Raw genomic sequence first — 70,188 nt, 5'->3', positions numbered from 1 at the left:
GCTTGCTAGTATGGCTGCTCAAAAATGGCAAAAGTCTTAATCACGATCATTTTTGGTCAATATTGAGATGACAATTATTTAACTTACACATAGACTTCGTAAAGTTAAATGCATCAGGTGCACTTTGAGAGCAATATTAAGAAACTAGATCTCTGGAGAACTGGTGCTCTATCAACAATACAAATCATTAGTTGTATAGATATGAATAGTGATGACACAGCTACGCAGTTCACACCACAAAGCATGGTAAACGGGTGGGTTGCCGACACTGAGCACAGTACGCCCCCGGTCAGAGAGGGCCGAGCCAGAATTAAATCAACGGCCCTGGGAAGCAGCTGGCTCGGGGCGAGGGGTGCATCTTCACACCGGGCCTTTCCAAACAGACCAAGCTTTTGTTTTCAGAATTGTTGGAAGCCAAAATTAAATTTGACTAATATCCCAGCCCTGCTATTGGAGAGGCTCTTGGGATGCTTTGGTCCAGACTGAAATATCTGAGCAGCTACTGGATGGATTGTACATATGCACATGGCGTATATTAGGCGTGTGCCCCCCCAACAGTGCCCCGGGCCCCTCCAACAGTGCCCCGGGCCCCCTCCTGAAATTCAATATATTTTTTTTAATATATTCAAATTGGCAGGTGCTCTTTTATTAAATAAATTAAACACTTATATTTATCTAATTTATGTGCACGCTTCAGTGTTTACTTTGAGCATTCTCTCCTCCGCTGTGCTTTGCGAAGGGTTGTTGGCTTCGCTCCCGACAAACGCACACACACACACACGCACGCACACGCACACAAACGCACACACACGCTGGGCGTAGCTGTTTTGTCAGTGGTGGTAAATGTGCAGTGCAGGTTTTAGCAAGTAATCCAGAACAAACAAAATTTGATGCGGTCATGTTCCTTGATGCTGTTGAATTCATCAATGCAGCACAAACCACCATCTGATAGGACCAGGGCTCCGGCCTCCAGATGCCAGTCACTGCCATCTTTCACTGCTGCTACCGTCAGTCCTTACACAAAACACAGCGTCACAACATTCAGTTAATCGAGTGAACTGATTGGATATGTTTCTATTTAAGCATGTACAATTATTTACGTTAGAATATCAGATATTGATGACAAATTCCTGATAAATGGCTAATATGAACAGTGAACACGACCTACCTGCACTTGTTGATCCAATTCCAGCTGTGAGTACAGAGCGAGGCATGATCTTAGCTGCATACTTCAGGAACTGAGACTTCCCTGTGCCAGGGTCCCCAACCAGCAACAAATGACTCTCACCTGGAGGGGATTAGATTAACTCCCCAGTGAGGCAGCATTCCACTGGTACACTGTTTGTTTCCAATAACAAAAAACAACTTACTGCAAACATTTGTCAATTTCTATATTGTCACAGCCACAGATTGTCATTTGTTGATTTTGATTGGTTATCTTAAGAGGGCGGACCTAAGTTAACGCCAGAGAGGCGAGAGTACAGAAGGAAGAGGAGAGGCATACTGTTGACTCTGCTATGTTGTCCCTACAATTGTAAAATACTCTTTTTTTAAATGGCAAATATCCATTTCAGTGTTTCCCCTATAATCAGTGTGCAGTGGTGTCGTGAGTCAATGAATGAGGCGTGTATGTGGTTAGTTCACATGCCTGTAACAACAGCAGTACACTCAAGTGTCTGTGATTACTGGTAAGTGTCTGGTAGTGAACGAGACGCTAACGTGTGGACGGATGTGGTGTTGTTAGCTGAGCTAGACCAAAGAATATTCCGTTTAAACAGATGGGTGATTCTGTTCTGCCCTCATTGTTCTCTTTTATGTGGAGGGAGCACTGCGTCGGACTCCATTTAAAAAACATTGCCTTTTAAATTGCATGTCAGCAACCGGTAATATGGTAACTTAGGAGGCAGTTTGGCCTTGTGTGCTCTGATTAATTTGGCATGCAGTCAACACACAGTCATAACTTAGTTTTAATGAAAGCTCAGCTCCGGGCATTTGCTCCTGGTGTTCTTCACCAGTTTTGTGAGGAGGAAATAACGGGGGTAACTGGCAAAACAGCTTCAAAAGTGACATTTAAACAAGTTCTGTCCACGTGTAATTGTAAACCTAAATTAAGTGAAACTGACTGTTAAACACAAGAAGAGGAGAGCGAATGGATGGCACAAAGCTGAGTTCACAGGTGACGCACAGGGACATTCGTATGTCGTGGCCTGTATGAGGCTCAGTTGTAATTATATCCTCTGGACATAAAACAATTAATTTTATCATGGCAATGTATTGCATATTAAAGATGTAAACTCTCTGGCTCAGAGGTCATATACATTAAGATATTGGCATCCTTCTTTTCAGTTGCTTAATTCAAACACATATGAAATAAAAGCGATACCTCTGATCTTGGTTGTTCACTTCTATGTTTTTGGCTTTAAGGCCACGCTACACATCAATGCGAGTGACATCGTAAAAGGGCTTCCAGCGCTGACACATCACCCCATAAACAGTCACGTCATCTCCTAGGAGCCCCCCATACAGTCCAGAGTTACTGACAGCTACAGCAGGAGCATGGCATTGTTCACTGCCACCATCAGGAGCAAATATATTTCTCATCGTTTCTCATTTCAGTTCAACTTTCATGCTGCAAATCTGCTTTGTCCCACAGAATCAGCATACAGGACCTACAAGGTATTTCGTCACAGAAATGTATTTTAATTTCATTTAGTCCTCCTTATTAACAAAACATAACATTGTACGGGAAAAGTGGAATTTATGATCTGTTCACTGAGGTAGTTGGTGACACTACCTGGATTGTCCTCAGGCAGTTTGGAGCAGCTGGTAGTTTGTGTTGAATAGCAAGTGAATCTTGTCAAACCTTGCCATTTAAAGTTCTTACCAGATTTACAACTGTCAACAAGGTCATCCTCCAGAACCACCACCATCGACCGAGGAATACTGCCCACTGACAGCCTCTGCACCTGTGGTGGGGGATACAGGGTTACACTGATCCAAAGTACAATCCACAGACTCTGCAAATGAACTGAAGAAAACAATAACACATGTAAATCTTTCCTACTTGCTCTTGTATCTTGATCTCCTGGAAGTCCCTGCAGGCAGCAGGCTCAGATCCTCCAGACAAACAGCTGAATTTGTACGAATTACAGACAACAGGGTTGGGACAGGCAGCCGGTGGGACGAAGGTGTAGAATTGGTCGAAATCAGCCTGCAGTGTGAACACGTGGCTACACTTGGAGCACATGTAATCACGCTCGTATTCCAAAACCTGTAACAGGTGGAGAAAGATTCTAAGTATAGCTCAAAACAAAAACGTGAAAACATAGTGCAGGAACAAATTTACTCTTCTACATACCTATTTTTAGGTGTGCATTACTTTTATTATATAACTGTCTATCTTTCTCTCTAACGCCGTACTAGCTACTATTAGGATCTTCGTAAAAAATGAGAATTCTCCAGGGAAAATACTCAAAGTACAGACAGTATTGTACATATTTGACCCTGTTGCTGCAATAACCTTTGATCTTACATTAAATACTACACTCCAAATTGTTATTTGTCATTGAGAGAGAGAGAGAGAGACGCGATGCTCCCTCGGAGAGCGCACACGCCACCTCTCTCACCTGGAAGCTGGAAAAAACAGAGTTACCTGACTGAATCAGCGAGAGAACACCACCACTAGCGGTTGCATTATGATTTACCAAGTTACATGGAGCTGGAATGTAAAAAGAAATCAGCAATCCTGCACTTCATGGTTCACACACTGTCTGCCTCAAAAAACACATTTAACTAACTCACAGTCCAATAACTATCTTCACTTATCTAAGTGTTGTACGAGCAGGGCAACCCGGCTGTCAGGCGGCGGCCTTCAGTCACACTCTATGTCTACACCTCATCAACTAATCATTACCCATTTTCCTATTCCAGTTGTTACTACCTAACCCTTACTCACTTCACGTTCTGTCTTTCTATCACAGCCCATTTCCTTATCCTAAACTATCTTACCTCTAATAGACTTTATCAAGTTTGCATTATTCTTTCATATCTGTTATTTCATTATTTTCATTTACTTATCATCATCATATTTGATCAATTTCAATATTAGTTTATGGTGAATATTATTGTAACCTCTGTGTTTATGTTCTAAGTGCTGCTGCTGTCTTGGCCAGGACACTAATGAAGCACTTCTCCTGGTTCAATAAGGTTAACATTTCTTCTTCTTGGAACATATGTGGTGCAGTTTAGTAACTTCCCAGCTGTTGCTCTTAACATGCAACCAGCTAGTCATCACCATTCTGACACTAATCATATCCGAGTAACTCAACAACCAGTATTAACAAATATCTCACATGGATATAAATGATGTCTAACAGATTGCTTCACTATTAACCGATGAATTATAAATTAATGTAATATTTTACTTCACTTTCAGTACAATTTCAGCAAATTGTTGATAACTGAAGATGTGCCATGCTGCTACCTTGGCAACACTGGTGCGTATGACAGTACCAGTGACAGACAGAAAGTGTCCCACGTCTCTGGACCTGGGAATGGTTTCTCTGGTCAGCTCTGGACACGCTGGCAGACCTGGAACACATACGAGTCAATAAATAACAGAAAAGTTAAATAGGTAGCTCAAACGGTAGCACAGGCGTCCCCATATACAAAGACTTAGTCCTTGCCCACAGCGGCCACCGGTTCGAGTCCGACCTGTGGCGTTTGCTGTATGTCGTTCCCCTTCTCTCCCCCTTTCACAATCTGCACTGTTCTATCATAAAGGCATGAAAAAGCCCAAATATATAACTTAAAAAAAAGTTTAATTAATTAATTCAACAGGCAAATCTGCAGCAAACACTTTACTAGCTAATCTCTAAAAACATTAACATTGTATCCAACAGAGGCAATATATACAATCCCTACATCACACACAGGTTTTTCATCATGTGTGCAACTACACTGTGAAAACTAACTGCAACGTCTCAGGTTCACGCCCGGCCAGGGACCTTTGTTGTACGTCAGTCCCCATCTCCCTCTTACCTCATTTCATGTCACCTCTCTACTGCCTGCTATCTAAAAAAGGCCCAAATAAATGTAATAACAGTTAAATTAGTTTCTCAATCATTTCCATGTCCTCATTTAAAATTAGTGTTTTTTCTGTTGGGCTCTTGAAGGACATAATTGTATGAACTCATGTTTGATCTAACCTTGAAACGTCTTTGTCACAATCCAGATAACTGGTAAAAGCACTTTTTATATACCGTCACAGCTGGACCTTTAGAATCCTGGACAGATTTCATTTATAAAAAAAGACATTGGAAACACCCATTTAAAAAGGTTGATGCTTTATCCATTAAACCCAACAGCTACCAGTGAGTTATGTCTAGTCTGTTTAGTAGGCTACAAATATACTGCAGAGGAATACATCACTTAGACCAACAATGACTGATAATTAAGGGCAGAAGAGTCTATAATGTTAAGTTACAGTTCTAGAAGGTAATGTACATTTCAAGCATGTTTAGTTACTATTCAAGAACGTTAAATTAAAAAAATATTAAGTTACAGTTTTACAACTTTAAGTTGCAAGTCAAGAAGGTTATGTTACAATTCTAGAATGTTGAGTTACAATGCTAGCATGTTAAGTTATAGTTCAAGCATCACACGTTGCAATTTGTGGAAAGGACTATTGCCAAAGAAATTAAAGACCAGTTGCATTGGCCAGAAATCGGACCCGGGCCTCCCGCATGGCAAGCAAGAATTCTACCACTGAACCATCAATGCTCACATGACACAACTAGTTACCATTTTACTGACTTGTCTAATAGCATGGCCAAACTAAATGGTTCTGAATGGACAAACGCTTCTTTATTTCTTTATTTGCTATCTGTCCTTGCAGCAGGGATACAATCCGGTTAAACTCCCTTACATGGATTTGCTGTATAGCGTCTCACCTATGAGTAAGTGCTTTTGCCCATTTTCCAAAAATACCTGGAACTTTCCATATCTGGCAGTCATTTACAATTTATTGCATGTTATGAGAGTGTAATAACAGTTTAAAATGAAGAGAAACACAAAAGCGGAATTTGAGTTTAGTGGTTTAGTGAACAAAAAACACTGCAATTGTACATGAATAAGAGATTTAACATGTTACATTTGAAGTTTGAAATGTATACAACTATTTCCAGTAAAGCTTTTGAATCTTTTACTCTTGCATCTGCAAAAACAGGCCATAAAATGGAAAATATGTCCAGGCGTTCCCCACACAGGGTAATTCTCTCTCTCTCTCTGAGTGTCTTGGTGGTACTGCCAGTGAATGTTCCTGTTGCTCCTGTTTTCTTTGTGTCCCTCATATGAAGGGATGGGATTTGGCTGCATTCTTGTTTGTGTATTCACAGAGGAGTTTGAAAACAGCAGCATCAAAGTGTGAATAAATGTCACCTAGTGCTGGGTTTCCCATATCGAGAGGGGGTTGGACACCTGGGGTCCATCATCGGGCTATGCCTCAGTCTGCCATCTTGTGGTGTGATGTGGTGAGGGGCTTCTGTGTCTGACAGCATCACCAGATCACCCAGCATCTCCACAGCTCCCTCTACAGGCCTGAATGTGATCTCTGGTGACACCTCGTGATCTCTGGTGACACCTCCTCCTCTCCTGCACACAGCCTCTGCTAGGACGCAGGCTACTTGAAGAAGACGCGCACATTTACGCATATAAAGTACAACTATACACCTAGTACAACCTTACAGACTTGGTACACTGTTCTAAACAAGTCACCACGCAATACAAGTGTTGATTGACATACCGTCTTGCATCCATCCATCCATCCATCCATCGTCTACCGCTTATCCGGGATCGGGTCGCGGGGGCAGCAGCTCCAGTAAGGAACCCCAATCTTCCCTTCTCCGGGCCACATCCTCCAGCTCCGACTGGGGGATCCTGAGGCGTTCCCAGGCCAGTGAGGAGATATAATCTCTCCACCGAGTCCTGGGTCTTCCCTGGGGTCTCCTCCCAGCTGGACGTGCCTGGAACACCTCCCTAGGGAGGCGCCCAGGTGGCATCCTTACTAAATGCCCAAACCACCTCAACTGGCTCCTTTCAACGTGAAGGAGCGGCGGCTCTACTCCGAGTCTCTCACGGATGGCTGGGCTTCTCACCCTATCTCTAAGGGAGAGGCCAGTGTTGGGTTTTGAGGCCCAAAGGGCGCTGAGATAGTCTTTCAATTGAATCCAGTAAACTTCTAGTTGATCAAGATACTTATTTATTTAAAGTGATGATGACAGCAATGTCAAAAAATACCCTCAGCCGAGGACACTTTCACACACCAAGTCCACAGTCCGAATCAATAAAGAGCCAGTTAGCTGTCAAAAACATCATAAACATTTTGCTATATTCTCTACAGAAGGGTGTCGTCGTCCCTCATTGGTCCATGTTGGCGCGGTTATGCCCCTTGGTGGGCCATCTTGTAGGTGGCGAGATGGAGGTGGACCTGAAACTCTTTGAAGAGAACCTACAGTGCTTCATTCATAACTAATATAGTGCTCATTATACATTTGTGCAGAAATACATGTTGTGCAATAATACATTTTGATTGAGGTGGACGAGTACATGTGATAATCATTAAATGTGACACAATACAATCAGGAGTTTATTTACTTCTCACCAGCCACTCGTCTGAGAAAACCCATTTCGGCCGCTTGTACCCGTGATCTCGTTCTTTCGGTCATGACCCAGCCTTCATGACCATAGGTGAGGGTAGGAACGAAGATCGACCGGTAAATTGAGAGCTTTGCCTTCTGGCTCAGCTCTCTTTTCATCACAACGGTGCGGTAAAGTGACTATAGTACTGCCCCCGCTGCTCCGATTCTTCGGCCAATCTCTCGCTCCATCGTCCCCTCACTTGCGAACAAGACCCCGAGGTACTTGAACTCCTTCACTTCGGGTAAAGGCTCATTCCCTACCCGGAGTAGGCAATCCACCGGTTTTCTGCTGAGAGCCATGGCCTCAGATTTGGAGGTGCTGATCCTCATCCCAACCGCTTCACACTCGGCTGCGAACCGATCCAGATACTGTTGAAGGTCACAGACCGATGATGCCATAAGGACCACATCATCTGCAAAGAGCAGCAATGAGTTCCTCATGTCACCGAACTGCAACCCCTCTCCTCCACGACTACGCCTCGATATCCTATCCATGAAAATCACGAACAGGATTGTGATAAAGCGCAGCCCTGGCGGAGGCCAACATTCACTGGGAACAAGTCTGACTTACTGCCGAGTATCCAGACACAACTCTCGCTTTGGGCGTACAGGGATTGGATGGCCCTCAGAAGTGACCCCCTCACCACATACTCTCGCAGCACCTCCCACAGTATCACCCGGGGGACCCGGTCATACGCCTTCTCCAGATCCACAAAACACATGTAGACCGGATGGGCATACTCCCAGGCCCCCTCCAGGATCCTTGCAAGAGTGAAGAGTTGGTCCGTTGTTCCACGACCAGGACGGAATCCGCATTGTTCCTCTTCAATCAGAGGTTTGACTACCGGCCGAACCCTCCTTTCCAGTACCTTGGAGTAGACTTTACCAGGGAGGCTGAGAAGTGTGATACCCCTGTAGTTGGCACACGCTCTCTAGTCCCCCTTTTCAAATAGGGGAACCACCACCCCGGTCTGCCAACCCCTAGGCACTGTCCCAGACTTCCACGCAATGTTGACGAGGCGTGTCAACCAAGACAGCCCCTCAACACCTAAAGCCTTCAGCATTTCTGGACGGATCTCATCAACCCCTGCGGCTTTGCCACTGTGGAGTTGTTTGACTACCTCAGTGACTTCCATCTGGGAAATTGACGATGACCCCCATCAGCTTCCAGCTCTGCCTCTACCATAGAGGGCATGTTAGTCGGATTCAGGAGATCCTCAAAGTGCTCCTTCCACCGGCCGATAACCTTCTCAGTCAAAGTCAGCAGGGTCCCACCCTTGCTGTACACAGCTTGGATGGTTCCTCGCTTCCCCCTCCTGAGGTGCTGGATGGTTTTCCAGAAGCACCTTGGTGCCGACCGAAAGTCCTTCTCCATAGTTTCTCCGAACTTCTCCCACACCCGCTGATTTGCCTCTGACATGGCAGAGGCTGCCGCCCTTCTAGTCCTTCGGTACCCTGCAACTGTTTCCGGAGTCCTCCAGGATAACATAAGCCGGAAGGACTCCTTCAGTCGGACGGCTTCCCTGACCACCGGGATCCACCACGGTGTTCGAGGATTACCGCCCCTTGAGGCACCTAAGACCTTGAGACCACAGCTCATCACTGCAGCTTCAGCAATAGAGGTTTTGAACATCGTCCACTCAGGATCAATGCCCCCAACCTCCACAGGGATGTCTGAAAAGCTCCGCCAGAGGTGTGAGTTGAAGATCCCCAGGACAGGGGCTTCCTCCAGACGTTCCCAGTTCACCCGCACTACCCGTTTTGGTTTACCAGGTCTGTCCAGAGTCTTCCCCCACCCCTTGATCCAACTCTCCACGAGATGGTGATCAGTCGACAGCTCCGCCCCTCTCTTCAACCGAGTGTCCAAAACATGCGGCCTCAGATCAGATGATACGATAACAAAATAGATCATTGACCTTTGGCCTAGGGTGCTCTGGTACCACGTGCAATTATGAGCATCCTTATGTTCGAACATGGTGTTTGTTATGGCCATTCCATGACTAGCACAGAAGTCCAACAACAAACGACCGTTCGGGTTTAGATCGGGGAGGCCCTTCCTCCCAATCACGCCTCTCCAGGTGTCTCCATCGTTTCCCACGTGTGAATGGAAAAGCAAGTCCATCGAGCCCTACCAACTGAACTTTCGAAGAGGGTAAGTTGCTTCTGACGGTTTACCCTCTGCAAAGATGCAGAAACTAATCCAAGGTCGTTTTTCCAATTTCTCAACATTGTATTTACATATTTATTTATTTAAATGCGTGGAGAAAACTTGACCAAAGAAAAGTTTCCGCACTATTTCGAACCTGATAACCGCTACACTACGGAAACTGATGAAAAGCACATTATGGGCGTGCCCGCTTCAATGCACCATTCATATTTAACCGTAAACGCTTAAAAATCGGGACAACGTGTTTGTTCTAGACTCAGAGATTTTAAATTGGTTTAAGTCACAGCCGCTGTGTCACAGAGTATTGAGACAGTTAATGTATGATAAACCTAAACGCTCGTCTTGTGTACACCTCCGTGTAGTCCCGATATATGCCGTAACGCTGACACGTACCGTCGACGTGGCAAAGGTGGTGCCAGAGAGTTCCTTGTGCGAAGTAAATTACTCCTGATTGTATTAATCCACACTTGAAAGACTATCATATGTGTTTGTCTATCGGGATACATCATTACAATTCCACTGTCTGTCTGGATTTACTCCCACTGGTTTGAGACTGAATGTATGTATATGTAATGTGTACTGTATGTAGGATTTACAGGCTAAACTGTATTAAACATTTCTAAAAACCTTGAAAATGTGGGTTAGGGTTATGTGCTCATAGGGGGGGGGTCAGCCAAAGTAGGTTCTGGTACCCAGAGACTTTATTTCTTTACAGGAGATGCATGGAGGTGAATGGTACACCCACCTCTGAAAGTTGTGGCAAGGCAGGAGCTTTCTTTCTGGGTGAAATCTAACTTTGAAGAGGTCGACTCGCTGTCAACTTATGCCCAGAAAGGAGCTTATTTTCTGGGTAAAAATATACAGTTTGAGGGGGGACGGCAAAAGTAGGTTCTGATGCCCAGAATCTGGATTTTTCTTCTGGAGATGCATAAGGGTGAAGAGTACATCAATCTCAGCAAGTTATGGCTGGCCAGGGGCTCTCTTTCCGGGTGAAATCTAACAAGGAAAATACCTTTTTGAACATCCTTTTTCATGAATAACTCCCTGAAACAGTGATCGATTTTAAATCAAAATAGATATGCAGCTCTGGGCTGTTGTTTTTCATCTATTAAAACCATTTTTTTGATTTTTAAGACCTATATTTTTCTATTTCTAGGACTTTTTCTGGGGATCGTATTTAAGAAAATATGTCATCCTATAAAGCCAAAGAGGGTTTCTGAAAAATATGGTTGAAAAGGGCCCCAAACATAATAAATGTTCCAGAAAAAATGGTCAAAATGGGAAAATGTATCCGAATATAGGTGCTTATTTTCAGATACGCGAGCTCTGGGATGCACCCTGACCTCCATAAATGAAAAAAGTTCAAGTTGGACTTTCCGGGGGAAAATGGTCAAATTGTGAAAATGTATACGAATATAGGTGCCTATTTTCAGATACGCGAGCTCCAGGAAATTGACCTCCTTAAGAAGCTTTACGTAAAAGAAAACTGGAACTTTTATTGTGCAGGATTAGCAGCACACCCGGTAGAGTGTCCATCCTTACAAAGGTTGGCCGGTTTGCGACTGCACTTTTGCACTGTCTGATTTATTTTAAAACTTTCCAAAGAAGTTGCGAAGCTCGTAAAAAGGTGAATAATGTATGGATTGTCTTGTCCATGGTACCTAAAGATGCGCACTATATTGAAGAATTAAAGCCGACAATAAGCTCCGGAATCCTAGCAGGCGTTTAGCATTTACGGGCTAAAGTGTATGACATAAATATTGGCGAAAATCGCCAAAAAGGAATCTTTCTCCCATCTTTCTGCAACTGGTTTAATACCGTATTTTCCGCACTATAGAGCGCACTGGATTATAAGGCGCACTGTCAATGAATGGTCTATTTTCGATCTTTTTTCATATATAAAGCGCACCGGACTATAAGGCGCATTAAGCGAAACAAAACAGTCAGATAAGTCAGTCAGTCAAACTTTAAACGTGTTCACAATAACTCTCAACATTGTTCAAACGTTAATGAGCGTATTCACAATAACTCTCAACCTTGTTCAGTTGTAACACGTAAAAAAACAGTCTGATACCGCCAAATGGTCTTCTTTACTTGGCGCAGGTCATCTTCTTGCTTCCTCCACTTCCGTACCATTGATTCATTAATGTTGAATTCTCTCGCAGCTGCTCTATTCCCATGTTCTACTGTGTGACTGATAGCCTTGAGTTTGAAGTCCGCGTCGTAAGCGTGTCTCTTGACAGGTGCCATTTTGGGGTCCTTATACACACACACTGTAATATTATGGTGAAGCACAGTATGTATTACTCCGCGACACGGACTACGGTAGCCGTAATGCTGCAAGCGGTGTGGCTTTGTAGTTTACCAAAGTCATACTAAAACATTTTGACAGAGCGCCGTGTACCACACAAATTCGCTTCGTGATCAGTAACCACAACCAGAATTAATCCATATATAAAGCGCTCCGGATTATAAGGCGCACTGTCGCTTTTTGAGAAAATTAAAGGCTTTTAAGTGCGCCTTATAGTGCGGAAAATACGGTAAGTTCATATGGTGTGTTGGATACTGTAAAACAAATCTCAGCTGTCTAGCCCTTGGCATTGTGGAGAAAAATAGTAATATCCGGAATGCTATACTGTAGCTGCTAATGTAGCCAATAACGGCTAATATTAATAAAACACAAAATACTATTCTGATCTTTTTGAAACTGCTTTGCTAGGTTCTTATGGAGTGTTGTATACTGTCTGAATATTTTCAGCCAGCTAGCACTTTGTGGCTAAATAAGCGTAAAATGTCAAACGAAATGTCTAAAGTGTACCCAGCCAAGAGGCACAATTATTCAAATAAGGAGAAATTAACACAAGAGCAATTCAAATTCAACTATTTATTTTAACACATTAAACACTATATTTACACATTTACACTATTCCCTCCTCCTTCTCAGTGATGGCCTCACACCCTGGCAGCTTAGAGTATTTCTCCTGCTTAACTGACGTTTGGTGGACCACCAGCAACCTCTTCAGGCTTTTCAGGGCGACTTTTATGTCTCGTATGACAGCGGTCATGTTGACCTTTGTGAGCCTAGATGACCGCGGCGGAGTCTGCTGCATGTAATTCAAAAACTGCAAATTGTTTTTTAAGTAGAACTCCACCGTGGTCTCCTGCATGCCCCTTGCAAGCTTATTACACCATCTGTTGGAAAAAAAAGAGACGCATGAAGTTGCAGAAAAAACACAAGTGACAACCATCCATCCTGCTGTCACATTAATTAAAAGTCTACATCTCTCATATACATCAGGGAAAATTGTAAATGCATTACTACTCACTTTTTCAGCTTGACGGGGTTGTCCATGAACAGCCAGTCGGACAACCTCTTGTGTTTATTTCCCATGAATAAAATGAAGGTTTTCACACGGCTCACTTTCGACTTCGCGTTTTCTCTCATTTTCCTAGTTGGATTGGTGCCCTCATGTAACTTACCAAAGTTTTGGAGGTACTCTTCTGCAACAACATATCATTTATAATGTTATAATACTTACTCACATTGCATTACACAGACACTGCAGTTATCGTGTCATGACTACACACTCACCCATGGAAGGAGGCATCTTAATTCTCCTCATCACATTTCCCCGTCCGCTGCCAGCCATCCAGGGGGAATTAACGTTCCTACTTGTCGCTTTCCTCTGCTTCGGGATGTACACCTGTTCCTCCTTGTTGGGGGCTGGCAGAGTTGCTTCCTCCGCAACGTCCTCTGCAACAACGTCCTCTGCAACAGCAACAACGTCCTCCACGTCCTCCTCCGCAACCTCCTCTGAGTTTCGAAACAGCTGTTCCACAGCAGCCTCCCTCCTTGCTCTTGCTCTCCTGCTGTGTGGTATCATCTGTCAGAGCCAGAGGAAAATCATTGTAAACATGCAGGCACACGTAAATACTGACTAACTGATTTACACCGAGGATTAAAGGCAGACAGAGAGACATGTAAACTTACCACTTGGTAGCGACTGTCAGCGAGCTTCCTCTTCAGCAGCTGGATCTGTAGTCTCAGGGCTCCCATGTCCTGCAATGTTTGGTCATGCAGAGTCGTGAGCCTGGCCAACTCCCTGACGTATCCTCTCCTCACCTCACCGCACTCCTCATTCCCACAGTCGCGGGGAGCCTCATCATCTCCCAGACACAAGACTTCTGTTTCTTCATCAACTGGATCCAGATATGTGGCCATTGCTGGCACCGGGTCCGTCATCCGCAGCGCTGCCAATTCTTTGATGGCTTTCATCTGCTTTGTGATCTCCATCATCTTGGCCCTCTCCTCTACAGTCATCTCCGAGTGAATTTCACGTATGTGGCGGTCAAGCCGGGACCCCTGGTAGTCACATCCTCCAACGCTGCAACGTTCAGTCCTGACGTCTGTTCTTCCAGAGCCCAGCTTGAGGAGGATTTTCCTCTCTGTCTCATTCTTGACTCTGTGTGTCTGTCTGAGGTGCTTGCCCAGCTGGGAGTATTCGTTCAGGCACACAGGGCACTCTCTCACAAACTTCATGTTTACTTGAAAAATAAAAAATAAAAGGAATTAGTAACTTAATACAACATTAAAGCACAGCGTCTACATGTGGAGTTAAAAACAATTCCAACCCATGGAAAGCATGCATTAAAGTACAAGTTAATATCTCAGACTTAAAACAATATATACATTTTTAGCAATACTTACAGGTTTCTTGGTTAAATTCTTTTTGAAGATTTTTGAATATGTGTCGTCTCTCTGTTGTCATCAAATGGATGGAATGAATGGAGAGCACAGTTGTCTGCACACAGTACATTTATACAAGCAAAGACCTCTGTGATTGGTTGAAAGATCATGTTTGAAGTTCATTTGTCTACAGGTGGAATCTTCTGCTCTCTCTCTCTCTCTCTCTCTCTCTCAAAAGAGTTGTGTGAAGGGCGTGTAAGGTGTCAAAAGTCACACTGATTGCTGTACTTGGAGTTCAGCAAGATGTTACTCCTTAGATCTAGCAATCAGTATCTTGCCATTCCCATGTCTTAAAATCACAACTTCAATATATGTAGTTTAAACTAATTCAAAAGTAACTTATTTTTGTTCAGCCAGCTAGCCCTTAACATTGTGGAGAAAATAAGTGTAAATGACCCTAGGGCGAAATCTCAATAATCTACCAGACCATAAATCACTATTTTCAGAATATTTACAGAGGTATTAACCTAAAAGTGTCAATTATTGAACAATATTTTTTAAATTCACAGCGCCAGCTCCTATGCTGAGTTGGTTAAAGCCATTAAAATTTCAGCCAGCTAATATTAAGCATTGTTGAAATATGAACATATATTTTTCTGTTCTATTACATGCATCTTTGCAGTAGCAGATCTGCTGTGTGAGGTGTGACTGTCAGACATCCTGATTGCTGTATTTGGAGTTCAGCAAGATGTTACTCCTTAGATATAGCAATCAGTGTCTTGCCATTTCCACGTCTTAAATCACAACTTCAATATATGTAGTTTAAACTAATTCAAAATTAACTTCTTGTCGTTAGTTTTACGGTATCTTTGAGTCACTGTAATTATCTTGTTTTGGACACTCACTGATGTTTAAATAAAGCAAAAACCGGACACACAAATATCTTTTGCACTTTGCCCAAAAATGTGGCCCGCCACAGGCCGAGCAGGTGTTTTATTGTGTATTTTTCATATTGTATTGTGTAGTGTACATGGACATTTTTGAATTCTGAAAAAAAAAATATATATATTTTTGGCAAGCTTAGAATCTCGTCTATTTTAATACGGAGATTGTGAAGTAAATAAACTCCTGATTGTATTGTGTCACACTTAATGATTATCACGTGCTCGTCCACCTCAATCAAAATGTATTATTGCACAACATGTATTTCGGCACAAATGTACAATGAGCACTATATTAGTTAGGAATGTGAAGCACTGTAGCTTCTCTTCAAAGAGTTTCAGGTCTACCTCCATCTCGTCACAACGAGACTGCCCACCAAGGGGCATAACCGCGGCAACATGGACCAATGAGAGACGACGACGTCCTTATATAGAGAATATAATGAAATGTTTATGATGTTTTTGTACCACTTTCACTTTTACCAACAGACAGCTAACTGGCTCTTTATTGATTCGGACTGTGGACTTGGTGTGTGAAAGTGTCCTCGGCTGAGGGCATTTTTGAAATGCTGTCATCATCACTTTAAATAAATAAGTATCTTGATCATCTAGAAGTTTACTGGATTCATTTGAAAGGCAATCACAGCGCCCTTTGGGCTTCAAAACCCAACAAGATGAAAATCACAACAGCGGTACAATCAGCTCCTCAAACTAGCAAGTACACTCAAAATCAAAATCATAACTCTGAGCCCACTTACCTATAAAGCCTCATAAATATCCTCTTTTCAGCAATATTTTGAAAAAGACGCTCCTAAGGCATTGCCAGAGGTCCACACGTTCGTTTCCGTGAAAAAGATATCCACTGTGAACATCGTCACATCGATAAAAGTCCATGAACAGGTGTTGCAATCTGTGAAATCAGCTGATCGATTTTTACATTGTGTGATCATAAACAGTCATAACTTAATATCTTGTGCTCTCATCACGGTTCAGACACTTCCTGGTTTTAGCGCGGGCTCTCAGCATTAGATGGACACTTCATTTGAGCCAATCGGAGCTTCGATGGGTCTTTTACAACCTTCATGAGCCAATGAGTGTCAACTTGATAAGAAAGTGCCCACCCACTTCTTTTGTTACAGACTGACCCTGGAACAGCTCAGCGTCCTGGTATCTAACGAAAGAGGCGCACATTTCCTTTACGATGCGCGCGCCTCTTTCGTTAGATGCGTCACTTCCCATGGTTTGTTTTTTCAAAATAAAATGTATTTCCAAAATAATATTATTATTTATTGTACAAAAATAAATCCAAAAAAACATACAAATGTTAGAAGAAAATGTCTTTATACTTCACTTACTCTGTGTGATTACTACTAACAGGGAATATGGGTATATAATAGTTATTTATTTATTAATTAATTAATTTTATTAAATTGTTAAAATATGAATATTGTATGGTCCACGTGTGAATGCCCCCGGAAGATGTGCAACATGAATAGGAATTAAAGGCAAAAATAATCTCCCGAGTGTATGGATCAAAGCCGGGCGATACCGTCTTAAACACATGCTTTTTTCTATTGACTCCGGTTATTTAAAAACTGGAGAAATTCGTAATAAAATGAATCATGTATAGATCGTTTTGAAAATGTGCTGGCTCCCTTCGTATGGTGTGTTGGATACTCTAAAATAAATATTAGCCAGCTAGCCCTTAGCATTGAGTAACAATGTAATAAAATATAAATAGCCATAAAATGGCGATAAATGAATCCTTCTCCGATCTCTTTACCAATAACAGCGCCACTTCATATGTACTGTTGGATACTCAGCAAAAAATTTCAGCCGCCTAACACTTAGCATTGTCGAGATATAAACAAAAACGTGTCAGGGGATTAAAGTCTGAAATACATCCGCCCATGAGTGACTATTTTCGGGGAGTCACTCCACGGTACCTCCCCCCTTTGTACAAACACATCAATCCCAGGTTAAGTGTAACAAAACTGAAACTCCTGTTGTATGTCCAGCAGTTTACCTGTGATGGTGTCCGCCGTCGGTACGAAGGGTGGTAGGTTCGCGACCAAAGAACTTGCGAAACTTGTAAAAGGGTGAATAATGTATGGATCATTTTGTCCATGGTACCTAAAGATGCGCACTATATTGGAGAATTAAAGCAGACAATATGCTCCGGAATGCTAGCAGGCGTTTAGCATTTATGGGCTAAAGTGTATGGCGAAAATCTTTATCCGATCACTTTGCCATTAACAGTGCCAGTTCATATGTACTTTATGATACTCTGCAAGAAATTCCAGCCGGCTAACACTTAGCATTGTGGAGATATGAGCATAAACGTAAACCGGAAGTGCTATAAGTGCTAATGTAGCTGCTAATAGCAGTTTATCAGGTTATCAGGTGTGTAATCCTGCAATTTTGCATCACATATGCAGCAAAATAGCCGGATTTCACAATGGGTCAAATCAGAGGATCATAACTCAGGCACGCAATGACCCAGGCACTTGATAATGGTCCCGAATTATACACACAATTATTAATAATTAAAGCCCGAAAAAAGCTCCTGTATGTGAGCAAGTATGTATTTTTAACGAATATTACCGTCTTCAGCAAATTGTTTTTCGGCTATTTTTTAAACTGATTAAATCATAATAAATTGAATAACGTATGGATCGTTTTGAAAATGCTCTGACTCCCTTCGTATGGTGTGTTGGATACTGTCAAATAAATGTTAGCCGGCTACCACTTAGCATTGTTGAGCTATGAACACAAACAAGTCCGGGGCTTCACATCTGAAATACATCCGCCCAAGAGTGACTATTTCTGGGGTGTCTATCCGCCCAATCCACGATATATCTCCCCTATGTATGGGGCTATGCTCTGAACACTGAGTGACCATAACATGACACATTCCATTAAGGAAATGTACCGTCTTTTGGGCTTCCACCAACAAGGTCATTTGACGTCAAAAGTGAGTCTTAAAAAAATGCAATCCTGTGTTTAATTAATGCCCTAAATAAGGCTCCGGAATGGGGGTAAATCTGGAGCATAAACGGGCAATAAAGCATTAAAAGACAAATACAATGTAAACACGTAGAGAAGAAATCCAATATGGCGGCGGCTCACTTTTCTAGGCTTGCCACACCAGCATGCATTGCGATTCCACCGGAAGCCCGAAACTCCGATTCCGTCTATCACATTAACATCTACTTCCTTCATACACAGTTTCAATCAGTGCAGAAAATACATATAGTGCATTAATACATATTGCTAGGGGTAGACAAATACATATGATAGTCTTTCAAGTGTGGATTAATACAATCAGGAGTAATTTACTTCACAATGCCTATAGAACTACCACACATATCAGACTTCTGTCATTGTCAGCCTGTTTGAGTCAGTGAGAGAAATTACACTGCCTTGATTAGCTTAGTTTGGCTCATAAATGGTAAGGGCAATCCTAAAACACTCATGCTGCAACCCCCCCCCCCCCAACAGAACCCCATGCCCCATTGAACAGGTGCTCTTTTATTAAATTATATTTATCTAGTTTATGTGCACGTTTCAGTGTTTACTGCGTTGCTTTGCGCATTCACATTCTCTCCTCTGCTCTGTTTCCGCCGCCGACACACACACACACACACACATGTGCGCACACACCTACAGTCAGTCAGACACAGAGGAACGGAGAGCAGAGAACTGAAAGCAGGGCTGCTATCGTGCTTCTCTCTTGCTCCGTGCAAAAGCGGCCACTTGACTCTGTTCAAATGATGTTAGCGGTCCCTATACTTTCCTTCTCCGTTCCTCTGACCCCACGAGATAACTGGGAGAAAATGAGCTGTGATTTAACTTTTAGTGCCTTTTCATGTTGTATTCTTTAATCACAGAAATAAATTCGTTGCACGATAAATACACCAGTTTATTACTTGTTGCGGCTGGCAAAGTAAATACATATTTGTCAGGCCATTCACTCTGGAAGTGTGAATTTTCAGAATCAACTTTACGTTTCTTTGGCTTGGAGAGACATCTTGAAGCGTGTTGTTAGCTTGCCTAGCTAAAGTAGGAGAAGTGGGGGAAGGGGTTAGGACGAGGGAAGAAAAAGAGAAAAGAAAAAATAATAATAATAATACGGTTAACAGGGGGGGCTAGCAAATGATAGTTGAAAAGAGGTGCATCTTGAGGCGGGACTGAAATATGGAGAGGGACGGTATCAGTAGAGGTGATGAAGTCGTTGAGGACTTTGAGTAGTGCCGTTTCTTAGTTGGAGGAACTCAGGAGGGGTAACCAAGTTGAACTGGGAGAGGCGGCAGTGGGGAGGGGGGATTAGGAGGTCCAGGGTGATTGGGGAAAGAGGCACAGTGGTGGAAGCTGGGGTAGGTGCTTGTTTAGAATGTTTAGTATATTTTAGCTATATTTTGGTAGTTACAAATGTATTTGACATAATCCCAGATGTTTTGAGGTTGATTTATCATAGTGCAGTCTGGGGGTTCTAGGAGTTAACACTTCTGTTCTCACCATGGCTGTTTGGGTTTCCTCTGGGTGCTCCGGTTTCTCCCACAATCAGTACATATTTGTACGCAGTTTTTTTTATAATAAATAGAATTGTGTGGTATTCAATAATAAATGCACTCATCATTCATCCATCTTGGAAACACTTCTTGGGTTCAGAACACAATGTTTATTTCAAAAGATAAACATGTGTCTTCAATTGTAGCAGAATTTCTCTGTTATCTTCAAACTGCACCTTATTTATTATATATTAAATATCAACAACATTACATTATATATTGTCTTCTTTTCCTATAAACATGATTAAGATTAAGATTTTTTTAATTAACTGTGTTAATCTGCAATGCCAACAAACATTTAAGGTCTTCACGTCTTTCTAATGAAACATCCATCCTGGTGCTTCACATGAACAAATAGGATCATGACACATTCCTCAATCACCTTTCTTAAATGAGAAGAAATTTTCTGGATTCAAGGTGTGAATCAAGCAAAAATGGTACAAATAAAGTCTGTTTTCTGTAGACACTCAGAATTTATGCAAAAAAATTCTTGGGCCCTCGCCCCAAACAAAGTGAACGCTTATGCGCACGGACACACACAACCACTCCAAACAATTGCAAAGCAGACGATGGCTCACCATGCAACTCCCATCCTGCAAACCAGCCTGTGATCACCTGCCGGAGCGCCCATTTCTCGATGCTAACAGCCTTCCCTGGAATCAGCGGCCCAATGTTATCACAGATACAGATTACAGCAGGTGAGCATTTTCCAACATATGAGAGGTAACAATTACATTGTTATAGATTTAAATCCCTGATCCTGCTCCATGATAAGAAAGACAAAGCTGTACATTAGACGTTCATCCTACGGGCCTCGTGATCAGCAAAGGCATTAAGCACATATAACTACACACATCCTCCAGCAGAGTCTCTGGCTCCATCTAGTGTCAGACCACATGTACTTCATGAGGAGACAAGAGCTACAGCTTTGTAGCTCTTGTAGCTGGGTGCAACCAACTGTGTCTGCTCTTAATACTGGTGGACAGTGGCGGTTCTAGACCAATATCACTATGGGGGTTCTGGCTGGGGAGACGAAGCAGTGTTCAAGCCTTCAATATTGTTAGTTAAGTATAATTAATAGCCATCCATCCATCCATCGTCTACCGCTTATCCAGGATCAGGTCGTGGAGGCAGCAGCTCCAGTAAGGAACCCCAATCTTCCCTTCTCTGGGCCACATCCTCCAGCTCCGACTGGGGAATCCTGAGGCGTTCCCAGGCCAGTGAGGAGATATAATCTCTCCACCGAGTCCTGGGTCTTCCCCGGGGTCTCCTCCCAGCTGGACGTGTCTGGAACACCTCCCTAGGGTGGCGCCCAGGTGGCATCCTTACTAGATGCCTGAACCACCTCAACTGGCTCCTTTCAACGTAAAGGAGCAGCGGCTCTACTCCGAGTCTCTCACAGAAGGCTGAGCTTCTCACCCTATCTCTAAGGGAGACGCCAGCCACCCGTCTGAGAAAACCCATTTCGGCCGCTTGTACCCGTGATCTCGTTCTTTCGGTCATGACCCAGCCTTCATGACCATAGGTGAGGGGAGGAACGAAGATCGACCGGTATATTGAGAGCTTTACTTTCTGGCTCAGCTCTCTTTTCGTCACAACGGTGCGGTAAAGTGACTGTAATACCGCCCCCGCTGCTCCGATTCTCCGGCCAATCTCTCACTCCATCGTCCCCTCACCGAGGTACTTGAACTCCTTCACTTGGGGTAATTTGAGGTGCTGATCCTCATCCCAACCGCTTCACACTCGGCTGCGAACCGATCCAGTGACTGTTGAAGGTCACAGACCGATGATGCCATAAGGACCACATCATCTGCAAAGAGCAGCGATGAGATCCTCAGGTCACCGAACTGCAACCCCTCTCCTCCACGACTACGCCTCGATATCCTATCCATGAAAATCACGAACAGGATTGGTGATAAAGCGCAGCCCTGGCGGAGGCCAACATTCACTGGAAACGAGTCCGACTTACTGCCGAGTATCCGGACACAACTCTCGCTTTGGGCGTACAGGGATTGGATGGCCCTCAAAAGTGACCCCCTCACCCCATACTCCCGCAGCACCTCCCACAGTATCACCCAGGGGACCCGGTCATACGCCTTCTCCAGATCCACAAAACACATGTAGACCGGATGGGCGTACTCCCAGGCCCCCTCCAGGATCCTTGCGAGAGTAAAGAGTTGGTCCGTTGTTCCACGACCAGGACGGAATCCGCATTGTTCCTCTTCAATCAGAGGTTCGACTACCGGCCGAACCCTCCTTTCCAGTACCTTGGAGTAGACTTTACCAGAGAGGCTGAGAAGTGTGATACCCCTGTAGTTGGCACATACTCTCTGGTCCCCCTTTTTAAATTGGGGAACCACCACCCCGGTCTGCCAACCCCGAGGCACTGTCCCAGACTTCCACGCAATGTTGACGAGGCGTGTCAACCAAGACAGCCTCTCTGGGAACCATTACCTTATCGTGGTGGAGAGGTTTGTGTGTCCCTATGAACCTGAGAGCTGTGTTGTCTGGAGCCTAGCACTCCTGCTAGGGTCTCCCAAGGCAAATTGGTCTCAGGCGAGGGGCCAGACTAAGAATGGTTCAAAAACGACTTCATGAAAAAAAGGGAAAGGAAAGGAAAGACCCTGCCCGGAGGAAGCCCGGGGCCCCCTTCTGGAGCCAGGCCCAGAGGGAGGGCCTGACAGCGAGCGCCTGGTGGCCGAGTTTGCCACGGAGCCCGGTCGGGCACAGCCTGAAAAAGCTACGTGGTGCCTCCCATCCATCCATCCTGTGTGCCCACCACTCATGGGAAAAACTGCTGGGGTCGGGTGCGCTGTCACACGGGTGGCAGTGATGGTCAGGGACCTCAACGGACCAGACCCGTGCAGCAGAGGCTGGCTCTGGGGACGTGGAACGTCACCTCTCTGTGGGGGAAGGAGCCGGAACTAGTGCGGGAGGTGGATCGCTACCAGTTGGATCTGGTGGGGCTTACCTCCACGCACAGTCTTGGCTCTGGAACCGTACTCCTGGATAGGGGTTGGACTCTATTCTTCTACGGAGTTGCCCAAGGCGTGAGGCGTCGGGCCGGGGTGGGGATACTCACTAGCCCCCGGCTGACCGCCGCTACGTTGGAGTTTAGCCCGGTGGACGAGAGGATCGCCTCCCTACGCCTTCGGGTTATGAGGGAGAAAACTCTGACTGTTGTTTGTGCCTATGCCCCAAAGCAGTTCGGAGCATTCGGCCTTCTTGGAGATCCTGAATGGAGCCCTACAGGGGGCTCCAGTAGGGGACTCCGTAGTCGTGCTGGGAGACTTCAACGCACACGTGGGAAACGATGGACACCTGGAGAGGCGTGATTGGGAGGAAGGGCCTCCCTGATCTAAACCCAAACGGTTGTTTGTTGTTGGACTTCTGTGCTAGTCATGAAATGGCCATAACAAACACCATGTTCGAACATAAGGATGCTCATAAGTGTACGTGGTACCAGAGCACCCTAGGCCAAAGGTCAATGATTGATTTTGTAACCGTATCATCTGATCTGAGGCCGTATGTTTTGGACACTCGGGTGAAGAGAGGGGCTTGAAGAGCTGTCGACTGATCACCATCTGGTGGTGAGTTGGATCAAGGGGTGGGGGAAGACTCTGGACAGACCTGGTAAACCCAAACGGGTAGTGCGGGTGAACTGGGAACGTCTGGAGGAAGCCCCTGTCCTGTGGATCTTTAACTCACACCTCCGGCGGAGCTTTTCAGACATCCCTGTGGAGGTTGGGGGCATTGAACCTGAGTGGGCGATGTTCAAAACCTCTATTGCTGAAGCTGCGGTGATGAGCTGTGGTCTCAAGGTCTTAGGTGCGGTAACAAGGCATCAAGATTTCTCGATTGCAAGAGATGGAGGGGGGTCATGCATTAAACCAGTCTTTCTCAAAAAGTGGTCCGCAGACCGCTAGTGGTCCGTTAGTATATTGGTAAAATGTCACATTTGAAATTAATATGTTATAAGTTTAAAGTGTTTAAAAATGACTAGTATAGACTAGAGTGTAGCATAGATGTAGCGTAGCTACGTAGGTTAGTTTTACGATCCTACGTCATAAATTATCTGTGTGGCCAATGTGAGCCGCGGTCAGCTGGCAAGATGGATCGATGGCTCAAGACAGGGTCAGTTAAAAGAAAATTAAATCAAAGATCTGACGCGACAGTGAAGGTGCATCGTCCTGATGCAGGTGATTCAGCAGCGACAACAAGTGATTGTGTGCGTTACTGAGTCCCAGGAGAGCGGTTCGCCGTCCAACCAACTCCCGGCTGAAAGATGTGAAAATCGGCTTGAACGCGGAAAGGCCAACGCTAAAGTGAAGAGAAAATATCACGACTACATCAAATTTGGATTTTTTTGGACTGGAGATGAATAGGATCCCAATCCACACTGTGTTTTGTGCTACTAGTCGTTGGTGAACGAGGCTATGAAACCCGCCAAGCTCAAGCGACATATTGAGAGTAAACATAAAGATTACTTTGGGAAACCTTCAGGCTTTTTTGAGAGAAAACGTGATGAATCTAGGAAACACATGACGAAGGCGCCCTCACAGTTTGCATTTTGCTTATCTCTCAGAAGCAAATGATCTTGCTGTGGGTAAGTTGCGGCTCTGTACGGACATAAACTCAGTAATAAATGTAGTCTACGTTTCATATGATGTGAAAGATCTATCAGCATTCACCGTTTAAATCGCATATGAACGAAATGCTTGTAGAATCCTTATTTTGGTGATTCTTCAACTACGGACCATTTTGGTCTGGAACGTTTTAGAAAAAATGAAATGTATTTAGAGAAATGTTTCAATATGTTTATATTTCTACATCCTGTGTATTAACACTTCCTGATAGTGGCTATGCTGAATTTCTTTAAATAATATAATTTTTTTGTGATTTCATTAAAACAGTCAGAGGAAATCATCATTTCCATCACACCACAAAAAGTTGTTTTAAAAGAAAAAAGATTTAATATACCTTGTGTTTTCAAAATATATTAATTACTGGTACTTATAACTGCACAATTTTCCAAACTACAAAACATTTTTAATATGATTATGTCAATTTGTATGCATTTTTAGTTTAAATATGTGTTGTGATGGGGATGAGATTGTGTGACGGAAATGACTGCATGTGTTGGAAATGACAGGTCACAAAAACATTGCTGGAAACTGCTGAAACCTAAAAGCAAGTTGCAAATGTTGCACTATTTAGCGCAGGGGTGGTGAACCTTTTTCCTATCAAGGGCCATTTAATTTTTTACAATATCCTTCGAGGGCCATACTAATTATTGAACTCATAACCTCTGCAAATGTTTTTAAGACACAGCCCATTCATTTCACCTTTCTTTTATGCTGTGCAAAAAAGCAACTTTTTTATCCATGTATCTTTCTGTTTTATCAGAAATCAGCAATCCTTTATTAGTCCCACAACGGGGAAATGTATCTTGTCACAGCAAAAGAACATATGAAGTAAAAAGGCAGTACACAATAATTAAATATAATACAAAATAAGTACCAAGTGGTTGATGGAAAATAAAGTGAGTATTGCACAAATTATAAAAAGTGAGTATTGTAAATGGCAGTGATAATTGCACAGCAGTGTTGGAATAGTCAGTTCTTGGTGTGGTGGTCTACTGATCAATCTTTCCATGTTTGTATGTTACGCTCTGGAGAGAGCTGCTTGTTGGGCCAAACTCCACCGAAGAGCGTTAACTTTATCCAAACGCACTCGTCCTTTCAGCTCGTGCAGTTTGGCATGTTTCGTACTGTAATGATGCTCGAGATTATTTTTCATCACCGCACAAACTAGACACACTGGCCTTTTACTTACACAGAGAAATAATCGAAAGTGCGACATTCCGCATCCAGCTTTCTCTTGTTTACACTCGCCATGCTGCGATCGCTGATGTCAATGACCGTCTCGTTTAATATTGACGTGTTTTGACATGACGTGACCACGTGATGACACGTTCCGCTCGTGTTGTGTTCAAGGACCCTGACCTAGGCCAGGAAAAACAGTCAATCGCCCGTCTATTGCTGTCTAGATTTTTTAGTTTTCTTTCTAGTGGATCTTCTTGCATGTGTTTATGAATTACCTCGAGAGCCGGATCAAATGGTCTCGCGGGATACGGCCCGGAGGTTCCCCACCCCTGATTTAGCGCAAAACAAAAAAAAGTCCCCGATTCATTCTCTTTGGTGGTTCCTTGTCGGTGAATAATAATTGCAGATATATTTTTGAACAGCTACCCCACTGACATTTAATTTAACATACATTATTTTCACTGATATGAGCCATAACACTCAAATTGTCTTTTCCATCACAATAATCAAAGTGATTGAAATGACTGTTGTGGAAATGACATTTTGACACATTTGAAAGAAAATCTCATGATATGTTAGCATGATAACATCTGCTTTAGAGCTAGCATTAAATAAACACAAAACAGACAATACCAAATGTGTATTTTCTTATTATTTCTAAATTTAAAGAATATATGAGCTATTTGGAAATGACAGCCAATAAACATATTTTCTATTTACCAAATATTTACTTTTTTATTGACTTGATTTTATCTTATATCACTTCCCTTCATGTATCTGTCTTTGTGCTGCAGCCATGTGCTCTCCTGTCAGATGACTATGGCTGTGATCACCAAGTTTAAAAAACGTTTTTAAACACCCCAAGGGACAGGTGTTCTTTTTATTAAAAAAAAGACATGAAATACTAATACTAATATATCTTACAACACATGATACATTTAATTAAAATGGCCATTTGTGTATCATTTGCACATACAATTAATATTAGGTCAATATTAAATTCAAAACTTAGCAGGTTTGAATATCCAAAATCAGTCCCAGGGACAAGTGATAAACAGCAAGAACAACACATAAAAGGCCACTTTTTACGTAATAAGAACAATGACTGGTCTATGATTTAATTTGTGTATGGTCCTTTTGGTGTTAAGTGAGTGTCACAAAAAAAAAAGGAAATGTGTTTTAGTTTTTCTTATTTCTGCCAGGGACACAAAAATGACAGAATCACCCATTTTTATTTGTATTGTTGATTTAATGTGTGAGCGAGCGATATAGAGAAGGTCACATAAAGCTCATTATTAGGCTGTCATTTGTAATATATTGTTGGAGTGGTAAGCAGGCCTATTGTTTTTGGATATTTGGGGGGTTAGGTGGTCCGTCAGTGTTTTTTTATTGGTTAAGTGGTCCTTGGTCTGAAAAAGTTTGAGAACCATTGATAGAGATAGATAAATACTTTATTCATCCTTAGGGAAATTTAGGCATCCAGTATCTTAAAGACATATATCATATAACATTACACATCTGCCCACCCTCCCTCCATTAAAAAGTAAGTAACAATAAAAATAAAATTAAAAATATCTGTACAGAAGGGCTACTGACCACTCATAACATCTGAGGTTATGTTGGTAATAGGCTAAAGAAATTACGAAAGCTTCTCTTAATGACAGAACATTGCTAAGTTTATGGTTCCAGTCTTTCCAGGTATAAGAGGAAACAGAGAAAAAATACAGTTCCAGGTTGAACGCCTGAACTTCTCGCACAATTTCACGGGTTTATTTTCAGACTACAGCAGGTAACTGAATAATACATCAGGCAAAGAATGTAATTGATATGCCCCACAGCAAAATATGATTGCATTACTGTGGTATTATTTTCTTTTTTTCTCTCAAACAGACGATGATTTCAAATTTTGGGTTTCTTTGAAACCTCTTGGTCCCAGTCTGTGTCAAGAACATCATTACTTAACTCAGAGCCAAACATAGACAGTCCTGAGAACGGAGTCTTGGAGCCACCAACACTACTTAGTGGAGGGCCCAGCTCAAAACACTTCCTCTTCTTCAGATTGGCAGAGCTTTGATAGTCAACAGGACCATCATTCATGCGGGTTGCAGCACGAGTAAGCTCTGCGTGCTTTGCTTTAGTTGGTGTCCCTTGTTCATGTTCTTGTCCTGGTGTGAGCTCTGTGGCTGCGGGGGGTAATATGTCCTTTACTTTTCCCACGGTCACTGCAGTTTTGATCTTTCGTAATAAGGGACTGTATTCCGGGAGATTTAGAGTTTGCTCGTCTTTAGAACTTCCTCTTGAACCTTCCGCACCATCTCGTTTAAGTGGACCTTTTTCCACTTTCGTTTGAGCTGTGGTTGTGGGTTCAGTTGTGCAGGGGAACGAGAATCTTGAGAGTTTAGCCAGGGTTGAAGAGGCCACAGCCGACTTGGTGTGGCCTGACTTGGGAGTTGCTGGATCACTGATGCAAGTGTTTGGTTTTAAAGGAGGGGTACAAGCGAAGCTACATACTTTAGTCTCATCACCAACGTCATCTCTGGTTCTTTGTTCTTCACCCTTTCCAAAGGAAAAATCATCCTTATCCAGCTCTTTTGGTGTAAAACAAACACTGGCTTCAGAGCCACTCTCTCCCGCCTCACTGACACAGCTCACCTGTTGTCTACTGCATGCGCCTTCTGAAACACTTTGGTACCGGTTCTGTCTTTTCTTTCTTTTAGTCTTCTCTGTGTCTGCCAGTGGGCCGGCTGATTCATTATGACTTACTGGCTTGTGTTTAATCATTCTGCTGTCTGTGTGAGGAGCTCTGCTGCCTGAGTTACAAGCGGTTTGGAACTCCGTGCTGATGTCTGGGCTGGCACTACGGTTGCGGGCCATCTTCTTTGGTTTGAATCCAAAGACTGACAACTTTGCATGCAATTCTTTACTTGTTACAGATTCAGCTGCCATCTTTTCCTTTAGTGTAGTACTGATGTTCTTAGTGGGAGTCTGGTCCCTCTTGTCCTCCGACGTGTTATTAGAAGGGCAGTTCTTACGTGATGACAGTGTGTTGCTCGTGTGGGAATCTAAAGTCGTGTCTACAACATCAGTCACATCTCCAGGCACCACCCTCTCTCCGTGTCCTCCTCCTCCCTCTTCATCACACTGATGATGACTCAGCTCCAACTCCCTTCTTCTGTCTCTCAGACTCTTGGAGACTTTCTGAAACACACACTCCAACGACTCCGGATGCTCTTTATCTTTCCGTCTCTCAGATTGCTTTAAAGTGCATTTTTCTTTGATGTTTTCATTTTTCTCACTTTTTCTTTGTTTTTCTTCTGAAGCAGAGCTAATTGTTCCAAAAGGATTTGAAACAACGTCCTGGTTTAAAGATGAGTCAGCGCTACTTACAAAGTCCTTCTCAGTTTGACAGTGTGGCTGTTTGCTAACTGTCGACATTTCTGACCAGCTGGAGTTTGGTTTTCTATTTAGGTTTTCTTGAGTTGATGTGATTATGGACGAGGCCGTACCATCTGATGATGAAGTGATGGAGTGGAACCAGTTCAAGCCACTCTCCACCGTGACATCACCCTGGTTACTGGTGTTGTCATGGCAGTGTGTTTTGTTGATGGACTTTGTGTCTCTGAATTGATGTTGGTAATTATCAGTTGGTGGGTCAAACTGGGAGGTGCTGCTCTTCAGCCTAGTGAACAAAGAGAATGCAGTTGAACTCCTTTGGCGAACTCCAAGGTCATACTGAACGATCTGACTTAAAAACACGTTAAACATGACAATGCCCCTGTGCACAAACCAGCCGCAGAAATACATTTTCGCAAATTGCTGTGGACGAATTAAAAGAAGTACTTTATCATTTGTACATTACTCACCCTGTGTTACACTGAATCCTTGAAGAAAACTGTTGATTGCAAAACTATGGCCTCGTCCACAGGTATATTTGTAAACAGGGTTTTTATCTTTCCTTGTTCTCCCAAAAACACACATAACGCAACACATCGTCGTATGCTCACTACTTCTCAAACATGTGCATGTTCTGTCCCGGTGTTTTCTATAGCTATTGCTGTTGTTAAACGTGGCCTCCATTTACTTCAATTCAAATAAAGATTTTTCTTTTTTTTTTATTCTTTGTTCACCTTGGAGGCGTGCGAGAAAAACAATGTTTTCTTCAAGAATTCAAGGTAATTGATAAACAAATGGTTATTTTGTGGGTGAAGTATTTCTTTAAGAAGAGACAATGCACACCGTGAGATGAGACAAAAACGATTACACTGGCCATTTGTTACAGTGGAGTTTGGTGGCATGGATCTGGCTACATGGACAATACATAGTAGGATTATGCAGTTTATTGTTCTCTTTGGGATTTCTTGAGAGTAAAAAGATAACATGAGCCACATCCTTAAAGCACTGAAATGTGCACAACAGATGGAGTTAGTGGCCAGTTACTCACCTGGCCTGTCTGTCAATCTCCTTCTGAAGAAGCTGAGGCAGGTTCAGCCCTTCCAGCAGTACATGACACTGAACGTGATACTGCTGAGCTGGGTCGTCTGGGAATGAGGTGAGTAATGCATTTACATTTCCCAGCAAAGCACCGCCCTAAAAGAAGGAGTGCACCGTATCGTTACAGACTGCCGCAGTGTTCTGGTGCAAGATGAATACGTTTAATAGTTACTAGTGTGTCAATGTCAAAATGTATCAAAGTAATTATTTGAATATAAAGCTGAGCTTAAAGAGTAACTCTACATTAGATTGTGGAAGTAAAGACATAGCTGTCTGGCCTCTACAGGTGGAAAAGTATACATCTCTTGATCCTCCCACCCCAGCAGGACAGGGGATATCCTCCCACCCTGCTCCACTACCTCATCCCTCCTCATCAGGATGCAGTGAAGAGTCCCGAAGCAATATGTGTGTGAACTGACAAAACGATTGTATTGTCAGGATTTGTTGACTGGATTTTTCTGAGTGGATGGTCAGGAAGTAGTGGGTTTAAATATTAAGCCAATCAAGATGTGTATTTGTGGCTGTTCTTTGCCAAAGGACTGTCATGTGACTGATTAGAAACCGCATAGTTTCTATGATGTGCCTGTCTGTGTCTCCAGTATATCAAAGTTTTTTTTCATACAATTCTTTTCATTTTGATAAGTATACAGTACATATTGTTTATACATGTCCAGCTCTTTGGCTCATGAAAATGGATTACAGACAGAATACATCACAGACATTGTAAAGTGTAACACCAACAGTTTCAAATATCAAGAAACAAACAAAAAGAAAGTATTGTATTTGTATAGAAAGTAGGTCACGTTGTTTCCTCCTTACCTGCATGGAGCACTCCATGACGGAGACGGCCATGACAGCATCCTCTATGGTCACCGTCTCTCTGTACATGAGCTTGGCGTGTGCTGGAAGGTTCAACAACAGTTCTGTGTGAGCTACTGATACACAATTATTGTCAATATTATCATTTTTGTTTGCCTGAAGACAATGTTTTCGAGAACATTTCAAGAAATAAATGTAAAAAGTATTATTTTAAGTTACACCAACAAAAATGCAGTAATTTATGGAGCACAGGTTTCCGCCACAACACTATGAGTGAGAGAGACAGGACTTCCAAACAAGGCTGTCTTGTTGTGGAATAGCAGCACCACCTTTCTGTGTAACTGAACAAGAGTGGATGACGATGCATGCTCCGGGTCTGTCCACAACTAATAAATCAGCTTAAAAAAAGGCGGAGGTCAAACTAATTTAGGATTTATATTGATTTTGAAACGACTAAATTGAGATGAAGTCAAAGTTCCCTCCTCACCTTCAGCCAGTCTGCTCAGACTCTCCAGCATGCGGATGGTGGTGCGGGCAGCGTTGCGGCTGTCACTCTGTCTCTGCAGCTGGTAGTAACGTGTCAAGATGCTGTTGGCGTCTTCAGACACTTGTGGCTTCAAGCGCTTAATCAAACTGAAATAAGTCTTAATTTTCTCCATGGACCACAGGCTGGCACACTCGGCAGGCAGACCTGAGGGCAGAACAAGAGCACTGACAGTTCAGCACCTTCATCATGAAAACCTTCAGGCAGGGACACAACTATCACAGCATTACATCATGAGTGATGCTACAATCACAATCAACAGTTCACATCATACCTTAACTAAAACTAAATATTAATAATTAATCATTATCCTGAGTCTTCTGCTGAAACAACATTCGGCATGGTTCAATAAATTATGTTTATATAAGAAAGGTATAAAAGATCTATTTACAGGTTATATTATACACTGCTTTTATAAATATTATCTATTTACTGATATAAACATTTTATACAACAACATCCCAGGTAGAACTCAGCTTAACTATTCGAATATCAGTAATTAGATTATATTTATAAATGCAGTGTGTAATATAACCTGAAAAAGATATTTTGTTGTGATTGTGTGAGAAATACCACAATCATTCAAATATTAATATAGTTTTGTTTGTCCTTTAGCATTTCATTTTCAAACGGAAAAGCACCTCCTCTACCTTTGTCCTCCAGAATAAAAGAGGAGATGATGCGGTCCCACTCTGCGTTTCTGGTGTCCAGCAGAACAAGAACCAGGTCGAAGCGACTCAGCAGAGGGCTGGCCAGAGCGACATTCACAGACAGCGGCTCGTTGGGGTCATACTGGCCTTTAGGGTTGGCAGCTGCCAGGATGGTGGTCCGAGTGTTCAGCTTACACACTATACTGCAGAGGAGAGGATGTAGGAGTAGCGCCTTGAGATTGCTTTTAGCTTTGAAGGCGCTTTACCAACAAGAATATTTTTTGTTTATCAAGTTTCTGAAAGTTGGACTCAGTTCATTTCTAGGATGTTGTTGAGGAGCAGATGAAGAACCTCTAAATGCTGAACTTCACTGCATCCCAGTTTAATCTTCCTATGTCACAGGAACCTGCCTTAGCTGTGTGCCGTAACAATTCATGTCATAATAAGCTTGCTAGTATGGCTGCTCAAAAATGGCAAAAGTCTTAATCACGATCATTTTTGGTCAATATTGAGATGACAATTATTTAACTTACACATAGACTTCGTAAAGTTAAATGCATCAGGTGCACTTTGAGAGCAATATTAAGAAACTAGATCTCTGGAGAACTGGTGCTCTATCAACAATACAAATCATTAGTTGTATAGATATGAATAGTGATGACACAGCTACGCAGTTCACACCACAAAGCATGGTAAACGGGTGGGTTGCCGACACTGAGCACAGTCCGCCCCCGGTCAGAGAGGGCCGAGCCAGAATTAAATCCACGGCCCTGGGAAGCAGCTGGCTCGGGGCGAGGGGTGCATCTTCACACCGGGCCTTTCCAAACAGACCAAGCTTTTGTTTTCAGAATTGTTGGAAGCCAAAATTAAATTTGACGAATATCCCAGCCCTGCTATTGGAGAGGCTCTTGGGATGCTTTGGTCCAGACTGAAATATCTGAGCAGCTACTGGATGGATTGTACATATGCACATGGCGTATATTAGGCGTGTGCCCCCCTAACAGTGCCCCGGGCCCCCCCTGAAATTCAATATATTTTTTTAATATATTCACATTGACAGGTGCTCTTTTATTAAATAAACTAAACACTTAATAGTTAATAGTTCTCGCCAGTTAATAAAAACACAACATTCTGCCAAACTACAACAGTTGCATTGTTCATGGGTGACCACCGTATTAGTGATCACAATATTTCTGCCCTCTCTAATCTGGTAAGAGGCAGTGATGACACTGCTATTTTAAAAGACCTTATTGGCGCTTCCCAAAAATGTATTAAATAATTCCCATTAAAACTAGATGCATGTTGGTGTGCTTTGCTTCAACAGGGATTCTATGAGCGTGTGGACATGTATGCATGACTGTCTTACCCAGCTTTGGCCACACTAATAGACTGTTGTTCCATAGCTTCATGGATGCTGATGCGGTCATGTTCCTTGATGCTGTTGAATTCATCAATGCAGCACAAACCACCATCTGATAGGACCAGGGCTCCGGCCTCCAGATGCCAGTCACCGCCATCTTTCACTGCTGCTACCGTCAGTCCTTACACAAAACACAGCGTCACAACATTCAGTTAATCGAGTGAACTGATTGGATATGTTTCTATTTACGCATGTACAATTATTTACGTTAGAATATCAGATATTGATGACAAATTCCTGATAAATGGCTAATATGAACAGTGAACACGACCTACCTGCACTTGTTGATCCAATTCCAGCTGTGAGTACAGAGCGAGGCATGATCTTAGCTGCATACTTCAGGAACTGAGACTTCCCTGTGCCAGGGTCCCCAACCAGCAACAAATGACTCTCACCTGGAGGGGATTAGATTAACTCCCCAGTGAGGCAGCATTCCACTGGTACACTGTTTGTTTCCAATAACAAAAAACAACTTACTGCAAACATTTGTCAATTTCTATATTGTCACAGCCACAGATTGTCATTTGTTGATTTTGATTGGTTATCTTAAGAGGGCGGACCTAAGTTCACGCCAGAGAGGCGAGAGTACAGAAGGAAGAGGAGAGGCATACTGTTGACTCTGCTATGTTGTCCCTACAATTGTAAAATACTCTTTTTTTAAATGGCAAATATCCATTTCAGTGTTTCCCCTATAATCAGTGTGCAGTGGTGTCGTGAGTCAATGAATGAGGCGTGTATGTGGTTAGTTCACATGCCTGTAACAACAGCAGGACACTCAAGTGTCTGTGGTTACTGGTAAGTGTCTGGTAGTAAACGACACGCTAACGTGTGGACGGATGTGGTGTTGTTAGCTGAGCTAGACCAAAGAATATTCTGTTTAAACAGATGGGTGATTCTGTTCTGCCCTCATTGTTCTCTTTTATGTGGAGGGAGCACTGCGTCGGACTCCATTTAAAAAACATTGCCTTTTAAATTGCATGTCAGCAACCGGTAATATGGTAACTTAGGAGGCAGTTTGGCCTTGTGTGCTCTGATTAATTTGGCATGCAGTCAACACACAGTCATAACTTAGTTTTAATGAAAGCTCAGCTCCGGGCATTTGCTCCTGGTGTTCTTCACCAGTTTTGTGAAGAGGAAATAACGGGGGTAACTGGCAAAACAACTTCAAAAGTGACATTTAAACAAGTTCTGTCCACGTGTAATTGTAAACCTAAATTAAGTGAAACTGACTGTTAAACACAAGAAGAGGAGAGCGAATGGATGGCACAAAGCTGAGTTCACAGGTGACGCACAGGGACATTCGTATGTCGTGGCCTGTATGAGGCTCAGTTGTAATTATATCCTCTGGACATAAAACAATTAATTTTATCATGGCAATGTATTGCATATTAAAGATGTAAACTCTCTGGCTCAGAGGTCATATACATTAAGATATTGGCATCCTTCTTTTCAGTTGCTTAATTCAAACACATATGAAATAAAAGCGATACCTCTGATCTTGGTCCCAGAAGAATCTATTCTCTGCACTCCGCCAGCCAACACCATGGCTACCGCTAGTTTAATCACATACATGCCAAACACCTGTGGGCACAGGCTCAACAACATCTGGTTCCTACCTACAGAGGGAGGACAGAGAATAGCATTTCAAATAAATCAATAAATACATAGTAGACTTTGTAGAGTTATGAGGAACACTGTTACACACCAGCTATGGGATCATGTTTGTAGCTATCCCAGAAGTCTTCAAACTCTTTCTGAACGTCCTTCAAGAGAAGAGCAGAAGCAGCCTGCTGGTTGTTCACTTCTATGTTGTTGGCTTTGAGGACCAGCTCCACATCACAGCGAGTGACATCGTAAAAGGGCTTCCAGCGCTGACACATCACCCCATAAACAGTCACGTCATCTCCTAGGAGCCCCCCATACAGTCCAGAGTTACTGACAGCTACAGCAGGAGCATGGCATTGTTCACTGCCACCATCAGGAGCAAATATATTTCTCATCGTTTCTCATTTCAGTTCAACTTTCATGCTGCAAATATGCTTTGTCCCACAGAATCAGCATACAGGACCTACAAGGTATTTCGTCACAGAAATGTATTTTAATTTCATTTAGTCTTCCTTATTAACAAAACATAACATTGTACGGGAAAAGTGGAACTTATGATCTGTTCACTGAGGTAGTTGGTGACACTACCTGGATTGTCCTCAGGCAGTTTGGAGCAGCTGGTAGTTTGTGTTGAATAGCAAGTGAATCTTGTCAAACCTTGCCATTTAAAGTTCTTACCAGATTTACAACTGTCAACAAGGTCATCCTCCAGAACCACCACCATCGACCGAGGAATACTGCCCACTGACAGCCTCTGCACCTGTGGTGGGGGATACAAGGTTACACTGATCCAAAGTACAATCCACAGACTCTGCAAATGAACTGAAGAAAACAATAACACATGTAAATCTTTCCTACTTGCTCTTGTATCTTGATCTCCTGGAAGTCCCTGCAGGCAGCAGGCTCAGATCCTCCAGACAAACAGCTGAATTTGTACGAATTACAGACAACAGGGTTGGGACAGGCAGCCGGTGGGACGAAGGTGTAGAATTGGTCGAAATCAGCCTGCAGTGTGAACACGTGGCGACACTTGGAGCACATGTAATCACGCTCGTATTCCAAAACCTGTAACAGGTGGAGAAAGATTCTAAGTATAGCTCAAAACAAAAACGTGAAAACATAGTGCAGGAACAAATTTCTTCTACATTCTACTTCTACATACCTATTTTTAGGTGTGCATTACTTTTATTATATAACTGTTTATCTTTCTCTCTAACGCGGTACTAGCTACTATTAGGATCTTCGTAAAAAATGAGAATTCTCCAGGGAAAATACTCAAAGTACAGACAGTATTGTACATATTTGACCCTGTTGCTGCAATAACATTTGATCTTACATTAAATACTACACTCCAAATTGTTATTTGTCATTGAGAGAGAGAGAGACGCGATGCTCCCTCGGAGAGCGCACACACTCTCTCACCTGGAAGCTGGAAAAAACAGAGTTACCTGACTGAATCAGCGAGAGAACACCACCACTAGCGGCTGCATTATGATTTACCAAGTTACATGGAGCTGGAATGTAAAAAGAAATCAGCAATCCTGCACTTCATGGTTCACACACTGTCTGCCTCAAAAAACACATTTAACTAACTCACAGTCCAATAACTATCTTCACTTATCTAAGTGTTGTACGAGCAGGGCAACCCGGCTGTCAGGCGGCGGCCTTCAGTCACACTCTATGTCTACACCTCATCAACTAATCATTACCCATTTTCCTATTCCAGTTGTTACTACCTAACCCTTACTCACTTCACGTTCTGTCTTTCTATCACAGCCCATTTCCTTATCCTAAACTATCTTACCTCTAATAGACTTTATCAAGTTTGCATTATTCTTTCATATCTGTTATTTCATTATTTTCATTTACTTATCATCATCATATTTGATCAATTTTAATATTAGTTTATGGTGAATATTATTGTAACCTCTGTGTTTATGTTCTAAGTGCTGCTGCTGTCTTGGCCAGGACACTAATGAAGCACTTCTCCTGGTTCAATAAGGTTAACATTTCTTCTTCTTGGAACATATGTGGTGCAGTTTAGTAACTTCCCAGCTGTTGCTCTTAACATGCAACCAGCTAGTCATCACCATTCTGACACTAATCATATTCGAGTAACTCAACAACCAGTATTAACAAATATCTCACATGGATATAAATGATGTCTAACAGATTGCTTCACTATTAACCGATGAATTATAAATTAATGTAATATTTTACTTCCCTTTCAGTACAAATTGTTGATAACTGAAGATGTGCCATGCTGTTACCTTGGCAACACTGGTGCGTATGACAGTACCAGTGACAGACAGAAAGTGTCCCACGTCTCTGGACCTGGGAATGGTTTCTCTGGTCAGCTCTGGACACACTGGCAGACCTGGAACACATACGAGTCAATAAATAACAGAAAAGTTAAATAGGTAGCTCAAACGGTAGCACAGGCGTCCCCATATACAAAGACTTAGTCCTTGCCCACAGCGGCCACCGGTTCGAGTCCGACCTGTGGCGTTTGCTGTATGTCGTTCCCCTTCTCTCCCCCTTTCACAATCTGCACTGTTCTATCATAAAGGCATGAAAAAGCCCAAATATATAACTTAAAAAAAAGTTTAATTAATTAATTCAACAGGCAAATCTGCAGCAAACACTTTACTAGCTAATCTCTAAAAACATTAACATGTATCCAACAGAGGCAATATATACAATCCCTACATCACACACAGGTTTTTCATCATGTGTGCAACTACACTGTGAAAACTAACTGCAACGTCTCAGGTTCACGCCCGGCCAGGGACCTTTGTTGTACGTCAGTCCCCATCTCCCTCTTACCTCATTTCATGTCACCTCTCTACTGCCTGCTATCTAAAAAAGGCCCAAATAAATGTAATAACAGTTAAATTAGTTTCTCAATCATTTCCATGTCCTCATTTAAAATTAGTGTTTTTTCTGTTGGGCTCTTGAAGGACATAATTGTATGAACTCATGTTTGATCTAACCTTGAAACGTCTTTGTCACAATCCAGATAACTGGTAAAAGCACTTTTTATATACCGTCACAGCTGGACCTTTAGAATCCTGGACAGATTTCATTTATAAAAAAGACATTGGAAACACCCATTTAAAAAGGTTGATGCTTTATCCATTAAGCCCAACAGCTACCAGTGAGTTATGTCTAGTCTGTTTAGTAGGCTACAAATATACTGCAGAGGAATACATCACTTAGACCAACAATGACTGATAATTAAGGGCAGAAGAGAGGAGAAAGTTAAAGTATGTGACAGTCTGAGATACCAGAATTCCTAACAATGCAAGCTCAGAGCAAAATCTGACCATCATTCTCAGCTGGGTGTCTAACCTGTAATGCGAGCATGAAGAGTGTGTCTCATTCTCTCCTTTGTTCGTTGTCCTCCGTGGTGCTTGGGAGAGGCTCTCTCTGATAACTCCAGGGCTGTTCTGTGTAACACTTTATCGAATATAGCCAGGACAGCATTGGGATAGGCGTTGAAATAGTCCCCAACCTGTGGCATAGTAGAGATACCATGTAATTTGTGTGTGTGTGTGTGTGTGTGTGTGTGTGTGTGTGTGTGTGTGTGTGTGTGTGTGTACATGTGATGTGGTTGATCTAGGAACAAGAGCTTAGAAACATCTTAGAAAATGTGGTTGTCCAAAGTAATGCGTCCAAGTAAAATGTATTTACAACGTAGCCTCATGAGTTATTGAAGGTTTTGTGGTAAATATTTGAAGATTTCCGTCTCATGTTCTACATGATAGCGGAACACAGTTCATTGAATTGAACATCATTATTTTACATGTGATTACCATGATATATCGGTACAGGAAAAATCTAATCGTATTAATATCGTACAGACTTTAACCATAAATCCTGGCTTAAATTAAACACATATCCAAGTCTCACTTCCACTGACTTATTTTATTTATTCTGAATACAGTAGATAGTATTATGAATTATGTTGACATTACCTCCATATTGGCTTCAAACAGAGTCATGGCATTAACAACAACAGGGCAATGGGTGTCTTCATCAGTGTCTGCAAGAAGGTGGAGAATGTCCCCATGATGGTGCTCTGACAGGTAGGTTTCAAACACCCGGCCAATCAGGGCCTCCTGATCTGGGCTTATCAACATAGTGACCTGATGTGATCTGAACCACTGAAAGAATAGAAATGAACAATGCCACGGTCAAGGTTTGACATGTATAGCCCAGGAACATACAAATCTTTAAAACAAAACGGGTTAAAATCAATTTAACCAAGTTCACAACATATTTTTACAGCGTTATGTCCATGTCCATTCAACATTAAGAGATCTCTCCTTCTGCATGGACTCCACTGTAGGGCTCTCATGTGAAATCAAACAGATCATTTGTGATCCTCTGACAGGGAGTGCTTTTCAATTATTTGTATTATCAATATTCTTATTTTCTTGATTAATCAATTAATTGTTTTTCCAGAAAATATAGAAAATATATATAAAAGGTTTCCAAGAGCCCACAGTAAAGTCTTTAAACAACTTTTTATTAGCGAACCAAAAGTCAGATTTCCAAAAGACAGTTTATCTTTGTAAAACATAGAAAAAGCAGGAAATCCTCACATTGGTAAAAGTGGGATTAGTGAATCTGAAGCATTTTTGCTTGAAACAAATGTGTTGTTTTTTTCAATCAATATATCAATTCACTGACTAGTCATTTTAACTTTAAAGAAAAATATTCTCAATCTCTAGAAAAACCTTCCTCAAATTGTTAGCTGACGGTACAGTAATAATACAGTACATAATACAGGCCAAGTAATCAGTGGAAGTAAAGGTCTGTGCACAGTAACCAAACTTCAACTCAATCTCTGCTTATTCGACAAAACACATCATGAGCTCATACGCGCAGCATGTTATTGATTAAACTACCCAAGAAGTGATGCATATGTTCAAAAGTCTGATAAATGGTAAATTGTAAATAACAATTGCGTACCTAATATGCAGATCCAATGTGAGAAAGGTGCAGTAGTTTGTAATTAGGACAGCTGGGCATTCACTTCGTAACGTTGGCTACAGAGAAGTTAACAGTCTTTAAATTAGCAATACAGACTCTTTGCCGTAAATAACTTTACCTCAATAAGTGCAACATTGCTCTAATGCAAACAGAAGGATTCACATACCGTATTTTACAGTGACAGAAACATGTTTTCGAAGAGCACCTCAATCTCCTTTTACCGATGTAAACAAGAGACTTGTATTGCGCGGGCATAACTGTGGGCAGGCTGCTGCCTGAATCTTCTTCTTCTTTGGTGTTTATTGGCGGTTGGCAAAACAGCTTAGAAGTGCATTTCCGCCACCAGCCGGACTGGAGTGTGGAACAAGAGAAAATGCAGGGGGATTTTTTTTTAGCTAAATCAGTTTCTTTTAAAACTTAATATCACAATATATATATTGCCTGCTGTTTTCCACCATAGATGTGACAGTGAAATGTCATGGTCATTTCTACCTTATTGACTGAAGAAGGGGATTTCTGTTGATATTTTATTTTCTACACATGTTTGACTAGTTCTGGTTGGCTACAGAAAAGATGTTCTATAAGTTTCTGCCCACAGCGTGTGCGTTCCCAGTTGGGTACTATTGGGTCTATTTTATATCAGGTTGAGACCTGTAAGGCTTAATCTCAGACAAGGGATGATATTTTCTTCCCTTCGATTCCAGCCCAACATCCTTCCAGCACCAACATACCTGTGCTGTACCTTGTTTATTAATTATCTATCTATCTATCCATACTAGGATGGGTTAAATGCAGAGTCTAAATTGTACTGTGTGTGCTGTGCTGTGTATGTCCATCCATCCATCGTCTACCGCTTATCCGGGGTCAGGTCACGGGGGCAGCAGCTACAGTAAGGAACCCCAATCTTCCCTTCTCCGGGCCACATGTGTGAAAGTCTCTGAGGCTACTTGAATAAGAGTTTTTTGAGATGTAGTTAAGCATGATTTAACAGTTGTGGTGTTAAGTTTTCAGGAAGAGGTCCTGCCAGAGAGACTGATCTCAGAGGGGGAAACAGCAATGCCATTTTTACACCAATGGGAGGCAGCAATGCACTAATCTGTGCCTAGTTTGCCGGAAGAAGAAGAAGAAGAAGAAGAAGAAGAAGAAGAAGAAGAAGAAGAAGAAGAAGCGCTCACTCTGCTATCCGTTACTTTTCACTGCAGAGAGGCAGACAGTAGTAGTTGCATCACAGATACATCGTCAGTCTGATGTGGAACTTCCTGGTCAGGCAGAGCTTGTCACAAGAACCAGAACACGCAATTTGTCAGACTTCTCTCAGCTAACCCAAATACGCAATCTAGATACCGGGTTTCACCGTTATTACGACTGTGTTATTTCACAGTGGTCAACAGAGAGGGGATTCATTCGTTAACGTTACCCACCATTAAAGTTAGCTAGTAAGCTAACGTTAGCTCTGTTGTGCTCTAGCCATGTCCGCTTCGGCTGGATGCTCCCCGGTGGGTCATAGCTCAGGTCATAGCTCGGGCCTCGGCCCTGGTATGTCCATGTTTCGCTGGCTAGAAGTCTTGGAAAAAGAGTTTGACAAGGCCTTTGTGGACGTGGATCTCCTGCTCGGAGAAATAGACCCAGATCAAGTGGATATTACGTACGAGGGTCGGCAGAAGATGACCAGCCTAAGCTCCTGTTTTGCTCAGCTCTGTCACAAAACCCAGACGGTTTTCCAGCTGAACCATAAACTAGAGGTTAGTAACTACTGTGCACAATTATCGTTCAACTTAAAAGTGAGTTGTAACGTTAAGTTAGGTTAGTCATCATTCAGACAGAGACAGAAAACTGATTGATGGTTAATTTTGATTGTTATGCTTCTCTACTGTAATTGAACCTCTTTCTGTTCTGACAAGTAAAAACAGATGTCAGATGTTACACAACTAAAGAGTTAGGCAACAGGCCCACTTCTTTAGACCATTGTTTAAGTTGGTTATTTATTTATTTTTAATTCATGACCTGCGAACAAGTGGCCACTTTTTTCGCTGGCATGTGACTTTTTTGTATTATATGTTGTTATAATGTCGTATCACATGTAGATTGTCAATTACATTTTTAATTTCAAGTAGTTTGAAGTACTTTTTTTTAAGAAGCTTCAGTTAACCACAGTAGATTTCTCCCTATGGTAGATCTGCTGTAGTTAAACCTCTTCTAGTGTGACGTCATTGGTAGCTTGCAAAGCTTTCAAAGTAAAAAACTAAACAATCATTGGCCAGATATATAAATGATGTGCACACACTAAAACTATGCATACACCATGTTTGACATTTATCAAAGCAGAAAGTGTGGTGAGAAAGCGTGCAACTATTCCAGACAACACACACATGTTTTTCTAGAGCAAGCCCAGGGTATATGGAGACATCATTTAATAATCATTGTTTATGTTATTAACCACTTTTACTGATTGTGTTGTTTCTATTCATTTTTAATTGTATTTCTTATTATGTCAAGTCAACACAACAATCAATTTAAATCCATCAATTTTCAAAGGCACATTTATAAACTTGATTTTGACTTTAGCCTTTTAGAACGGTCAGTTATCTTTGGTGGACCGGCTGTATAATGGAGACACTTTTTCTAAGAGTCCAGCTGGGACTGTATTCTCTAAAGCCAGCACAGTGTGGATTCTGACCTGCCTCTCATACCCTCCCCTCTTCTACCACACTCTTTGCTCCATCCATCTTCCCTTCTTCTCCAGGCTCAGCTGGTGGACCTGCGTTCAGAGCTGACTGATGCTAAGGCTGAGCGAAAAGTGATAGAAAGGGAAGTCCATGACCAGCTCCTGCAGCTTCATGCGCTTCAGCTGCAGCTTCATGCCAAGCAAGGCCTGACTGAAGACTCTGATGCCATCAAAGACAGACTGGTAAGTCTGAGGACGAGATGCTGTCCTGCACCTTTTAAACTGAATAAACGGAAGTTTTGCAATCAGGTTAACTTTATTTTTTAAAGATATTTTTAGTATGTTGCCTGTATTTAGCAGAGACAGGGAGGGAGAGGCTGGTATGACATAAAACAAAGATCAGAGGATGATGTAGCCACAGTATATTGTATGTGTGTAACCACGTGGCTACTGGAAGCCAAGGCCAACTAAGTTAAACATACAATCACAATAGAAGTCTGTCGCACTTTGACCAAGTTGGTTTTGCAGTCACTTGAATGGTTCAGAAATCATACTCTTATGTTCACCCTATGGAGCAACTTGTCAACAAACTGTGAGATTTCGGGCTCATTTTACACGGCTGTCTTTAAAAGCAGGACATTTAATCTTATGTAGAGGAGGAAGAACACCTCCACGCTGAAAATAACCTTTTGAATAATATATTATTGCAGAAAGACATTTGGAGACTTAATTTATATTTACAGACTTCTTTCTATTTAGTTTCTTACTGTATGTTGTGTGCTATGTATCTGTATGAAACGTTGGCTCTACTTTAACGACATGTGAACAAGCGTCCTACATTGTACACTGCAGAGCTAACGAAGAATAAATACATAAAGACTGAATTATAAATAATAGATGTAACGTGCAGCTGCTGATCTGTCTGCACATCTCGTCTGTATGAGTTGAGGTTTATCACAAACAGCAGGCGCTGTATTAGATGAACAAACATGGCCTATATTTCCCCACTCTACACATTTGTTAACAAATCCAAATACTGTTTCTCAAAGAGTTTCTACAGCTGACTTTTAAAAATCACTGCAGAGTCGTGTGAACTCTGGGCTCCACGTTTAACAACAGTGGTCTCTTCACCATGACGGTGCTATAAATGTCCATACAGCACTGGGATATTTATTGAAAGGAATATAAAAATATAACTCCAGTTTTGCATGTCTGGCGTAGTGGCAATTTTCATATAACACTGTGTCATGCTGTAAGTATTCATGCATGTGCAAGCTAGCAGGGTGTTCATGGAAGATTATTGAAAATGTTAATAAATTGTCATACAAATCAGACGTATACTCGTATAATTCCCCCATTAATAGATTACAAAAGGCACTCAACATTCATTCTAACATTGATTCCTCGAGACAGCCGACAACACTCTGACCAGACTGCGGCTGAGCCTCCACCTCGTCTACATCAGCTGGGTAATGGAAGCGGAACATCAGCAGTGTGATGATGTGGTTAGCAGCAGTCCTGCTGTACTCTAGAGGCTTCATAGTTCAAAGCGTAATCGATGAAGTTACACATGTAATTCAGAGGAAAATAGACTTTAAACCTAAAACTACATTTCAGTTGCAGTACCTGAAGTGTCCATTAGGGGAGCCTGTGTAGGCTGTGTGCTCTGCTTTGGTGCTTCATACTCCTTTCCTGGTGCTTCCACTGGTTTCAGTTACTTTTCTTTTCCAACTAATGCATATTGCTTTACAATATATCTGCCACTTGTATCAATGGTTAACTTACTCACAATCTCTGTTGCCTGAAATTACATTTTCTCTAATCTATGACTTCTTTCTGTTCTTCCTCTTTTCTTTTTAAAGCCTGCAGCTACATTGGGCGAGATGGTAAGTTTGTGTATGGGTTTTATATGCAGGATGTCATTTTTTTTTAAATAATTAGTTTGGATTGAATATAGACTTGTGTAGCTACACGTGACACAACCAGTGATTCAGGCAGGAGTAGAAAAGACTGACTTCCTTATTAACACAGCCAGGCGATCAGTTGTCAATGGAAAATATAGGATCGATCATACAGAGTTAGAATTACCCTAAAATTAAAAAAATAATTCACATCTACGGGCAATTTGAAGGCCTTTCACACTCGCCGCTTGTTGGCGTACCAGTGCGCTAAACGTGTTTGCATCTTTAATCCTGGAGGCCAGGAATGTAGAAAAGAGGTTTTGAGTTACCTCTCTCTGAGACTTCTGCTGATGGAAAACATGTGTCTTTCTCAAATGAAAATAAAATAAATAAATAATGATCTGGTTCCTTTCAATAACGTCAGACTTTGCTGTTGAAATAATCTCTAAAGACAAACATTAACTGTCCTGTTCAGGGTTCGGGTGGGCAAGAGAACTCCTCAGTGTTATAATAACGAGAGGTTATCCATTGACTGTGTTTAAGGTGAAAGGGGTCACTTGTAGCGACAAACCAGCAGAGAGCGATGAGCAACTCTGCAATCCCCCTCAGCTCTACTGAATGCTCATCGTTTGATTTTACAGCCCACTACTTTACTGTTTTGGTTCTCTCACCGCTCTCATCTGCGTCATAAGGCAGCCAAAGGCTCTGATGAACACGACCTGCTCGGCACCAAGGGGCGAAACATTTGTGACTGAACATAGTGGAGCGTTTAGCAGCTAAATAGTTGGATATATCTTCCTCAAGAGTTGGTGAAGACCTAAACGGAGCTTAAAAGTGTCTCAATATTGTACTTATTTGTTTACTTATTTGTTTTGCAGAGGGAATGCTTCTGTTATAGGCATGCCAACACATTCACCATAAGAACTTTAAGATGTAATTGTTGTGTTTGTTGCTTGTTGCTCTCCCCCTTGGATAGAAGATCGGTTCATTCTGCTTTAACACATTTTTAATACATTAGCTTTTGGCATTAATTTAAATTGTAAATGCAGATGAATGGAACCCTAACCGCTGAACACGGGCTTAGTGCTGAATATTTTCGATTCTTGGATTCACTGGGACTCTGGCAAAGCTAAATCCTGACCTTGAAATGTCATTATAGTCGTATAAATGTTTGCAGCAGCTGTTTCTTCCCATTACTTTTCCTAATTTGGAATAATATGTTTAAATCACAGGAAAACATTGAACCCTAATCTGAATGTGAGGGAGTAATCTTCACATATGATTACCACTCTATATATAACACTCTACATTTATTTCCATATACTCTATATTAATGGAATGAATTGAAACTGGTGAGACAACCACCTCTGCTCAGTGCTACTGTCAAGACATCTCATCTTGCTCATTGTGTGTGTGTGTGTGTGTGTGTGTGTGTGTGTGTGTACACATGTGATGTGGTTGATCTAGGAACAAGAGCTCGAGGTCAGCAAGAAGGATAAGTTATCGGAGGCAAGGCTGGACGCAGAAGTGAGACTATTCAAGAAAGAGAATGAGGCTCTGCGCAGACACATGGCCGTACTGCAGGCCGAAGTGTACGGAGCCAGACTGGCTGCCAAATACTTGGACAAGGAGCTGGCTGGCAGGTAAAGAGTCGGAGCTCACATCACCTTTTAGGTTCAAGATGAGGATTTGCTCAGAAGATACTACGTCAGTTGATTACTTACTTTTAGATAAGTGTTTTTTTGTATTACACATTTTCTGATCTGTTTAAATATGCAACAGGAATCTGAACATTGGATAAAGGTTCATTTTGTTCACACACAAGAGTCAAAGGTTTTCACACAGGGAGTTTTGGATTTCTCTTTGTATCATTCCATAAAACAGATATTACTGCTAACAGCCATAAAAAAGCCAAAGTGTTTAGGAATAAAATGTTCTATAAATCAGGCTACTAATGATGTATGAACAAACCCCCTCTGTAGAAACCTTCAGAATATGAAGGGCAAACTGGAAAGCTTGGTTTATGTGTTACTTGCACAACAATAATAAAATAATACATTTTATTTAGAGGCGCCTTTCAGGACACCCACAGTCGCCTTACAGTGCATTTAAAAGTTTAAACAGCTAAAACAAAGATGGAAAACAAATTCAAAGTCAAACCGACATAGATAAAACAGGCAAGGTTGAGATATAGACTTGCGTGTCGTTAGCATAGCAGTGAAAGTGGATGCCATGGTGACAGAGGATTGTGCCCAGGGGGAGGAGGTAAATGATGAATAGAAGTGGACCCAATACTGACCCCTGGGGGACACCCAGTGAAACAGGAGAACACCCTGACCTGTGGTTCCCCAGATGGACAAACTGTTGTCGGTTGGTAAGGTAGGAGGAGAACCAGGAGAGTGCAACACCAGTGATCCCAATGTCAGCCAAGCGTGCCAGGAGTAGTGGGTAGGAGATTGTGTCGAAGGCAGCAGTGTCGATGGTGAGCAGTCCAGAGTCAGCTGCACGGAGGAGGTCGTTGGTGATTTTAACCAGAGCTGTTTTGGTACTGTGCATTGGGCGGAAACCAGATTGGAAGGGTTCATGGAGGTTGTTTGAGTCGAGGTGGGACTGGAGTTGAGCAGCAACCACCCTCTCAAGGGTTTTTGAAATGAAGGGAAGGCTGGAGATGGGCCTGTAGTGGTTAAGGTCAGCTGGGTCAGCATTGGGTTTTTTGAGGGTGGGTGTGATTGCAGCCATTTTGAGGGTGGGGGGTGCAGTTCCAGTAATGAGGGAGGAGTTAATTATATTAGTGATCATGGGGGAAATGGACGGCAGACAGGCTTTGACGAGGGTAGTGGGGAGGGCATCAAGCTGGCAGGTGGTGCATTTGGCTATACAGATGAGCTTGGAGATGGTGGCTTCTGATGCTGGACTGAAGTTGGAGAGGGTGCTGGTGGGTGGTTGAACCGTGGTGGCCATCCAGAGTGGGTCCGTCGAGGGGTCGCCTGATGAGGCCAGCTGTAGGTGGATGTTGCTTACTTTGGAGCTGAAAAATTGCAGAAAGTCAGTCCAGCGTTCAGGGAAGATATTAGGAGGTGAAGTAGGTGGCTGACTGTTGAGAAGAGGGCTCTCGTGTTACCGGTGCCAGTGCTGATAAGGTTGGAGTAGTAGGTGGATTTGGCAGTGTAGAGGACGTTCTTGTAGAGATGTAGGTGATCAGCATAGATTTGGGTGTGTACTGATAGTCCGGTCTTTTTACACAGTCGTTCAAGTCGATGACCAGTTGTTTTGAGCCGTCGAAGGTCAGAGGTGAACCAAGGAGCGGTGTGGGCAAAGGAGACTGTGCGGGCTTTGACGGGGGCCAGGGCGTCAAGCGAGGAGGACAGACAGTAATTGTAGTGACTCACCAAGTCAGCAGGGGAAGAGGATAGGAGAGGGATGGGGTAGGAGTTGATCAGGGTGGTGAGATCTGTGGGGTCGATGTGTTTGATATTTCTGAAAGAGATGATCCGTTCTTCTTTAGCTTTTGATTGGGGGGCGTGAACCTCAAAGAGCACAACTTTGTGGTCTGAGATAGGAAACTCGGCATCGATGAATCGGTTCAACAGGTGAACATCACCATGAAACTTCTCCAGATGATTGCTTATTATTTTTTAAGTTTTCTGTTTTTAGTTTATGTCTAAATATGCTAATTACGCATGATCTTTTTTTAACTTTTGGTGTATTTAGGAGAAATCTACCGACGTAAATAGACAAAGTTAGTAAGATAAACACTTCAATGTGTATTTTGGATGTTTTCTTTCCACTAGTCTGAAATAATGAAAGAAATCCCAAAATCTCAAAATTGAAAACACGTGTTTTTGCCGGTAGTGCCTCGTCTGAAAAGAAATTAAACGTCACTCAAACTCAGTTCATATTAAGTTTCTAATTCTTGACAACTTGTTGGCCGTTGCAGTGCATCTGCCCAGTTTTAAAACCTCTCAGTGCACACATTGGTAGGACGGATTTAATCGATGCAGTTTGTTTGCAGGTTGAAAAGCCTATTTGCAAATGATGCGTGTTCTGTTTGAAACTTTATCTCTCATTATGTATCCCGCCAACACACAAACGAGCCTTGATACCGGGTGCTCTGAACTGGAGTGTAATTTGGCGGGGGCCATTAATAGTATATTTCTCAGGTGTATTGAGGAAAATGCATATTGCACACCCTTCACTCCATCTCTCCAACCCAGGATTTGAAACTTTGGCCCAAAGTGGCAAATCAGCCATAAAACACAGTAAAGTGCTCAATCGTCCCTGCTAGTTAGAGGGGGCTAAGTTACTGTTAGTTTTCTTGGATGAGCAGCATGAAAGGACTGCCTGGAATTGGACTTGACAGCATACTACTTTTTGATTTGTCTCCCAGGGTGCAGCAGATCCAGTTACTGGGCCGTGACATGAAAGGGCCGGCACATGACAAGCTGTGGAACCAGCTGGAGGCAGAGATTCACCTTCACCGCCATAAGACTGTCATCCGAGCATGCAGGGGTCGCAATGATCCCAAGAAACCCCTTCACTCCCCTGTTGGGCATGTGAGTGTACAACTACCAAGCAGTTGGAACTGTGGATGCCTTTTAATTTGTGCTTCCAAAGTGTAATGTGTTCATGTGATTACAGGAGCCAGACATGTTGAAGAAAACCCAGGGAGTCGGCCCAATAAGAAAGGTGGTGCTAGTCAAAGATGATCACGAGGGGCTTGGAATCTCCATTACAGTAAGAAGTCACAGCTGTTTGTAGTCTTCCTGAAAGTGGCTTTGACTGCCTGTTGAAATTGCAAATAGATGACTCCGTTTATTTCATGTGAAAAGATTTTCCGTGAGCAGAGAATAAACTCTCGCAATCAGATAACTGTAAAACCTGAATTTTCTAACCTGATGTGCTTGAACATTCTGAACTATGATCTCTAAGCAGCTTAACGTAGGAATTGAGTCGTGCATTACAGAATGAGAAACCTCTGCACCAGGAGTAGACAAACATATTAATAAAGGGAAATAATGCTGTCGTAATGCTAACCATTTCTCTATTTTAAGCCGCTCTAATTAGCTGCATGATGAGATTGCAGTCGGTGGGCCCCCCGTGATGGTTTAGGTCGTTAGTAGGATTGGAGGCCCCTGGGAGTGGCGGGGGGGTAAACAATATATATGTATAATCTCTGTGTTGCCTGAAGGCACATGCAGCAACACTCACTGTCAGAAAGCACTTTTAGAAATGTAAATTAAGCAAAACTGTTGTGAGGAACTGTAAAACATTAAATCACCATTAAAATCGAGTTAAACTCTTTTATGTCTTTCCTCCTCAGGGTGGAAAGGAGCACGGTGTTCCCATTCTAATTTCCGAGATCCATCCAAGTCAGCCTGCGGACAGATGTGGAGGTCTGCACGTCGGAGACGCCATCCTCGCTGTCAACAGCATCAATTTGCGAGATACCAAACACAAAGAGGCTGTCACCATTCTGTCCCAGCAGGTAACACAGGCGCTCACACACATGCACACACTGCACCACACCCGTTCCCTCAAAGTGCTCACTCGTGGTGTCTGTGTCAGCGAGGGCAGATAGAGTTTGAGGTGGTGTACGTGGCTCCAGAGGTGGACAGCGATGATGAGAACGTGGAGTATGAAGACGACACTGGACATCGCTACCGACTCTATCTGGATGAACTGGACGACCGCAGCACAGCGCCGCCCAGCAACAGCTCGGCATCGCTGCAGGGTACGTTTTCATATGAGATGTATAGAATATAGGTTTTAAATCATGTCACCGGTACTAGTTCCTGTGTTTGGTGTGGATGGCATTTGTCCACATTCACAAACAGCGTGCTTTCTGGTTGATGTGTAGAGCAACATATAACTTATTATACATCTGAATCTGTGTCCACCCTGCAGCTCTGGAAAAGATGTCACTGAGCAATGGAGCAGAGAATGGAGACACTGGCATCTCCTGTGAGACGACTTCAGGGGAAACTTCTTCAAAGCCTCCTGAGACTGACTGCTCCTCCTAGAGGCTCAACCTCACCATTGGTATTTGGAGATATAACAAGAGGATTGGTGGGATAATTCCCTTCAAAGAACTGAATCAAAGAATTCTATGACAACCTTAGGGACGAGGGAAAATGAACAGAGGTGGTCTGTTTTCCCTTTTTCCTCTTGGTGTTCTGGGGTGATGGGATTTGGAGGTCTAGTCTGGGCTTGTGGCAATGATTTGGAGTAAAAGTACACGTTTTAAGAAGCAGGGGTGTAACATATTTAGAGGAGGGATTGATATTGAATAATGGTTGACTTTTTTTCTGGATATTTTTAATTTAAGATACTGATGGAAATTGACAGCTAAATGTGAGAAAAGTAGACGTCACCAAGCTGTCGGGTCGGCACAGTGACATGAAGGAGGAAGAGGTTACGTTGGAAATGTGTTTTGGAGAAACGCTTGTAGAGTGTTTTGCTTCTGTTTTGTATTCATCTTGACCACACTATGACAAGACTGTATTGTCCTGCAGGGACCCCGGTAGAGACCACACAAATAACTTGGAAAGGAAATGATTGTTTTTTACGAAAGAGAATAAGTATGTTAACAACCGTCTCAGACGTAAGTGATCATTCTAGCTAGCAGGAGCAAGGCCATTCACGCTCGGAAGTTGTGCCTGTTGTCACCAATACACTTTTTAAAACTTTTTAGAAGCGCATTTAAAACCGAAGCAAAGTAGATAGTCTGAGTGTCCAGGGTTTAACAACCACATGATGATACAAAAGAAAACAGTTCTTGTCATTTGACAACAGTGGCTGTGACACCACAGGGGTTTCCTTCCCTACAGGCAGCGTGCGTCGTAAGGTTTGACGAGTAACATTTTAAAGGCACCTCAAAAATCCCTTTCCGAACGGCTGCCTTCTTTACTCTAGCTTTTTAAGGGCACAACCGGTTTCCTTTTTAAAGGGATATTTTGAAGTGTGGTTGTATGAGGTACTTCTCTATAGTCGGTGTATTACCTGCAGTAGATGGCGGTCTGCACACCCCCAGTTAGATAAGCAGACAGGAAGCAAAGCCATGTACTGCTGTGGAGGGGAGGGGGGGGGGCAGGGGGCAGCAGTAAAACGTATTCTAACCACCTAAAAGAAAGTCTAAATGTATATTTAGAATATTTTCACTCAAACTGATATTATTGTTTTTAGGCGGTTCAAATAAGTTTTGCCGCTGCCCCCCTCCACAGCTTGCGTGCTGTAACTCCAGTCTGTTTCTCCTAACCACCTACTGTAAGTAATACACTGAGTATGGATAAGTACCTCATACGACCCCACTTCAAAACATCTGGACTATCCCTTTAACACCCTTGTAGTATCCCAAATCCAAGTTCTTAATGGCCCCTGTCAAGACATTAAACCCTTCAGAGCCAGCATTTAGCAAAACAATCAAACAATGTAAACTATGCTATATGTATATTTTAGGCTAAAAGAAGCAAGTTCTTCTCCATATTCCAGATATTTTAGTTACAACTGACACTGCAAGGACGCTCAGAAGTCCTTGAGGACATTGTCATTGACCTCAAAACCCCGTCCTGGTATCCTATCCTATTTATAAGGTGGTGACTGCAGGGTAGATGTTCCATTGACCAGTCATCCCGCCATCGTTTTTTAACCTTGTTCCATCACTAACATATTTTGGCATGTCACTGTATGTTGAATACAGGGTGGGCACAATTACACATGTATGATATGTCATTGAATGCAATCATTCTTAATGATGGGGTCTTTCTTAACTGTTGTATTGCTGTATACTGTATTATTGTTTTATTACCTACCCAAAGATCTACAGTGTTAATACATGATTGTGCCCAGCTCTTGTATCTGTCACTACTACCTGCCCGTGCTCAGGCCCAAAGGAACACGAGTGAGGAAGCCACCTTACAGCATTCAAATGTCACTTTCTTTACTTTGTTATTCTGTTTACTTGGTGCGTGACTCTAAACTCTTGACACATATGATGTGCATCTTTATACGTAATGTATTCAAGTCACACAATTTATTTAGCCTTTAAATAAAGTTTGGTTCCAATATGATTTATTTGTAATACATTTGGAGTATTATTTTGATGATATAACTTTTGTTTTAAAAGATCACACACACACACGCAGCACATGGTAGAGCAGCACATGGTAGAGCAGAACATGGTAGAGCAGCACATGGTACATCAACACATGGTACAGCAACACATGGTACAGCAGCACATGGTACAGCAACACATGGTAGAGCAGCACATGGTAGAGCAGCACATGGTACATCAACACATGGTAGAGCAGCACATGGTAGAGCAGCACATGGTAGAGCAGAACATGGTAGAGCAGAACATGGTACATCAACACATGGTACAGCAGCACATGGTAGAGCAACACATGGTAGAGCAACACATGGTACAGCAGCACATGGTACAGCTACAGCAGTACACAGTATAGCAGCACATAGTACAGCAGTACAAAGTACAGTAGTACCCTATACAACCCCCCCTCCCAAACATCTGAACTATTCCTTTAAAGCTGTTTATCTTCTGGGTCTTGTGTACATCTCTTTCTGTATGCACTAATGAAATACATTCTGATTGCATTACAGCCCAACTCAGATGGGGTTTGATCAGTGTACACCGTTAAATCAACTTTCACACAACTTCTCAAGTGTTGTCAGAATGGAGGACATAGAGAACCTGACTTTACCTTGAGAAAATGTCACAATCTGTCTGCTCACTAAAGAGGAGCGACTTGCCTACTGACACAATATCCTTAATTACACAGCCCGGGGGGCTGGGAATCAACTTGTGGTGGTACCTTCAGAGGTAGGGAGGAAAAGTACTGATAGTATTTGAAGTCATATTTTAGCAGGGCCACATTAACAACATTAATAATAATTAACAATTGATTTACAGTTACTGTTCTACTGCATGTTTTAATCCATGATATCACATCATATTCTACCCCTCTGATTCAATCTTCCAAACATTTTCCCTGACTTTACTCTTAATTCCAGAGAAACAATCATATTCTTCTTTTCTCTAATCATGATAACGCAGATGCATTACCTGGTACAACTTTCCTTTGCTTTGTATCTTCTTCGCCAGACTGCCATCCTTTCCTCATGTCAGGTTAAAAGATTGGAACCATTTTTCTTTTCTCTGATATCTGAACGCAGTTTGTGTTCACTGGAGCTGTGGGAAATCTTCCAATTCATTTGAATCACTTCTCAGAATGTTTGATTTTCCTCAGTGAATGTCGAGTAATGCTTATTGTGCTTTGCTGCTCTGCAGGTAATGTCCGCCTGACTTCATTTCATACACAATATCCTGCAAGTTTTCTGACACCAGTTTGTAAGAATTCATACACATTCTTTAGAAAAATAATTTTATTTGCCATCTGAAAAAATAAGATCAGACCTCCACATTGCAAAAGAAAAACATTATTTAAGAGCAACACTGTTTATAAACATGCCTTTAGCTTTCATACATTTGGTCAGTAAAACTAAAACAATAAAGGAATCATTTCTTATACATAGGAACAAGTCATCCAGTGGTTTGTCAAAACCTCCACACAGCAACCAATCAGACCTTTGCTTCCGGTTGTCATGGTTATTTAGATGACTTAAACATTTACTAAATCATACAGGCAAAACATTTTTTATAGTTCGTTTGATATATCAAGCTTGGTAGCGGAACTATTTGACTCTCAAACCTGCCTGGTTGCACAGAAGACAAAATGTACCAAAAAGTTCATGTGCTGTTTCAGTTTGCTCCTTCAGCTTCTTTGGCTGCGAGATTCACCCGACGGGTTAGTTGGACACAATAAGCATTTCAAAAGTGACACATTATACATAACATGATGCCAAATAAATGCGTTGACTGTACAAATAGCAGCTCTTAGAACAGATCCTGCATGGTTTAAGTTTTTCCTTTTGCTGTGACAAACAGCTGATGAGTCATTAGTGAATAAATGATCTCTCCATTAATTACCTATTACCTCTATATATTGCTTATTAAGACATTTAAATTCACACAGATAAGAGTTTTGAACCTTTATCAAATGTCTAGAAGTCAGATATGGATATGAGTATCCAGCACCAGGAGAGCTGCATGAGATCCACAGAGCTGAAGCTGGATTTTTAAAGGTGAATATCCAGTTTAACTATGTGCATATACAGTTTCATAGTTATTGTATCAGTCACACCACAATCACTCTGAATACGCCTGAATGTACTATCTTCAAAAGGGTGTCTTTGCTTATTTATGCTTATAGACAAGCAATGTAGCACCTATAAGCTTGTAGTATTTATTTAAATCATTAAATTAACATTCTTTGGGCCACTAGGGGGCAGCGCAGCAAGCTGTAAATACAACATTGACTTATCACATTATAAAGTTGTTATGGCGAATGTGCAGACATTTATTTACACATCCGGCAGATAAAACGCTGCATGAAGCTGAAGTCAACTCTCTGTGGTTCATCATTACGAGCGACACCTTAACATTACAGATGATTTGATCCATTGTCAACATAAAAATATGCAGCTGTAATAATGTTTGTACAGTCAGTAATAAATTCAGTTCTCACTTTTTAACCATAGCAAATCAGTTTAGAGAACCTGGCTGGCCGAATGACTCATTTCACTGCACTTACCTTCTTTCAGTTAGTGGAAGAAGTCGCAATATACCGGTATTAAAGATAACCGGGATATTTGAGAAATTAAATATTGCGATGATGTTAATAATAAAATTCAAATAATATATTGTAGAAAATAATCCAGCGCCCCTAAAATCATTTCTGTTTCTTTCTGTCTGTATTCTTTTCTACAGGCAGGGTTACTGACTCCACCTTGCTGCACAAAAAAAAATAGTTGAAGATGAATTTGAATTTGTTCAAATTTTCTATAGATATCGCAATAATATCGTGATTTTGTTTTTAAGTGTAATATCAGACAGTGTCTTCACACATGGGCTGATTTCTGAGGTTTCTTTTCTGGATCTAATGCCATTATCCAGGAGAGTTTGGTTATGTTTGATATATCATAGTTGTTATAACTATAAGTTGTTATAAACTGGTGTGATTACAGAAAGACTAGTGGTCTGTGGACTGGTCTACATGACACATTAACATCGTCCGTCATCATTTACACACCCGCACCATGAAGGTGACAAATAACACTTGTCTGCATCGTTATTGTCCTCATAATTCTTGCTATAATAAATATAATTCTTTATGTGGTTATCTATGAAGAATATGGAAGTAAAAGAGTTCAAACACACACTGGGTTAGAGCGGCGACACCGGAGCTGGTTGTCACTGGGAGACACAGCTGTCCCCCATACACTGAGCGTAGCGATCCGAGATGCTTTTCCTGAGGTCATCGATGTCTCTCCTGAGCCGGCCCACCTCGAGCAAGTTGAACCTCAGTTCTTCTTCCGCCACCACTCTGCAGTCACTCTCCTCTGCCGAAACACTCAAAGCTGGACAGAAACAACAAAAGTACAAAACGCTGACACTAGGAAAATACTCTTTGTGCTTTATAACTTAAAGGGGGAATGTGCCACCTTTAATGTTGATGTCCAATCAGTGTTGATCAATTTAAGCAATACGTTCCTCAGTGCATGCTATACTGACTGAGGAAGTGAGTTCTCTGTGGCAGTGCCTACATGTACCAGGGTCCCCACCCGCTGTATCTTCTGCATTTCTATAAACACGTCTGAATATCCGAGTCATACAAAACACTGTGTAATGTATCCTCATCTTCTGCACACATATTTTAAGATGCCATTGGAAACGTAGCTAGTTTGTAATACAAGCGATGAGAAGTTCCGTTCATCAGTGGCAACTAGAGCGCCCATATGAGAAATGCACATATCGCTTTCTTACCAAGAGTGAGATGGCACATGGCGTCATCTTCACAAAATTATTTTATACTGAAAATCAAAAAAGAAACATCAAATTCCTTCAACTCTCTGGGCGTAGAGTCAGCATTTAAATTGGACAGTGAACTTATTCATAGAATTTGATGCTCATTGACTCAGAACGCCTTTACCACAGAATATCAAACAACAGATTATCCAAATAAGGAATATTAATCTGTTTTTTACATTACAGGTCATTTATCAGACGCTCTTATCCAGAGCGACTTACAGTAACTAACTACAGGGACAGTCTCCCTGGAGCACCGGTGTTCTGTTTGGAAGGCTAACCACTGGGCCATCACCACCCCTTATCTTTCACTGATGCACGCCTCGCTGAGCCAATCATAGAGAAGTACAGCACTATTTGTGCTGTTAAAATGGACCTTAAACAGTACCATTACTCGTGAGTGTGTGTGTGTGTGTGTCCCACATACATTTCATGCCCAGGAGCAGAGACAGGTTGGGCTCTTTCCCCTGTGCTCTCTGAGTCAGGATGCTGCAGAGAGCCTGGAGGTCCAGGAGACACAGGGACATCTCTTTCAGCAGCCGGCCCACTTCAGGCATCTCCACATGGGACACCAGCTGCTGCTGCTTCTCAGGGGGAAACAAAAGGCACATATTTTAGTTTTCAGGAAGCATTTTTCCTCATGTTTTTCTCCAGTTATAATTATGTTAACTAATATACTAATATACAAATCAATCTCTCTCTCTCTCTCTCTCTCTCTCTCTCTCTCTCTCTCTCTCTCTCTCTCTCTCTCTCTCTCTCTCTCTCTCTCTCTCTCTCTCTCTCTCTCTCTCTCTCTCTCTCTCTCTCTCTCTCTCAGACTTGCTGATCTTTCTGATGGTAGATCAGGTCTTATCTGATTAACATGGGTACGCAACTCCTTGTACCGGCGCTGGCCATCTCTCTATTGTTGAGGCAAAACAGTAGAAGTCACTGGAGAAAAAACAATGAGTTGGCAAAAGCACCTGGAGGGGCGTTGCCTTGGGATGCATAAGCGCCGGCACTGGTCATTGCGGCCTGCATATAACAATGCTTTACAGCATATATAAAGTAGGAGACTGGACTGCAGTCATATCTAGACAGATAAATAGTAAATGGACTGCATTTATAAAGCGCTTTTCCAATCTTTGCAATCACTCAAAGCGCTTTACAACACATGTCATCATTCACACACATTCATACAGAGTCAGAGGCTCCATACAAGGTGCACATCAGCTCGTCCGTAGTGATAAACATTCACACACACCATCGGCCATCAGTATCTTGCCCAAGGACACTTCGCCATGCTGACTGCAGGGGCTGGGGATCGAACACATACCCTTCGACCACTGAACGACCACTCTACCTCCTGAGCCACAGCCGCCCCCAGATAGACACATTTAGTCAGATAAGACTCTTCAATAGGTGTTTTTATATGTGACACATACTGTATGTTTTTCGGATTGCTGTGCTTTAATACAGAAGTTCCATTCAGATCAGTTTGGATTGCTCTTCTAGAAGTAAGAAGAGATCTGAACAACCCTGATCAGTAACCACATCATCCTCATCTAATAATATGAGTAATAAACCCTGATACCTGTGGGAAGGCCAGGCTTTCCTCCGCCTGGAGCAGATAAGACTGTTGGTGATGAGGAAGGCTTCTCTTCTCTTGCAGTCTTGTACTGGTGGCCTAACAGAGCACAGAATGTGACAGGTCAGCCAGATTTATTCGTTAGAGGGAGAACCTACAGCATGTGTACAAAGTCAGAAATTATGACTTTGCTCCATCAGTAAGAACATTTCAGGTTGATAGGTATTCTACTGAGCAACAAATATTGTATCATTAAATGGAGCCACACACAGGCGATCTATTTTTTGCACACAATAAACAAGATAAAAAACTCTATTTATGACAACAACAACGCTGACGCATGTGCAAAGGGGAAACGTCGCCATATTTCTTTTGTATTCTGTTTCAAGAGCATGACACCAAGGTTGTGACACTTGGTTTATTAGCTTACCGTGAGCTGCGAGGTCAGTCTCTCAATCCGTTCTTTCTGATGCTCAATCAGCTGGTGGGGAGCAGAGATACCATGTTAATGGTGTTTGACTTAATTTGTGTACGTGTGAAAGCATTTGTGAATGCGTGTTTAGCGGATGCTACCCTGCTGCTGTTGTCTTGCTGCTCCAGAAGTTGAGTGTTTTCTACCTCAAGCTGCTTCAGGTCCTGCATGGGCAACCTCACCCCGTCATCCAGACAGTACTGCACCTTCTGCTGCAGGCTTTACCAGGACGAGACATGCAGTCACAGAGAGAGAGAGACAGACATGTTCTTACACAGAGCAAGAGATAAGAGCAGCAGTTTTCTCATCTCATGCAGACAAAGGAGTATGTTAAGACTGAATGCAAAGGAGGCGCAACTGCACATTCACTCCGGGCCGTGCAGAGGCGCTGAAGATGTGACCGCGTGAGTTAGTTTTTTTTCAAGGCGATACCTTTGTACAGATATAAGAAGAAGAAACTGCAGGAAAATAACAGAAAGAACTGAAGTTCCTGGAAGTTCTAATTTTCTGGTTTTGCATCTGTCCAATACGACATGACAGCACATTAAAGCCATTGTACTTCAAATAAAAGTTATTATTATTATAGTCAGGGAGAGGGGTAATATTCAGAGAAAAATAATTAAATTGAAAATTATAAGAAAAAAACTTAGATACTCTCTGACGTTAAAGTGGTGAATTAACACATTTACGATTTTTGGTCAAGGAACCACATCGCTTCACTTTCAAAGGTTGGATAAACCTCATCACACCACAGCCGGCTGATTATGTACCTTTGTACAGATGCAATCAGCTCCTTCTCCCTCATGGCCTGCATCTCAATCCTGATGTCTTTCTCCTTCATCAGAGCATGTCCTTCTTCTACGCTCTTCTGTAACAGAGATGCTGCTTTCTCCAGATCCTTGGCTTTCTGCTGAACCTCCTCCTGCTGAGCGCGCGCACACACACACACACACACACACGCACACACACACATACGCTTTGATGAAGCCATGACGTGACAAAGTGTGACACACCTCAATGATGTGGAATACATTTTAATGTGCGAGGCTATTCATTAACCAGTTTATGCATTTTACACAAATGACTGTATTTGTGTGTGGAGTCTGCTTTGGTGCCAGTACTGTGATGAATAGACTGACAAGAGTGTTTTTTAGGAATCGAAAAGTACAAGAAGGATTTATTTTATTTTGGACTTTGACTGAATTGTCTTTGAGGAGCTCCTGAAAGAACTTACACCCGGCTGCGTTCCTTCTGTATGAAACAGCACTCAGGCTGCATTGTCAGCCACGATGTAGCCACAGCCTTTGTGTGTGTGTGCGTGTATGTTTCCGTACGCGTGTTTACCTGCTGGGCCTGGGACTGCACCTCGTCCAGCGTTGGCAGGTCAGAAAGGTATTTCTCCAGTGTCTCTATGCGTTGCTGTTTTTCTTGGTTCTGTTCGCTCTCTCTTTGACATTTCTTTTTCAGACTGATGATGTAGCGATCCCTCGTTTTTATCTGCAAACAGAAAACGCATACAACTAAAACACTGAGTTCATAATATAATGTTGATTAAATGATGTTGATGTTCATATCAGGGCTGAACATGATGTTCAGCCCTTCAAATGGTTTAAATGGTAAAAGTGGCCAAGGTGTTTTTCCTGCGGTTGCTTTCTTTGTATTAAACGCACAATATGTTAATTTCTGCCACAAGGGGTCTCTCAATCAAAACAATAACAAAATATGGATTTCAGTGACATTGTGAAGCAGCGTGGGATCATGGGAGATTGTCATTGCAGGTAGGAGAACTACATTGTTCGGGTTTTTACCGGGACAAGCGGACAAACCAGTAAGCAGTTTCACGTTACAAACTGCGGCTGCGAACGTTAGCTCAGCCTGTTTCTCTGAGAGCTTAAGATCCAGACGTTTGATGACCAAAATCATTCATCCAAATATAGTTAAAAATAAACAAGATCTAAAACATTTATAGTAAAAAAAAGTGGATTAAAACGTGATAAAAAAAGTCAATTTATGAAAGCTTCTGGCAGACAACCACAGCGCTGACACATGGGCAGAGGGCATATGGCCAAATTGACCAGTTTGAAAATTGTTGGAAACATTTCAGACCATACTAGAAAACAAACAACAAAACATATAACATAGGTCATTTAAATGCAGAAACGGTACATATTATACCTTTAATGATTGTGAATGATGTCTTTGCTGTACCTTTTCCTGCAGTTTTCTGATGTCTTCTGTATATTTTTGAGTGACTTGCTTGAAGAACTCGTTCAAATGGAGAACTTCCAGTTCAGCCACTGCGAGCTTCCTACCCAGTTCTTCGTCACAGCACAGCCTATCAGATGTCGCTCTCATCGCTGAATCCTATTGGACGACAGAACTTGCGCTGTGACTTGTGTAAATATTCGATGTGATCATCCCATTGTGAGTGTGGATGAGTGTTACCTTAGTATTTTGAATGTGGGGGTCATCATACCAGCCTCTCTGGCTCTGCAGGACCTGCTGTGCTCTGAGCTCATTCTCTCTGATCCGGGCATGGATCTGCAAGATCTGCTGCTTTTGTCTGAAACACAGAATCACCTCGTGCTTACAAACATTGCCATCTGTGAATAAAGTGTAAATGCTAAATATCTATTTAAGACAGGCATTGGCAGGCAATGCAAATATTAGGGACTGCAAATGATAAAGAGAACAGGGAGAAACAGAACCGGAGCATCAGTGTTTGAAATATCATCGTTTCTTTGGACATGTTCATACTTTTCTCTATGAATCTGGGTCACTGTTGCAATCCAGTTCAACTGCTGTGAAATGAGGCTGAGCTGCTGTCCTCCACCAAGCTACAAACTGCCTGCCTTTGATACTCAAAACATACTAATACTACTACTACTGCTACTACTGCTGCTACTACTACTACTACTACTACTACTGCTGCTGCTACTACTGCTGCTACTACTACTACTACTACTGCTGCTGCTACTACTGCTGCTACTACTACTACTACTGCTGCTGCTACTACTGCTGCTACTACTACTACTACTGCTGCTGCTACTACTGCTGCTACTACTACTACTACTACTACTACTGCTGCTGCTGCTACTACTGCTGCTACTACTACTACTACTACTACTACTACTACTACTGCTGCTACTACTACTACTACTGCTGCTGCTGCTACTACTGCTGCTACTACTACTACTACTTCTACTATTACTACTTTACAACCTCTTTGAGTATCTTTTGATCATCTTTGTTAAATGAATTCCCCCCATGAAATCAACACAGTGTAAACTGCCAAATGCAGGAAGAAGAGCTGGTAAAGCATGTCGACTGTGTGAATGTGTAAGTTAACAGGTTTTTAAAATCACTGCCCATCTAGGGCGTGTATCGGACTATAATTACATGTGTGTATTCTGTCAAATCTCACACTGTCTGCCATGTGTGAGTATTACTATAACAGCCTACATCAAGATCAAGATGTGTTGCTTTTTGATTTTATTTGCATTTAAACGTAACGTAGTGAGACTCCACACTTCACCATGGATGCAAGAATTAAAGCTAGTGGACATGGGATTTGTGTTGGTAATAGTACAACTAAATACACACCGATTCACACACATGTAAAGTAGAGTATATATACACTGGAAGTACGATTCAAAGGAGGCACTGGGCACCTGGTCTGAATAGAGAACAGTGTGAGTGTGTCCTGCAGTACCTATCTATCTCCAGCTCTCTCTGTCTCAGCAGCCCCTCTTTAACCTTCACCAGACTGTTGACAGGAAGGGAGGTCCCCATCAGCATCTGGAAACACACACACACACACACACACACACACACACACACACACACACACACACACACACACACACACACACACACACACACACACACACACACACACACACACACACACACACACACACACACACACACAAAATGGCATAATGTAATGACATCAGTATCTTATGCTCATAACTTACATGTTGTAAGGAAAAGGCAATTCTCTTTATTGATAGTAGTCATGTTAATGATCATTATTGTTTGTATAAAATCAGTTTTTGCTCAATACAACTTTTAAAAACAAATTTCATGGGCTATTTATATCATTACCCATCTATCATACAACACACACACACACACACACACACACACACACACACACGCACACACACTTTCTGCGATGTCAGTACCAGAGGAAACCATCGTTTCTCACAAATCTGTGGAAAACTCACAACTCACTCTGACTTTTTCCCCCCCAACAAAAGTTTGTCTGTCTGTCTCAAAAACTTTGAAGGTAAACTACAAAATGATTGTCCTGTGTGTGTGTGTGTGTGTGTGTGTGTGTGTGTGTGTGTGTGTGTGTGTACAGCGGGTGTTTTAATTGTTCCAGCAACCAAAGGTTATTAACTTAAGTTATAATCTATTTGCAATAGATAGATCAGCCAGAGGGACCTGGAGTATTAAACTGCATTTGGTGATGCCAAATCATCCAGAACTGAAATCTAACGGATTGCCACTTTAAAATAGATGATAATCCAGTCCATCCTCCACCTCCTTCAGCCAACCTTCATCCCCTTTGCATTATTACTCTTTTCTGTTTCTTTTCCTTATGCTTTCCTCTCTCATTTATTCTCACATCATTATTATAAATACTTCTCTCACCTGGTGAAGCCATGGCTCCTGCTGTTGTCCCTGTTGACATGACAACGGCCCATCTCCGCCACAGCCCTCTGTTCCAGTAGCACTGATTTGACCAAGTTGACCTCCACCCTCTACTTTGGGTCTGTACTCCATCTGCTCAGTCAGCCACATCTGGGTCCGCACTGCAGGCTGAATGGGGGAGCTTCTATCAGTCTGATGAGCCAGTGCCGAGTCTGTTTGTTTGGGTAAGCTGAGGCCATAAACCTGTGCACCTCCCCGAGACACTTTAGCTTCCGGTAAAGCACTATAGTTCATGTCCAAACTGTTGTGCTTTACCGATGAGGACGGAGATGAGGAAAGGGACCGGTCTGTTTCCAAACCATTGGATCTACTGCTGTGGTTGTATCTGTAGCAGGGGCCAGCACCCGGTGAGCGCTGCAGCAAGCTATGGCAGAGCAAGGAGGAAGATAAAGGTAGGTAAAGGTCCACGTTTGAACCGAGCGGTTCCTTTCTGTACCCATGGAGCAGACTTCTGTCCAGAGAACCTTGTGAATCCGGGTTGTATTGAACGCCTGATGTCCTAGTGGAGCTCTTATCAGGCCCAGAGGACAGTTTGGTGAGAGAGGAGCACCTCCGGAGGGGCTGATGGTCCTTCATGTCCAGACAGCTTGGTGCACCCAGGGGAGTCACGGCTGGTGTAAGCAGCTGGCAAGACCTGCTCCATCGACCTGTGCTGCTGGGTGAGGCTGGCATTCTAAAACTGGTGTAGGGTGAAGAGGACGGGGACAGCATGACGTGGACAATGGGGACGGCACCATCATCCTGGCCCAAGTGATGCTGCGACAGCGGCTGGAAAGACAAAGGCGTGGTGCTGGAACTGGAGTCGTCTGTAATACATACAGGCCAAGAATGTGAGTTGTTGAAGGTTTTTGGTGCATGTGATGCATAGGCCTCATATCTCAAGTGAAATAGTACTCCGTCAGCAGTCAGCACAAACCAACTTTACATTTGGTTTCTCCCACAGTTTGCATCATGTGTTGTATTTTTGGGAATGTTGACTGTTGGACTGTGAAATGCATCTCAAAAACAATCATGCACACTGTACTACAGCTACATTTAAGTCCAGCACACTCTCACCTTTGATCCAAGTGATTAAAACCTGCTGGTTGAACCTTTTTGAAAGACAATGCAGCAGATTAAACAAACAGGACATCTACCTTCCACGCTGTCAGAGCAGTAAGTGCCAATGCCAGTGTCACCGCTGTCAGACACGGTGCTGTGTCGGCGCCCACCACAGATACTGTTCCCAGGGCCGGGGGGGTTGCTGCGCCAGGCGGATTCGTGGCCAGGGACCCATCCTGGAGAGACACCGCCACTGGAGCCTAAAACAACATTTTTTAAAAGGCTATCTGTCACACAAGTTATTCAGTTACAAACCACCGGGGTTATCAGTCCATGTTTGATTTAGTAAGACACAAAGAGAGCAATATACAAATCTACCTTCTGACAGTCACCAGTTCACTTTTTTTTTCCATCGCAATATTTTGTAGGAATATTTAAAAACTGGACATAATTTACGTTTAGACTGAAAAACAGCCCTTTGGTAAAACAATGTAAATGGTTGCTTGGTGGATCAATGAATTTGAAGGCTCAATAAATGCCAAAACACTGCACAGAGCTTTGTAATACTATGAGACAGTTAGAGACAGACAATCATTTGATCTTTCATTATGACCATAATGAGGTAAACAGCAGAACTACTGCAGCCCCGTTACAAGTAGTCCAATAGGAATGTCTGCATGACCAACAACACACTGCCCCTTGCCAGATGACAAAGTACTGCGTTTTGTTTACCCAGGACGTAAGTTGGCACTGGATGTGGCTTTAGTCACGCTGATTTGTTTTACATATTTTGTCTGAAAGTGACCTGCAGACTGTATGAACACGAGTGTATAGACAACAGCATGAAAGTTTGCAGCGGACAGATTATTACAGATAAATGATCAGTTTTATTGGACATCTCTGATGTGACACAACATGTAAAAGGACACATACATTATTATCAGGGCCATACTTTACCCCAAGTTAAATCTAATAAATTATTACTAATACTGCGCCATATTTCGGTTATCAACTATTCAATTAACCACCAACTATTTTGCTAATCGATTAATCTATTTGACAAAGAAAATCACAATTCTCTAATTCCAGGTTCTTAAATGTGATTAATTTCTGAATATCTTGGGGTTGTGGACGTCATCTTGGGCTTTGGGAAATACTAATCGACATTTTTCACCATTTTAGAGACCGAACAACTAAATGAGAAAATAATCGACAGATTCATCGACAATGAAAATAATCGTTAATGTGAGTACAGTAATCCGTTACATTGTCGTTCATTATTGCCACCACTGATGAATTTGCACATGTATGTTCTCCAAATGAATGATTCAGGGCAGAAGTAATTTACAACTTAGAAAAACAGAGTAATACAATCTTTTGTTTAACCCATAATGAGAGTTTTGAATGATGTGCATGATGCGACTCCAGTGACTTATGATAAATCAATTTGAATATTTTCTGACGTCAGAACAAGGACAGAGGGTGTTGTATCCTGTACAGTCTGTAAAGCCCACTGAGACAAATGTGTAATTTGTGATATTGGGCTATATAAATACATTTGATTTGATTTGGCTGTTCTGTGGTATCGGTCAAGCTCGTTTATTTAATTATGTTTTATTGATTTAAATCACATCACAGCCCTGGCTGATCCTGAACTCGTGTAGTTTCCTGCCTTCACTGTTCAGTTGTTACATTGCTTTCTTATCTTAACAGTTCAGTTTACTTGCAGCTGCACATACTGGCTGCATGAAACACCTCAGAGCAAGGAAAAGAGCTCATAAACCAAGACACACTTCTTCCTCATGTGTTCAATGTATCGATACGACGTGTTCGTGTAGCCTTGTAGCTCAGCATCACAGCGGCATATCATCCTATTGCTCGGCTGTGCTAGCTGCTGTACTGTAGACTCTTGGCCTTTAACACAGAACCATTGGATGTAGCTGGATCGCATGTTAGCATCGTCTTGTCATCTCAGACTGTTATCTTATATAGGCTTCTCACCTGTTTTATTAGATTCGTATCCATCTTCTAAATCACTTCTGTACCACATCCCATATGGTTGTGGGCTTTATATAACAGCAGGGAGAACGGCAGTCTGATCACAGGACAAAAAAAAACAGGGCCAAAGTCTGAAAACACAGGTACTCGATCATTCACTACATTATAGTACAAGTGATCGAAAGATCTATCTGGTATATCTTTGGTCTCAAAAACATTTAGTCGGATAACGGTATCCTTCCTATAAATTAAGCCCGCACGTCCGGAGCTGAACGTCCTCTGAGAGGAAGTGACCCCACAAACTCCTCCTCTCCTCCTCCGCAGCTCAGCCGCAGTACCGCCAGCACGACACACGCGCAAGAGGAACCAGAAACGAACCGAGAGTATAAACCTCGTTGGAGCAGTGGGAGTCGCTTCCCATCATAACGGGAACTCTTTAGATTCAGTTTGGGCCTCTATTCCTGCAGTTACGGTAATTTACAGGCTCAACCTACCTGGCATGTCACAAAATAAACTTAACTAAAGCATCTTGTCCGTCATCTTCATCTGCTTTTGAATGTTTTCTTTTCAGAAAGTTGTTTCTCAAAGCTTCTTGTTTGAAAGGACATGCAAACTTAAATTGTCACATCAAGTTGTCAACGAGTTATCCCAGCGGAATACATTCAAACTCAACATGGTGTCTCTAAAGAAAGTACATTTAGACAATTAGTTAATTCAAAGAGATAACAGCATTACATAAACAATGGTCAAAGTAAACTCTGCTATAGGCTATAAACTAAAAAAACGACTTGCTGTCTCTAGAGAAAGTGTTGATAGAAACTTGAATAAAAACATCTCGTTTGTCATCTTCATCCACTTTTGAATGTTTCTCCTGCAGAGATTTGATCGAAAAGATGCTGATGGTATGCCGCTGATGTTCCACCGGCATATACCGTTTCCTGACGACAGGTGGAGCTTGAAAGTCACACCAGTAACGTCCAATGTTGCGCAACATAGCGCAGTTTCTCTAGTCTCACATGGAGGTAGTTAGCATAGCCATCGTAGCCAGTCTGACTAATCAATAACAGAAATTTAGAGCCAACTACATTAATAATTACTGTATTACGTTTGTATTGATATGACAACGTGTGTATCGATTACACCTGATTACCGGTATAAAAAACATAAAAAAGGTGTAGCCTATGCTGCTGGATCTGTTATGCCGGTGTGCCGGTGCTTAAAACGGAAGCGAAGAAAAAGAAAAGAAACACAATATGCTGCTGTAATTACTCACCAAATGGACCGATACAATTACATTCAACATCCCTTGCTGAATCTGTCCAAGTATCTCCTGTAATTCGGCAAAAAACATAATTCACCAAAGAGCACATGTTAACGTATTTGGCAAAAAACATAATTCACCAAAGAGCACATGTTAACGTATTTTTTAAATTCTATCTAGGTATTCGCCCCTCTTTTCACCGTACACCGTCGTATTTTTCATGAATGAAATGGGCAGAAAGGAAAAGCAGTTCAGCAAAAGTGACATTCTTTTCACTAACACAACTTCGACACAACACAGCGTTTCTACAGTTACTGTGGTGTCTTTCTGATTTTAGCAGCTTTTCCTTCATCAACTTCTCACAGAACTACATCTGAATTTAATATCGTTTTGATTTGAAAGCCTCCCGCCGTCTCCCATGGTGCAGTACCACTCTCTGCCTGAAGGGTTACTGATGTGCTGACGGGGTGCTGTTTTACCAAAATACAAATATCACAATGTGATATTGACATAATTGTTATTAACAGAATGTAGCAGTGTCTTGACTTAATCCAAGAGGTTAGTTGGTGTAGAAATTCAGGACATTTGTTTTAGATCACAATACATTTTTATGGGGGGACGATCCCCAGACACCCCCGCCATTATGTATCTTTCCAAGTTTGCTCCCCATTTTAAAACTTGACCAGGCACCCCATTGTGAGGAGCATAGATCTTTCTCATCCTTTGTTTTGAAGAAAAAATATGTGTTATATCTGGAGTAAATATAAAAAATGCTACCCAAAAAACACATGGTGGTGATAAGGCCAGAGAGGCACCCCCGAGAATAATAGCTCTGGGAAATGTCTGGCCCAAGAGGCACGAGCACATCCAGAATGGTTACTGCACCAGTACATATAAATGGCAGTAAAGAAACACAAGTTTAATACAGAATATGAAGCAGGCTACATCATTTGTAACCATTTCCAGTTTAAACCACGCCCACTCTGTATTTGATTTATTTTTTATTTTAATCCTTTATTTAAACAGGTCTCATTCACATATGGATCTCTTTTTCAAGAGAGATGTGTACAAGAAAAATAAATAAATAATAACACATACAATTCAAGCATAGGCAGAGAGATCATTCACAGACAAACATTACACATTTCCATAATTAAGAAGTGTGATTGCAAATACAAGTACAACCTTTTAAAATGTTTAAGTGAGATCGAAGACTGTAACTTTAGTGTACAAAAGCTGTTGTTCCATGGATGGGGATTGCATCAACAAAATACAGCAGAGACACAATACCAAAAACAACATTGAATGCTAATGCTGCTCTGTGCCTGCTGCATATATAAATAATCAATTGTTCACAAACTAGTTTGCCATATCAACTTTATAAATTCAAAATATGTGAGTAGTGTGTTTACAGCTTGTTCTCCTGCCCGAAATTGCAGCCATAAACTTAATCACTGCAGGTGTCACTACAGCCACTGGTCATGATATAGTTTCTTTTAGCCCAGATTTTTTCAAATGGTCAATACTTATACGTTGTGTTTCATTGAGTCTATTAATTGAGGTGAAGCTCACCGTGAGGTAGGACATGTCTTTTGACCAGGGGTTCAAAGTTTTTCCAAACACCTCTTTTGCCCGTCTCCTGAAATGCTTCCCCACGATGACAAACAGGAAGGGGTTAACAGCACTGTTGCTGTACGCCAGGTATGTGGACAGCTGTATGCCAATGTCCAGGACATGACCCCAGAGGCATCCAGGTGTGACCTGGAAGTAATCCAGAGTGTCAAGAAAGAGCATCGCCTGGTGCGGTGTCCAGCAAAAGAGGAAGACAGCCAGCACGGCCAGTACCAAGTAGGTGGCCTTCCTCTCCGCCCTCACCCCAGGGAACCAGAGGACTCCCCGGTCACTCAGCTCAACCACAATGTGACAAGTGCAGTAAGCCACCACCAGGACAGGGATTAGGAAGCCAAACACGTTCCTGGTGATGTTGTGGTGCAACCTCCATGCTGGGTGGGGGTAGGCTAGAATGCAGGCATCCACACCGGGATCCTCTACAAACATCAATGTGCGGAAGAACAGGGTGGGTAGAGTGATGAGGAAGCCCAGGCTCCAGATCCCCAGGCAGATACGCTTGGCCCAGGCGGCTCTCCTCAGACGGCTGGTCCTCATGGGCTTCACCAGAGCCAGATATCGGTCCACGCTGACCAGCATGAG

The 70,188-nt window shown here is 42.3% G+C and overlaps 6 protein-coding genes across 10 annotated transcripts in view; 1 reads left to right on the top strand and 5 right to left on the bottom strand.

Annotated features, from left to right (window-relative positions):
* LOC115003967 (DNA helicase MCM9-like) overlaps positions 1-7,685 on the bottom strand; it is a 14,848-nt gene extending 7,163 nt beyond the window's left edge. Inside the window, exons 1-6 of the mRNA XM_029425905.1 lie at positions 7,661-7,685; positions 4,484-4,590; positions 3,065-3,271; positions 2,885-2,966; positions 1,169-1,288; positions 883-1,014 (exon numbers count right to left, since the gene is read on the bottom strand). Of these exons, the coding sequence (XP_029281765.1) occupies positions 883-1,014; positions 1,169-1,288; positions 2,885-2,966; positions 3,065-3,271; positions 4,484-4,590; positions 7,661-7,685 (673 nt within the window). The remainder of the gene's footprint in view (positions 1-882; positions 1,015-1,168; positions 1,289-2,884; positions 2,967-3,064; positions 3,272-4,483; positions 4,591-7,660) is intronic.
* Positions 7,686-12,766: 5,081 nt separating this feature from the next.
* Positions 12,767-25,939, bottom strand: LOC115003793 (uncharacterized). 2 transcript variants are annotated; one of them, XM_029425716.1, is made up of 6 exons: positions 25,899-25,939; positions 14,573-14,666; positions 13,856-14,409; positions 13,457-13,748; positions 13,191-13,365; positions 12,767-13,056 (listed from the first exon to the last, which is right to left on the bottom strand). In XM_029425716.1, exons 1-6 carry the CDS (start codon positions 25,923-25,925, stop codon positions 12,783-12,785), a joined length of 1,416 nt encoding a protein of 471 aa, XP_029281576.1. In that variant the 5' UTR covers positions 25,926-25,939; the 3' UTR covers positions 12,767-12,782. The 2 variants fall into 2 exon arrangements, with proteins under 2 accessions (XP_029281576.1, XP_029281577.1); XM_029425717.1 differs by lacking the exon at positions 25,899-25,939 and adding an exon at positions 16,251-16,280 and having other exon boundaries at positions 14,573-14,623.
* A 1,382-nt stretch (positions 25,940-27,321) lies between these two features.
* mcm9 (minichromosome maintenance 9 homologous recombination repair factor) lies at positions 27,322-40,717 on the bottom strand. 2 transcript variants are annotated; one of them, XM_029425712.1, is made up of 16 exons: positions 40,582-40,706; positions 40,395-40,471; positions 39,395-39,583; positions 38,769-38,931; positions 37,688-37,794; positions 36,276-36,482; positions 36,096-36,177; positions 35,518-35,718; positions 35,303-35,428; positions 34,088-34,207; positions 33,759-33,933; positions 32,393-32,595; positions 31,686-31,889; positions 31,199-31,281; positions 30,330-30,475; positions 27,322-29,567 (listed from the first exon to the last, which is right to left on the bottom strand). In XM_029425712.1, the coding sequence occupies exons 3-16, from the start codon at positions 39,557-39,559 to the stop codon at positions 27,788-27,790; spliced, it is 3,762 nt and encodes a 1,253-aa protein (XP_029281572.1). In that variant the 5' UTR covers positions 39,560-39,583; positions 40,395-40,471; positions 40,582-40,706; the 3' UTR covers positions 27,322-27,787. The 2 variants fall into 2 exon arrangements, with proteins under 2 accessions (XP_029281572.1, XP_029281571.1); XM_029425711.1 differs by lacking the exon at positions 40,395-40,471 and having other exon boundaries at positions 40,582-40,717.
* Positions 40,718-41,559: 842 nt separating this feature from the next.
* gopc (golgi-associated PDZ and coiled-coil motif containing) lies at positions 41,560-53,047 on the top strand. 2 transcript variants are annotated; one of them, XM_029425718.1, is made up of 9 exons: positions 41,560-42,157; positions 43,159-43,323; positions 44,943-44,966; positions 46,449-46,624; positions 49,369-49,534; positions 49,620-49,715; positions 50,302-50,466; positions 50,547-50,712; positions 50,886-53,047. In XM_029425718.1, the coding sequence occupies exons 1-9, from the start codon at positions 41,885-41,887 to the stop codon at positions 50,999-51,001; spliced, it is 1,347 nt and encodes a 448-aa protein (XP_029281578.1). In that variant the 5' UTR covers positions 41,560-41,884; the 3' UTR covers positions 51,002-53,047. The 2 variants fall into 2 exon arrangements, with proteins under 2 accessions (XP_029281578.1, XP_029281579.1); XM_029425719.1 differs by lacking the exon at positions 44,943-44,966 and having other exon boundaries at positions 41,561-42,157.
* A 1,312-nt stretch (positions 53,048-54,359) lies between these two features.
* Positions 54,360-67,027, bottom strand: cep85l (centrosomal protein 85L). Of its 2 annotated transcripts, none has more exons than XM_029425715.1 (13): positions 66,720-67,027; positions 64,814-64,978; positions 63,618-64,483; positions 62,671-62,756; positions 61,404-61,521; positions 61,167-61,322; positions 60,303-60,455; positions 59,729-59,880; positions 59,060-59,177; positions 58,917-58,967; positions 58,493-58,585; positions 57,347-57,503; positions 54,360-56,471 (listed from the first exon to the last, which is right to left on the bottom strand). In XM_029425715.1, exons 1-13 carry the CDS (start codon positions 66,766-66,768, stop codon positions 56,305-56,307), a joined length of 2,331 nt encoding a protein of 776 aa, XP_029281575.1. In that variant the 5' UTR covers positions 66,769-67,027; the 3' UTR covers positions 54,360-56,304. The 2 variants fall into 2 exon arrangements, with proteins under 2 accessions (XP_029281575.1, XP_029281574.1); XM_029425714.1 differs by having other exon boundaries at positions 59,729-59,883; positions 66,720-67,026.
* Positions 67,028-69,029: 2,002 nt separating this feature from the next.
* LOC115003796 (B2 bradykinin receptor) overlaps positions 69,030-70,188 on the bottom strand; it is a 3,398-nt gene continuing 2,239 nt past the window's right edge. The window contains exon 2 of the mRNA XM_029425720.1: positions 69,030-70,188. This exon is cut by the window's right edge and continues 369 nt beyond it. Within this exon, the coding sequence (XP_029281580.1) occupies positions 69,457-70,188 (732 nt within the window). The 3' untranslated portion in view covers positions 69,030-69,456.

The sequence above is a fragment of the Cottoperca gobio genome, chromosome 24, assembly GCF_900634415.1.
Source record: "Cottoperca gobio chromosome 24, fCotGob3.1, whole genome shotgun sequence".
NCBI lineage: Eukaryota > Metazoa > Chordata > Actinopteri > Perciformes > Bovichtidae > Cottoperca > Cottoperca gobio.
The sequence above is the reverse complement of the archived record's forward strand: the minus strand, read 5'-3'. Positions and strand labels throughout refer to the sequence as shown.

What these genes read in the sequence shown, in the direction of transcription:
- cep85l (XM_029425714.1), bottom strand. Translation starts at nt 66,768, where the DNA reads ATGTGGTACAGAAGTGATTTAGAAGATGGATACGAATCTAATAAAACA. An exon ending in ATACGAATCTAATAAAACAG is followed by an intron (nt 64,979 to 66,719) that starts GTGAGAAGCCTA and finishes ATGTTGTTTTAG; the next exon opens with GCTCCAGTGGCGGTGTCTCT. An exon ending in GACTGACCTCGCAGCTCACG is followed by an intron (nt 58,586 to 58,916) that starts GTAAGCTAATAA and finishes GTGCTCTGTTAG; the next exon opens with GCCACCAGTACAAGACTGCA.
- gopc (XM_029425718.1), top strand. Translation starts at nt 41,885, where the DNA reads ATGTCCGCTTCGGCTGGATGCTCCCCGGTGGGTCATAGCTCAGGTCAT. An exon ending in GGCTTGGAATCTCCATTACA is followed by an intron (nt 49,716 to 50,301) that starts GTAAGAAGTCAC and finishes TTTCCTCCTCAG; the next exon opens with GGTGGAAAGGAGCACGGTGT. An exon ending in TCACCATTCTGTCCCAGCAG is followed by an intron (nt 50,467 to 50,546) that starts GTAACACAGGCG and finishes TGTCTGTGTCAG; the next exon opens with CGAGGGCAGATAGAGTTTGA.
- mcm9 (XM_029425711.1), bottom strand. Translation starts at nt 39,559, where the DNA reads ATGTTGATAAGCCCAGATCAGGAGGCCCTGATTGGCCGGGTGTTTGAA. An exon ending in CAAACATGATCCCATAGCTG is followed by an intron (nt 35,429 to 35,517) that starts GTGTGTAACAGT and finishes CTCCCTCTGTAG; the next exon opens with GTAGGAACCAGATGTTGTTG. An exon ending in GAGATTGACAGACAGGCCAG is followed by an intron (nt 29,568 to 30,329) that starts GTGAGTAACTGG and finishes TTTGTTCACTAG; the next exon opens with GCTGAAGAGCAGCACCTCCC.
- LOC115003793 (XM_029425716.1), bottom strand. Translation starts at nt 25,925, where the DNA reads ATGTCGCACTTTCGATTATTTCTCTGT. An exon ending in ACTTTCGATTATTTCTCTGT is followed by an intron (nt 14,667 to 25,898) that starts GTAAGTAAAAGG and finishes TACTGTGTGCAG; the next exon opens with ACAACTGTGCTCTCCATTCA. An exon ending in AGAATTTAACCAAGAAACCT is followed by an intron (nt 14,410 to 14,572) that starts GTAAGTATTGCT and finishes TTATTTTTCAAG; the next exon opens with TAAACATGAAGTTTGTGAGA.